The sequence below is a fragment of the Lactuca virosa genome, chromosome 9, assembly GCF_052849685.1.
Source record: "Lactuca virosa cultivar CGN04683 chromosome 9, Lactuca_virosa_CGN04683_v6, whole genome shotgun sequence".
Classification (NCBI taxonomy): domain Eukaryota; kingdom Viridiplantae; phylum Streptophyta; class Magnoliopsida; order Asterales; family Asteraceae; genus Lactuca; species Lactuca virosa.
Genome location: NC_136434.1, coordinates 217459893 through 217531981, shown reverse-complemented (window position 1 = coordinate 217531981; position 72089 = coordinate 217459893). Strand labels below are relative to the sequence as shown.

Genomic DNA, 72089 nt, shown 5'->3' with positions numbered 1-72089 from the left:
GGAGCTTAATTGGAGTCTAGACCAAGGAAGGATACCAGGAAATGATCAAGAACTGCTTGGAAGGAGGAACGGCGATCAAAAGAGCCAAAAGAAGTAACTTGCGATCGTATCTTCTATCCTTGCGATCGTAGGTATGTCCTTGCGATCGCAGGTTTGATCGCAGGTTGCCTTCGAGGTTTTGTAGAGCCAAAAAAATTCATCAGTTGAGAAAAAGAGAAACTTGCAATCACAGGTTGTGCCCTTGCGATCGCAGGTTGGTCAATTTGCGTCGAAATAGCAACGTACTTCATTAAAAAATCCTGTGACGCGTTTTTGGGTGATACATGCGATCGCAGGTATGCCCCTTGCGATCGCAGGTACGGTGTTTTGACAGCTCGACGTATAAATACATCCTGATACTCTTCCAGTAACCCTAATTGGCGATTCCTGGCGATTCAGAGGCGATTTTCAGAGGTTTTCAAGTGAAGAACGCAGATCTAAAGGAGACGATTCGATTCCAGTTCATAGTTTAGTAAGATTTATCGTTTAGATTCTATTTCTACTGTTTGTAATCAGTTTTTAGCCATGTCAGGCTAAAAACTCAGATTTCAGTTTCCCAAGACGTAACCTTTTCGTATGATTAATCATTAGGCACTATGTTTGACTATGATTACTGTTTAGTTTGATCAGTTCTGTGTTAATTTGAATGTTTGATTTTGATTTCAGTTTCTGTTGGCCACTTAAATTGTTTGTGAATCATTCTAGTCATCTAATTGTTTAGATCCGTAATTGTCTAGATTAATTAGTAAAAAGTGACAAGTATTAGATTAATTCTGAGTTTAGGGTTAACTCTAATATGAAATGATCAAACAAGTTTTAACGCCTCCGAGCTTATGAGAGGTATTGAACTTTACTGGGAATTACACTGTATCTAATGCAACTTTTCTTTGTTAATCAAGAGCTTGTTTGGTTAATTTAGTAAAAAGTTAGGTTTATATCAAAGACCTTATTTTGATTAAACGATTTTTGTAATAAAGGTCATTAGAGCTTGTTAATGAACCTTAGTACCAGTTTAAACAAGTGCATAGTCAAATATTGTGTTGAAGGTTAATTATATGATTAGGGGAGTCACCGCGAAACTGGAATTGATTTCTTTTATTTGAATTTTCACCATTTTAAATTTAGTCATTTTCTTATCATTTTCAATCTCTGTTAGTTTAATTTTCAAAAATAAAACCCCCCTTTTTATGTTTATTGCATTCATCAAGAATCAGTTCACACCTTACGCAAAGAGGTGTAAACATTAGGACGTGTCTTTGAGGATTCGACCCTGCTTACCTGTACTACCTGTTAGTGCAATAAAGCAGTTTATCTTATATTTTTATTTGTTTAAATCGTGTACGACAGTGGTCTTAACAAATTGGCGCCGTTGTCGGGGACACGGTAAAACAATAATAGTTTTATGCCAAGATCTTCACGTACATGTAATCTGATTTTTGATCCAGAGATTGAGAAGACTGCTAGGAAGCTAAAGAAGGAAGCAAAACTTCGAAAGCAACAAACAGGAACCTTAACCTCACCCATACCACAAGGCACTCCCTTGTGGAACGAACCTGAACACTCATTTCAACCTTTTCCAAAAGCACCACCTACCTCACCCGTTAACAGCCCGCTCAAAACATACTCATCATCATCTACAGACAAACCCGAACTCACAGATTCTTCTGAAACCGAATCAGAATTCATCATGAGCGTAAACGAAGATGAAGCTGAAAAAACTCTCCGTGAGTGGGCAACACAAGAGGTTACCCAGCAGCCCTTGTGTATCACCTTTCCAGAAGCTCGGAATTTTGAGCTCAAATCTGGTTTAATCCATCTACTGCCCCCATTTCGAGGCCTTGAGAATGAAGATCCTCATAAATTTCTCAAGGAATTCCATGTTGTCTGCTCTGGAATGAAACCCCATGGAGTTACTGAAGACCAGATCAAACTCAGGGTGTTCCCCTTCTCAGTTCAAGATGCAGCAAAAGAGTGGTTATATGACCTTCCATCTGGTTCAATAACAAGCTGGAATGAACTCGCCAAGCTCTTCCTAGAAAAATATTTTCCCGAGGCGAAAGTGTCAAATCTACGCAAAGAGATTTTGGGTATAAAGCAAGGCAAAAGAGAAGCTCTCCACACTTATTGGGAGCGATTCAAGAAGATGTTAGTCTGATGCCCACAACATGGCATTAGTGATTATCAGTTGTATCAGTGTTTCTGCGAAGGATTGATACCTATGGAGAGGCGACTAATAAATTCATCTAGTGGAGGGTCACTTTCAGACATGACACCAACAGAGATCAGGGCATTAATAGAGAAGCTGGCCAATGAATCAAAACATTCAGCAACTGAGGAAGAGTGGTACCCAGATCATCCAAGAGAAGTCAAGGAGATGAGCAATGCCCACCTGGAATCCCAGATTTCAGAATTGACTAAAGCTGTCCTTTTGTTGACAAAAGAAAAAGGTATAGAGCCAAAGGTCAAACCTTGCGGGATCTGCTGCAAAACCGGGCACCCAACTGATATGTGCCCAATACTTCAAGAAGATAATGAATCTGTGCAAGCTATGGGAGGATTTCAGCAAAGGCCATTTGATCAACATCGCAACAACCAAGCTTGGGGAGGGCCTCAAAATAACAATTTCCAGCCAAAGCCTCAATAGAACTTTCAGCAAAGAAACCAATATCAAGCTCCACCCGGGTTTCAGCAATCTTTTCAGCAAAATCAGCACCAGAGCAATTTTCAGCAACCGCCTGTTCAGTCACAAGCTAGTAGTTCCAGCATGTCTTTGGAAGACATAGTTAAAAGTCTTTCTACCAGTACCCAAGCTTTCCAGAATGAAACGAAGTCCAACATCAAAAATCTGGAGCAGCAGGTATCACAACTCACGAACTCCATGAGCAAACTAGAAGCACAAACCCAAGGAAAATTCCCGTCTCAGACTGAGAAGAACCCGAAGCACAATGCTTGTGCTGTCACGCTCAGAAGTGGTAAAAACTACGAAGGACCAGATCAGAAAGAAGATGAGGAAGAAGAGATCGTGGTTGAGCAAGAATCTGAGGCAACTGAAGAGGTGCAGAAAAAGGATACACCTGTTGAAGCTTAAGTGAAAATCACCCCTCCTCCTTTTCCCTCAAGACTGAAAAACACGAAAAAAGAAAAGGAAGATAAAGAGATTATGGATTTCTTCAGAAAGGTTGAGGTAAATATTCCCCTCCTAGATGCAATTAAACAACTACCCCGATATGCTAAATTTTTAAAAGAGTTGTGTACTTCAAAAAGAAAATTAAAAGGCAACGAAACAGTCAAAGTAAGCGAGAACGTTTCAGCTGTTTTACAAAAAAGGCTATCCCCAAAGTGTAAGGATCCAGGAGTATTTACTGTTCCTTGCAAGTTGGGGAACCTTTCAGTTCCGCGAGCTATGTTGGACTTAGGATCGTCAATAAATGTTTTGCCATACTCACTTTTTAAAATTATCGGGGTAGGGCCTTTAAAAAGAACAGGAGTTATCATTCAGTTAGCTGATCGTTCTCTGGTGCACCCAAAAGGCGTGCTGGAAGATGTTTTGGTTTAAGTGAATGAACTCATATTCCCAGCTGATTTCTATGTTTTGGATATGGGAGATGACGACTCACCAAACTCAGGTTCCATTCTTCTGGGGAGACCATTTTTAAAAACTGCCAGAACCAAAATAGATGTTTATGATGGTACCCTTTCAATGGAATTTGATGGTGAAGTTATCAACTTCAATATTTATGATGCCATGCTTTATCCTGATGATGTTTCAGCCCTTAATTTTATTGATGTAATTGAACCACTAACTGCAGAATATTTTGAGATTGCTAACCGTGAGTCACTAGCATTAATGCTCCACAGAAATTTGTCTATTAATGCAGCTCAGGTTATATCAGAAAATTATGTGATTGATAGAGAAATTCAAGAAATGGCAGCTCATATGGACCAGCAGAGAAATCTGAGGTATGGTACCCAAACTCTTAAATTACCAATTTCTAACTCCAAGCTTTTTCCTTCTGTAGTGCAAGCCCCCATCTTGGAGCTGAAGACACTTCCACAACATCTGAAATATGCATATCTTGGAGAAAAAGAAACATTACCAGTTATCATATCCAACAAGCTGTCAGAAAAAGAAGAGTTAGAGCTGATCAGAATTCTGAAGGAGTATAAAAGCGCAATTGGGTGGACTATTGCAGACATTAAAGGACTCAGCCCATCTCTATGCATGCACAAAATTCTGATGGAAGAAGATTATAAGCCATCACGAGAAGCCCAACGCAGATTAAACCCACCAATGATGGAGGTGGTTAAAAAAGAGATTATGAAGTTATTGGATGTTGGGATGATATACCCAATTTCTGACAGCAAGAGGGTCAGCCCAGTTCAAGTTGTTCCTAAGAAGGCTGGAGTGACAGTGGTAGAGAACAAAGAAGGAGAACTGGTTCCAACTCGGGTTCAGAACGGATGGCGCGTGTGTATTGACTACAGAAAATTAAACGCAGCCACCCGGAAAGATCATTTTCCTCTCCCATTCATAGATCAGATACTAGAGAGGCTTGCTGGAAAATCCCACTACTGCTGCTTGGATGGATTTTCAGGTTTCCATCAGATTCCAGTTACTCCAGAAGACCAGGAGAAAACTACTTTCACCTGCCCTTTCGGGACATTCGCGTATAGGCGTATGCCATTCGGACTCTGCAATGCACCTGCTACCTTTCAAAGGTGTATGGTTAGTATATTTTCTGAGTATGTCGAAAATACCATAGAAGTCTTCATGGATCATTTTACCGTCTATGGAGACTCCTTTGATATTTGTTTATAAAACCTCACAAAAATTTTACAAAGATGTATAGAAATAGACATGGTCTTAAATTTTGAAAAATGTCACTTTATGGTTGACCAAGGTCTGATTCTTGGACATATTGTTTCAAAAAGAGGTTTGGAAGTCGATAAAGCAAAAATAGATGTTATAAAGAGCTTACCCTACCCGAAGAATGTTCGGGAAGTGCGTTCCTTTCTTGGTCATGTAGGGTTTTACAGGAGATTTATAAAAGACTTTTCAAAGATATCAGTTCCCATGTGCCAGTTATTGCAAAAAGATGTTGAGTTCGACTTCAATGAAGATTGCAAGAAAGCTTTTGATGTGCTGAAAAATTTTCTTAATTCTGCCCCCATCATTCAGCCCCCAGATTGGAGTTTACCATTCGAGATAATGTGTGACGCCAGTAACACTGCTATTGGAGCTGTTCTAGGGCAGAGAAAAGACCGGGTCCCCCACGTTATATATTATGCATCAAAGACTTTGGACAGCGCCCAAGCAAACTACTCCACCACTGAAAAAGAGTTGTTGTCAATTGTTTTTGCATTGGAAAAATCCAGACAGTATATGTTGCGCACAAAAGTCATAATCTTTTCGGATCACACAGCCATTCGGTACCTTCTTGTCAAAAAGGACTCAAAGCCAAGGTTGATTAGATGGATTTTGCTGCTACAGGAATTTGATATAGAGATTAGGGACAAAAATTGGGGGAGAAAATTTGGTAGCCGATCATTTAAGCCGCCTCACCCCACCTGAAGACCCGACACCGATCCGCGAAACATTTCCTGACGACCATTTATTCGCTGTTCAGAACCCTCCCTGGTTTGCTGATATAGTAAACTACTTGGTCTCCAGAGAACTTCCTTCAGATCTCACCCGAGCCCAGAAAGACAAAATAAAGAAGGAGGCGAAAAGATATGTTTGGGACGAGCCGTATCTATGGAAACACTGTGCTGATCAGGTGATTAGAAGATGTGTACCTCAAGATGAAGTCAAGTCAATCCTGAATTTCTGCCATTCAGAAGCTTGTGAAGGGCATTATGGTCCGCAACGAACCGCACGCAAAGTCTTGGACAGCGGTCTTTATTGGCCTCATATTTTTCGTGACTCTTTTCTATTTTGCAAAACCTATGAAAGATGTCAAATGACTGGGTCTTTGACATCTCGTAATCAGATGCCACTTACTCCAATCTTAATATGTGAAATCTTTGACGTTTGGGGTATAGATTTCATGGGTCCGTTTCCACATTCTTTCGGGTTTGTGTACATCTTACTTGCTGTGGATTACGTGTCCAAATGGGTCGAGGCAAAAGCTACACGAACAGACGATGCCAAGGTTGTGGTTGATTTTGTCAAGACAAATATATTTGCTAGGTTTGGGACACCAAAAGCCATTATTAGTGATCGGGGTACACATTTCTGCAACCGCACCCTCGAAGCTGTCCTCAAGAAATATGGTGTCACACATCGGGTATCCGCAGCATATCACCCGCAAACCAATGGACAGGATGAAGCTTCAAACAGACAGATCAAGGGCATTATAGATAAAACCATCAATCCGGTCAAGAAAGATTGGAGTATTCGATTAGACGATGCGTTATGGGCTCACCGGACAGCTTACAAGACTTCTATCGGCATGTCACCATATCGAATAGTTTTTGGCAAACCTTGTCGATTACCGGTTGAATTGGAGCATCGAGCATATTGGGCTGTCAAAAATCTGAATATGAGCATGTATGAGGCTGGTAAGAAAAGAAGATTGGATATTCAAGAGTTAGAAGAAATTAGGAATGATGCTTACGAGAACGAGGCAATCTATAAGGAGAAGACGAAAGCGTTTCACGATAAGATGATCTCGCGAAAGGTATTCACTACCGGTCAAAAGGTACTCTTATATCACTCTCGTTTCAAACTTATTTCCGGTAAATTGAGGTCTCGTTGGGTGGGACCTTTTGTTGTTACTAACGTGTTTGATCATGGTGCTATAGAAATTAAGAGTGAGCAAACAGGAAAGATTTTTAAGGTAAATGGTCACCGTCTCAAACCATTTTACGAAGGGTTTCATGTTACAAATGAAGAAGTGGAGGTAGTTGAGGTCCCGACTTACCGCAATTGAGGAAACCAAGTAACAATGTCGAGCCAACGACAATAAAAACCGGCAGCTTACCGGGAGGCAACCTGGGCGTTTGTTTTGGTTTTCGTTTTTGAAACTTCTTTTTTATTTTTGTGTGTTTTTAGCTATTTAGGTCGTTTCTTTTAAATTGAATCGTGTTTTTAAAATAAAAAGGAACAGAGAGATTTTGTAAAAAGTTGAAAAATAAGGTTTTGGTGGAACCTGCGACCGCGAGTCCAGTCTTTGCGATCGCAGGTTATACGGATTAGGGTCGCATCACGAAGTCAAGGATTTTTTGGGTCATTTTTTCACAAAAAAAGCAAACCTGCGATCACAGGTATAGCCCCTGTGATCGCATGTAACAAAATTTATGACGATTTTACCCTCGACCCTTTTAAGATCAAAATTTTGAAATAATCAGCAAACCTGCGATCGCAGGTTTTCCCCTTGCGATCGCATGTATCTCGTTTTTGTTCCCAACTCACTTTTAAAAGAAAAAAAAATCAATTTGAGGATGTTTTTGCCCCTTTCGGTCCGCATCATCTTGACCTTCCGGCCCATACACTGTTGACCTTCCGGTTCATATCATAATACTCATAACATAACATAGCACATATATCTCATATAACAACATACATCACATACTCATCATAGCACATAAGACCTTCCGGTCACACATAATTACCACTCTAGGTAAAGTACAGTGAGAAGACTCACCTCACATGATGTCTAGTAAACCTTCTGGCTTGATAACCTCGATCGAGCCTCCGCCTAACACATAAGGAAAACATTTCTAATTAATACTTCCTCTTGTCCTCATCTCTAATGAATGGATAGAAGACCATTCTACCCCTTCCTGGCCTCTCTTGATTCAGCATGACCACAACCCTAAGGTCAACTGAAGTCAACCCTAGTCAATGGTCAAACTTTGACCAGACTCGTCGAGTGCACTCGCGTGATTCGGCGAGTCCATGAGTGTCCTCTGAATCCTCATAAAGCCTCACTCAACTCGACGAGTTAACCTTTCACTCGACGAGTTACCACTGGACACGAATCGCGGGGCAACCCGACTCGACTCGTCGAGTCCCCTTATGGACTCGGCGAGTTCCTTCCATGACAATACTCATATGACCTTCTGAGGTCATATCTGTTTCTCTAACCTATAGATCTGACTTCCCAATGCTCAATAATCACGTAAAGGTCCAATCTTTACACTCATGCAACACACATAAGGCTTCTTTTGGTGAAATAGCTTCTAAAATGGCAACCTAGGCTCATATCTCCAAAGGAACAGCATAAAGCAGAATGGTTGGGACTCTCTGGACCTCTTAAGGTCCAGATCTAAGACTTTTTCCACATTAGGACCTCATATGCATCAAATACTATCCAAGAAAGGGTAAAGAAAACCCTAGATTCAAGGATTCTACACAAAACAGAAGGAATGGGCGAAATACTACCTCAGAATGGAGATCCTTGCTTGGATGTCTCAGAATAACAACCTCCTTTGGTCCTTCTAGCTGAATCCATTCACTTCCTTTGCAAAATCACACCAAAATTACTTGATTTCATCACAAGAACTCTCCCTTCGCTCCAATGGCGATTTAGGGTTTCTCACAGGAGATATGAGGCGCATCCAAGGTCATAAGTTCCTTTAAATAGGCTCCAACCCCGGAACTTAGGGTTTTCTCTGCCCAGTACCTACTCGGCGAGTCCATACTTGGACTCGTCGAGTCCGCTCATTAAATCCATGTGATCAACTCGACGTGACTCGGTGAGTCAGACCTACGACTCGTCGAGTCCCTCCTAAATCCTCAAAATTGAAACACGAACTATCATACCCGAAATTCCGGATGTTACAATTGTCAAAACCGTGAGGTAAATCTACTATCTCTGTCAGAGATAATGGATATTGGCCCACCATGTAGTCGTACGATTTCCTTAATGTATGTTCTGGTCAGTTTCTCCATCTTGTCGGTCTCTTTTATTGGCAGGAAGTTTGCGGATTTGGTTAACCTGTCAACAATCACCAAAATGGTGTCAAGTCCACTCGTTGTCTTGCGCAACTTGGTTATGAAATCTATGGTTATCCGCTCCCACTTCCATTCGGGTATCTCTGGTTGTTGTAGTAAACCCGAAGGCTTCTGGTATTCTAACTTGACCTTGGCGCAAGTCAGACACTTGCCCACATAGGTAGCAATTTCTGCCTTCATGGCCACCAATAAAGTTTCTTGAGGTCCAGGTACATCTTGCCTGAATTGGGATGAACGGATTATCTGGTCCAGGTACATCTTGTCGAATAATGTTGCCAAATATGACCATCTGCCACGTATATGTGTTCGTTTTATCGGAAATAGTATGCAATGGATTGTAATGTGGCTAAAGGTAATAACTATGGTCACATGAATTGTTTATATATCCCTATGTATCATTTAGCCACATATAATAAACATGACAAACCATGTGACTGTAAGCATTTTATGTTGGTTTAATAGTTCATATCTCCAAATGTGTAGTTTAGCCTCAGTGGAATAATGTGGCCAAATATCACCATCTGCCACGTCTTTGTGTTCGTTTTATTTGAAATAATATGCAACTGATTCTAATCTGGCTAAAGGTAATACCTATGGTCACATGAATTGTTTATATGACCATATGTATCATTTAACCACATATAATAAACGTGACAAACCATGTCGCTGTAAGCATTTTATGGTGGTGTTTTTTAATAGTTCGTGTGTCCATATGTATCGTTTAGCCTCATTCGAATAAAGTGGCCAAATATGACCATGTGCCACATCTTTGTGTTCGCTTTATCGGAAATAAGGCGTGGTATTCCTTGTGAAGATACTTTTGAGCCTTGACGCAAGAGATGATTTGTAGATTCGGGATGGGTTTGTCGCCATAAATGACGAGGGTTTCGCCACATGGTAGATTAAGACGAACGACCATTTTGTAGCACAGGATATCGGCATGGTGAAGGCTTAACCAATCCATTCCAATGATGACATCGAAACTTCTTATTGTGATCGACATTAGATCGATTTTTAAAGAGTGTTCGTTTAGCGTTAGAGTGCATCCTATGTACATATATTTAGTGCTCTCAGTTTTACTGTTTTCCATTTCTACTGTGAACATTTCTTTGAGTGCCGGTGGTTTTTGATTGAGTAGGTTTTTAAATTTGTGGCTTACGAACCTCCTCTCCGCTCCACTATCGAAAAGTATGCATGCATATGAGTTATTGAGGAGAAACGTATCGGTAACCACCATGGGGTCCTCCATTGCTTCTCTGTGTCCTATGGCCAGGACTCTTCCCATATCACCAGTATTGGTGTTTCTTTCCTTTGGGCACTCTCTTTTGAAATGCCCGGTCTCCCTACAGCCGTAGCAGGCTCGGCTTGCCCCGACATTGGTGGCCAGGGTGATTTGTTGGGCTGGCGCTTACAGAAACGGGCTGTATGCCCCTTCTTGTTGTTGCAGTGCATTTCCCAACAGGCGCCAGTGTGGTGAAAGTTGCACTTGTTGCATTTGGGTAGATTCCCAACATATTGTCTTAGTAGGGTTGCAGGGGTAATGGCAGCATGGACGGCAACCATTTGTTGTTTCTTGGCAGGGTCCTGTGCCGGTTGGTTCTTCTTTTTGATCCAGAAATTTCTTTTATTGTTGTCCCCTTTCGTTTGCTCAGGGACGGGGGCCATTATGCCTTGGCGGACTCTATGATCGATGAGTCTCTGGGCCAAGCGTTTGGCACTGTCAAACGTAATCGGGTTTGAAGCTATCACGTTCCCTTGAATCTGGGGAGATAGTCCCCATATATATCTTTCCACCTTTTTAACTTCCGGGGTGACCATCCCGGGACATAGTACTGCTAAATCACTGAATCTGGCAGTGTAGGCTGCGAGGTCAGAGCCTGTCATTTTAAGGTTCCACAGCTCCTGTTCTATCTTTTGCACTTCGCCCCTTGGGCAATACTCTTCCAACATTAAGATCTTCAGGTCCTCCCAGCTCATCGAGTTTGCCACTGGGAGGGTCAATGATTTGACATGGCCGTTCCACCAGGTAAGGGCCCTGTCAGAGAAGGCGCAACCTGCAAATTTGACTTTGTTTGCTTCTAGGCATGCACATATTGCAAAGACTGATTCAGTCTTTTCGAACCATTGCATTAGAGTGATGACGCCTCCGCTTCCATTGAAGGATTTGGGTTTTCCACTAGTGAAGTCTTTGTAGGAACATTCACTTGAGCGTCCCTGGCTTTCTCCCTGGGTAGAAGTATTAGTACCGTTTCCCGCCCCATTGGTACCATTGGTGCTGATATGTGACATGGCGGCTGCCACTGCGGCTGTTACGACAGCCTGGAAAACGACAGGGTCGAATTGTGGAGGTGGCGGCGGTGGTGGAGTTGGAGTTGTCGGTGTGTTATTGACACGCCTGTTAGATCTACGTGGTAGCATCTTTCTGCCATAACGTTTAAAAGTGAAAAGACGGTAAGTCTTCGATAGTGTTTAGAAGTCGGGTGTCATTAAACTAGACTATATTAGTTTCTACACGCATCATGTTCCAACTTGTAAAGTATTTTGTGAAAAATTCATAATAGAAGTCTATGTAAAAATAAACTTATGAATTCTAATAGTAATGCCCCAATGAAATTTTGTGTACAAGTTGAATAAGTGGTTCTACCCTAAGCCCACAACCAAACAAGGAACATGACTTAAAGCGGACTCACCAATCCTAAGTCTATAGGATCTTAATTATATATGACTCTGGCGTATACACTAAACAATCATAGATTTACCATGAGTATCCAATTTATAAAAACAAGGTTATGAAATTATTGGTAACAATCTCAATGAAATAAAATGCATGCCAATTTTATTGATATAATTTAGCACATAGTGTTTGGAAAATTTGACCTTGATGTAGGTCAACATTGATGGGTTTTGAGCATCCTAACAACCTTAAGGTGCACATACAACCTTAAATGATTTGGATCTATGTTTTCTTTAATTATACATGTAATTTGATTTTCCAAAGCATTATCCTAACTAGCATACAAAACATGGGTACTTGTATTACAAAACTAGTTAGATAACATACCTTTTCTTGTAGCTTGATTCCTTGGACCTTTAAGAGTCTAGCACCCCAAATGTGATGCCTCAAATGCTTCACACAACACCACCAACAATGGAGGACTTGAGAGAGAATATCTTGCACATAAAAATCGGCTATGCTCTTCCAAATATCACTTAGGTGCCGATTTTAGTAGCTTAGGGTCTTCTTATATAGTGTGGCAAAACTAGGGTTACACCATGTAAACCCTAATGTGCATGACCTTCCATATTCCTTAGGATCCATGGGTTTAAACCTCCATGGAGCATCCATGGGTTGTCACATTGGTTTAGCCCAACCTAAAGAATTATGGATCATTGGCCCACATTATAAGAATCAATGATTTACACAATCAATCCCCATATATTTAATTAGTCTCTTTTGATCACTAAATTAATTCCAAATCAATTCTTGATCAATACTAATTGAATAATATGATTTCATATTAATATATTAGAACTTATAATATATTAATAAATCATAAATAACCTCTTCTCAAATGTCCATCCTTCATATTGTTCTGGTGCCATGTAACCCAAATGGACCATGCTACCCTCGGGTCAAGTACATACCAAATATTGTGACATCCCCAAATTTCACGGCCAGAAAAGACTGATTTGTTTATGCTTTATTTGAAAATTAGAGTATATTTTTAAATAAATATATTGCGGAATTTGTTCCCAGAAAAACATGATAAATATATTATCAAAGCATTTCCGAAGAAATGTATTTTTGTTCATATTAAAACTTTGGGATGTCATCGTCAATACTGAAACATAAGCATAAACAGACCTTACATTTATTTACACTAGTGATCTACATCTCCTTTAAATCTCTCAGTGTTAAGTAGATTCGTATCGACACCTGTGATACAAATAAACTTGAGTGGGTCAGGTTGGGAAACCTAGTAAGTACATAGGGTTTTCAACCCACAATAATATAATTATTATATTTAATCATAAAACAATCAACCCAATTACCCATCCCTATTATCTTCTTTAATCTTAAGGATCTACCCTAAGAATCATCTATTCTTCATTCCTAAGGATTATCCTAAGGAATAGGCACGAAGTCCATCGCTGCCCGAGGTTTATACTACAAGCACTAACGAACGTCGATCCCCACATACTGATCCTATACAATGATCTTACAAGATCTAGCCTAAAGGATCGATATGAACAAATAACTGACGAAGCTGCTTCGGAAATTCCCTAGCAGCAAACGAGGATCGATAAAGACATCAAATGAGGGGAATGGAATAAGTTTCACCACGAACCTTCGTTCGTAAAAGAAAGAACCACAAGACAATTAAGTCAGGGGTAGTTATCTAGATAACAATGCCTAGCCGTGGTCCGAATATCGTGAGGTATTTTACCCCCAGACTTACCCTATCCAACATCGAACTTTGCCTATCAGTGGTCTGAATATCGTGAGGTATTTTACCCCCAGACTCACCCTATCCAGCATCGAACTTTGCCTAGCAGTGGTCTGAATATCGTGAGGTATTTTACGCCCAGACTCACCCTATCCAGCATCGAACTTTGCCTAGTAGTGGTCTGAATATCGTGAGGTATTTTACCCCCAGACTCACCCTATCCAGCATCGAACTTTGCCTAGGAGTGGTCTGACATCGTGAACGGAAACGCTGACACATGAAGCTCGTCCGATCACTTCATAAAAGAAACGAATACTCCAAAGCTCTTCAAAATAAAAAGTATAGGGAAAATACTAATAAATTACTCTCGTACGCTCCCGTACCCCGACACACAATAGTGTCAAAAAGAACTTTGTACATGATACTTATCGGATGAACACATAGTTCAAAAATACCTAATCCATACGCCCGGATTAATAACAAATAACTATGTCTATACTCTGCTAGATGACTAGATCATCTTAAACATCGATACCTCTCATCAATTTTTATTTCATCACACATCATCTAATTCATCTACCCATGTTTTACCCAACATATTTGTAGATATAAAATACATATACAGTTTAAATCAATTAAAACATGTATAAAATTGTTCATCCATCATAGATAGCAAGTATACAGATAATATGCACACATAGCACGTAATTTATATAAGATATTTTATATTTATGTGTAAGATGAAAATAGTATGCACTCACTTGATAAGACGACGATTGGACAGCGCTTCGTCCCTTAAAACAATATTCTTTGATGAAACTGGGATGTTTCTTCAAAAACCGGGCTTCACGCGGGCAGAACTTCGGCTAGAAAAACTCTTTTTCTCGGAAACTTCGGGGCGTCGGGACTTGCTTCGGGTGTTAGGGACGATACCGGGACTTCGGGGGTTAAAAGTAGGCTAAAAGAGTGTTTAAAGTGAAAGAGAAATGAGAATTGGTAACATAAACCCGGAGGGCTCGATTTCTATTTATAGGCTGAAAAATCGACTCTCACGTCGTGAACCAGGTATGTTCACGTCGTGACTTTGATCCTGGTCATCCCCTAGGCTTGCCGTGTGTCTTGTAGGCTCGAAACGCGTCGTTCACTGAGTTCACGTCGTGAACACTGTGTTCAATGTTATAAGTTTCATAAAAAATTATATAACACAAATAAAGTTATTTATGGTCAAAGTTGACATGGAAAGACTTCAAAAGTCAAACGTAGACAATAATTTTGGGACGGAGGGAGTAACTCATAATAACAATGTACTTAGATTTTCTTTACACACGATAATAGCTTCCATTACAATTTTTTACTCAAAATAGCAGCATACTTATATTTTTTTTACCGAGAATAGCAATAAGTAATCAATAAAATACAATGCCCAAAACAATAGCAAAACATAAATATGTTGCCTTTATAGGTAAAAGATAATGTATGTTGCAATTATAGGTAACATACATTTGCAGCAAGATCAAACTAAATTGGCATTCTCCACAATTTGCTCTCTAACTAAGAGGTTGTTTCTTTTTTACTTGATGTGCTTAATGGATTAAGCAGTTAATCTGAAAGGGACCTAATGACTTTATGAGACTTAATACATGGTTATTTCATTTTCACTTACTCTGGACCTAATGACTTTATGAGACTTAATATATTAAGACACCAACCCTTTATCTATTTGTTTTTACTCCCTTTTCCTTCCAAACTCCTCACTTTATAATTGATAAATATATTCGGTTGGAATAGAGGTAAAATGGTCATTTAGCGACAAGCAAACATTTTAAATATCACATTAAATCAAAATATGGTGCAACAAGCAAACATTTAGCAACTTGAACTTTGTTCTTCGGTAGCATAGCACAAACATCTGTAGACAACAAACTTTCAAGAAACCGACATATACTTTGTTTAATTTAAACAAGAAAAAAAATAGAAAGAAATATTATCACACAAACAAAGCACTCAGATCACCTCACACAAAAGAAAGCTACATACAGTTGGCAAATGAGATCACAAGTATTTTATGATCATATAAAGAGCCACAACCAAGACAGCAATTCCAATCACTGACAACAGTAGGCACAAGCATGAGCAACCACCCTTTGTTCGTTTATTTAGAATCGCCAAATTCTTCTGCACTCTCTGTTTTTTCCCAAATATAAATTTTAAAAAGATTTTCAAAAATTGAAAGCTTTTTATACAGGTTTTACATAAAAGAGTTTACCTTGAGTCGAGAATCTGTAACTTCTACATGTTCATCCAGATCATCCTGTGTAGCATAAATAGATCACTTTCAGAGGCTCAATAGAAAACATATTGGAAAAAAGGTCAGCTTTGCTCCATTGCATTTCCTCTTTCAATAACTGAATGCCAAACACTAAGTAAAAAAGGAAAGAAAAAGAAAGAAGGGCATACAATGAGTCTAGTGTGCAGGCTAAGTTCTTCATTGACTGCTAAAGCAATATGTTTGGTGCTTATCACTGTCTCCTCAAGTTTCTCTAAACCTTCATCTTGTTCTGCATAAACAAATTCCAATTGATTACCATAGAAACTCAAGAACCCATGTCTTAATTGTTTGAAGTGGAAATAAATTTCCTAAATTATAAAGGGTTGTAAATAATAATTAGAATTTAGAACACAATATCTTGCCTCTCATGATTTGTCTTTGAAGCCCAACAACACCAGAGTTATCCAAACCAGCAATTCTGCTCATGGCATCAGCTGGCTTAATATCTGGCCCAAGCAAGCTGTCCCTATTAGCAAAGTTTGACATGTTCAATGTGGTGGCCATCTGTGTTACCTTTGTTCTCAAATTTCCAAGCATATCTCTGCGTCTGTTCATTTCTTTCTCTGTCCTGCAATCCAATAAATCAAAACAAATTCATTCATTACAGCTTCAATAAAGCAAGAATGATTGAACAAAACTTAATAACTGGCTTAATAAGTTCTACTTACAAGGGTTGTTTAGCAGGAAGCTTTGTGAGAAGAGAGTGTAAGCTATCAAGTCTGGTTCCAAGTATGGTGATTTTTCTCCGAATAGCAGATGAATGGCGCTGTGCTTCAGGGCCTGACCCAAAGGAATTCCTCTCTGATATCATGCTGGTGATATCATCAGCAAGCTTAGAGGCTTCATTATATTCCCTCGTCCACGGATCCGATGAAGAAGCCATTTGTCTGAAACACAAGGAACAAAAACCACAAACACGTCAATCACCGGTGACAATCATACGATCCACTTTATAAACTGTACAGTTGTGTAAAACTAGAGTATCACGAATTAGGGCAGCAAAATTCCCAAACATGGTTTAAAGTCGCAATGAAAACGTCAAGCGCTGTGAAATTAAACCATCTATGTCATTCATATGGAAGATAACTTTGTAGATTTGACGAAATTAACATGATCGCTATAGAATTTCGAAATTCTCAAAAATTAGGGCATCGATGAAAACAATCGATTCTTGGAAATTATGCATATCCGTTTCCATGAATGAATAAGTTATCAAGGTCGATGAATCCTACGAGTTGAATCGTGATAGATTAATGCATAGCCGTTGAAACTCAAAAGAAACGGCGAAATCATACGAAACCTAGCAAGATTTACCTCAATGGATTAGTGATTCGGATTGTGTGATCGAAAATTGGAGCTGTAAATCGATTAAACTGATTTAAAAGAGGAATCTAGAGATGATGATTATTGTATCAGACACACGGCGCCACCATTAACCGGCGAGCTTGTCTTGCGCTATCGTCGCGTCGTCTACATTTAACTTTAAATATAATTTTAAATGACGAGATATACAACTCTATGACTCGGTAGATAAAGCTTCATTCTTCAACCCTTGCAACGATGTCGTATTCACCGGCCTAGCGTAGCAAGACTTCCACGTTGTCAACCAATTGCTTTCGTTAATTATTTCCTTCCATTATTGATTGCAATTTATTCAAGTCGACACAATAAGTAGGTTAAATTGCCAAAATTAGTCCTTTTGATTTGCAAAAAGTTATAAACGATAACATGAGGTCCAAAAAAAAACTTTAATTTGAATCATTGGTCCGATACATAATTTTTTCTTTTTCGGATTTGGTCCCTATACTTAACTGTTAGTTGATTATTTATTCTGTTAAATCCATGCAAAAATTATTTTTTCCCTCTATTTTGTTTTCTGTTTGTTACTACTCAATTTACCCAAATAACTTTCAAAAATTTTAACTCGTACCACCGTCGACTGTTATTCATTACATGTCGGCTTCATTCTTCCATCACTAAAAACCTCAAATAACACTAAAAAATACCTTAAAAATATATTGTAACATCGGAGTTCAGGTATGATTCTTTCGGGTTTAATTTCTTTAAATCTAAGTTTTTTGGAGTTTGGCTTGGCCATGATGTGGTGATGGAATGACCACGACGTGGCAACTCGGTTCAGAAAACGTGCATCTGCGAATCACGACGTGGCAAGGCATTGGCCACGATCTGGTGGCATTTAGGGTTCAAAGCCCTAGATTATGGGATTGAGCCCTATTTAAAGGCACTAACTCCTAGGGCTGTCTCATTTGGCAGTCTCTATCCTCTGAAATCGATCCCCACTTAAACCCTAGCCTCTTTGTGTGTGTTTTGAGTGTGTGAAACCATCTTTGTGAAGATTGAATGAAGAAGCAATCCATCTTGTGGTTTGTGAGCTTGGTTCTAGCTTAGATCCAGCATCTTCATCATATTTCTGACCATATGGAAGTATAAAGTCTCAACCTTGCTCGTTACTTCTCTAGATCTTGTTGTAGGTCATTTTATGAGCTTTTTGGTCCCAATCTTCTTGTCCTTGGATTTTGAGTGAACTTCGAAGCTTTTCAGCGCATCCACTACAAGAAAAAACTTATATTACTAGGGAATGTTGCTATGGAATGTATTTTCGGTGTTATCATGTAATGTATCGTGCTATAGAATGGCGTTCCATAGCTAATTTACTACCACATTTTCTACGAAATTAATTTTCGGTAGCGAACATAGGAATTGCTACGGAAACTGTTACAGACTCGAAATCTGTTGGTATATTGCTACCGATATATCTATGGAAAAAACATTCATTGCAAAGTTGCAATGAACTTTTTTATGAAAATATTGTCCGTTGTAATTCTGCTATGGAATTAAATATAATGGTTAATTTGCAATGGAATTTTTCAACCGAATAAAATTCCATAGTTGCTTTATTATGGAAGTAGAATTGATAGTTATTTACCTACGGAATTGTGCTACGGAATTTTATTTTCGTTGCTTGTTTGCTATGGAAAAAAAGCCTAGCTACGTTGTAAGGAATTATTTTTTTGTGAAGTATTTTTCATTATAATGTCATATTGTAACATCCATAAAAATCACAACAAATTTAAACTTTTTCAACTACCCCAAATCATAGAATGTTTACAAAATCATTGTTTTCAAAGTATTGTTCCATATCAGAGTCTCCCATAAATCAAAAGTACATAAAACAGAGGATGTGTATGGTCACGCCTTTGCCTTCCCGCGATCATTTAAAGTACTTGAAACAATAACTAAAAACCATAAGCCAAAGCTTAGTGATTTCCTCCAAAGTACCAACACGTAAACAGATAACATATACAACAACATGTCGGGTCCAATCAACCATCGGGTTGGAATACCCCAGGCCCAGTCACCCTCCGGGTCCAGTCATCCTCGGGATGGAATACCCTAGTTGGAATGTCAATATATAATGGGTCCAGTCAACCATCAGGTTGGAATACCCCAGGCCCAGTCAACTATCGGGTTGGAATGCCAATATACATCGGGTCCAGTCATCCTCGTGATGGAATACCCTCGGGCCCAATCAACCATCGGGTTGGAATGCCCCCGGTTTGTTGTCCCACGCACATAACAATAAAGCCTCAACCTCCAACCAAAATATGTGCACATATAACAAATAAACATATAATCAGTCAACAAACAATCAGGCAGATCTACAAATCAATAAGCATAGCATCATCCTATATGCCACGATACATATCTAACAAATCACTAAAACACGGTAACATACTATCACATAACAGGATATCTAACCCGACGGGCCGGCCATGGTGCCTTCGACCTGTAAGTACAGTGAGGAAAAACTCACCTCACAGTCTGGACAAAAGCTGATAAGGTCTCGACTCCGAATCTCAGCTCTAACCGTCGCATATCCAACCAAATGACCAATCCTCAATCACAATCCCAAAATACCCAAATTACCCTTAGGTCAAACTTGGTCAAAGTCAACTAAGTCGGCCGATTCGACACAGTAAGCGTACGCGGGGCGTACTCCAAATGTATGTGGGGCGTAATCGAGCGTTGACCACCATCAGGGGTGGTTGACCTCGTATGTGATGCGTACTCCTAGATTTCCCAAACTCTCATTAAGAGCTTAATGGCTTAAGCTCTCACGACCATCTTTCAGATCCAATGCTCAAATACCCTCAAGAGTCATAAAGTTTCCAACTTTGTGACTTTGCATGTCCATTAAGTGCTTAACTCAACTTCTTAATCCATTAATACCTTCTAAAGAATATATGAACAAAACCAAGCATTAGACCCCATTTTTATGACTTAAGATCCTTCCTAAGGTCTGAAAGGATAGCTTAATGGGTCAAGAACATGCTATGTTCATGAATCTCCACATTTGGGACAAAAAGGATCAAAAATCAACCCAACACAAGAACTAAATGAAACTTCACCAAGTTTAGGACTTTATACCTCCAAATGATGCCAAAAGGTGGTGTGATTTTGGATCTAAAGAGCTTCACACATCCAAGATGGTCTCTATTTCCTTCCTTCTTCTTTAAAAGCACAAAACACACACACAATCAAGCTTAGAATGCTTCACAAGGTGGATTAGGGTTGCAAAAACGTTTTAAGAGGATGGAGGCTGAAGAAGTGAGGGGAAATGAGGCTATAATGGGGTTTAAATATGAGCCAAACTCTAAAAATTAGGGTTTGCATGTTTGACACGTATGCCCTACGTACAAATGTACGCCTAGCGTACTAGGGCGCTCAGCATACACACATACGCATGGCGTACTCCCCCAAAACCTAAATTACAAAATTGCCCCTAGGGCCCTTATTGCACTCTTTCTTTTACTTAGGGTCCAAATTGCAATATAATTAAATTATAGGGTTAAAATTAGAGGTACCTCATCATCGGGATGTTACAATTCTCCCCCACTTGACTTAGACTTTGTCCTTGAAGTCTGTTGTAACAAATAACTCGAGGTAATGCTCCCTCATTTCAGCCTCCGGCTCCTAGGTCCACTCGGAGCCTCTCTGATGCTGTCACTGAACCTTTACCAAAGGTATCTCCTTGTTGCGTAGGACCTTCATCTTTCTTTCGAAAATAGTTATTGGCCTCTCGATATAATTCAGGCGCTCATAGACCTGAATATCATCCAATGGAACCACTGTCTCGATGTCCAACACACACTTCCGCAACTGAGAGACACGGAAAGTGTTGTGGATCTGACTGAGCTCACTCAGAATATCCAACAGATAGGCCACCCTGTCTACCCTAGCGATCACGCGAAGGTCGAATATACCGGGACCCAATTTCCCCCTCTTCCTGAAGCGTATCACACCTTTCCAAGGTGAGACCTTCAGTAATACCATATCGCCGACCTACAACTCCAACTCAAATCGACGTCGATCAGCATAACTCTTCTGCCGACTCTGAGCAGTCTACAGCCTCTGCCTGATCTGTCGAATAAGCTCTGTGTTATGAAGGACTACTTCGATCCTTCCCATGAACCTATGACCAACCTCTCCCCAACATACCGGGGTACGACATCTCCGACCATACAAGAGCTCAAAAGGTGGGGCACCATTGCTGGAGTGATAACTATTATTGTAGGAGAACTCCTCAAGAGGTAGGTAGGAGTCCCAACTCCCACCAAAATCAATGGTGCATGCTCGCAACATATCCTCAAGGGTCTGTATGGTCCATTCCTCTGATCGTCGATCTGCGGATGATAAGCGGTGCTAAAATGTAACCTCGTGCCCAGTTCCTCGTGGAACTTCTGCCAGAATTGAGACGTGAACCGAACATCTCGGTCAGAAACAATGGAAATCGGAACCCCATGACGAGCAACGATCTCCCGGACATAAACATCGGCCAACTTTTCGGCCGAAGAGTTCTCACGGATGGCCAAAAAGTGGGCACTCTTGGTCATCCACGATGACCCATATAGCATCAAAACCCTTGGCGTACTCCAGTCAGACCTAAACCCTAATTTAGGGTGTTGGAACCTATTTAAGCTCCTTAACTCACCACCAAACCCTATTATCTTCAGCCTTCATCCCTCTAAACCCTAGAAATGAAACCCTAGCCCCCATTTGAGTGGTTTTTGAGCTTTTAGTGGTATTTCATGTTTTTTGGTGTTCATAGAAGAAAAGTGTAACATCCCAAAAATACAGGCCACAAATTTCGTTTTTAATTAAGTTATTACATGAAACCATCAGTATAAAAATTTTCATAATAATATCTCATATCAAAACCAGAGTGTCAATAATCAAAATATGGAATCATAAAACCATATCATAGTGTAATCCCAAGGATCTCGTGTGCGGAAAACATGGTGTGATGCGCTGCGATCAAGCCAGCTCCTTCCCTTTGAAAACGAGGTACCTGAAACCAAAACTAAAACCGTAAGCACACAGCTTAGTGAGTTCCCCCATCATACCACATACCCAACAACATACGTACTGCCAGGCAATTCTGGGGTGCCCGACCTACCCATGTCAAGCCATTCTGGGGTGCTGACCTACCCATGTCAAGCCATTCTGGGGTGCTGACCTACCCATGTCAGGCCATTCTGGAGTGCTGACCTACCCATGTCAGGCCGTTCTGGGGTGCCGACTACCCTCCGGTCTATCTCAACCGCCAACGGGGACTATTTCACCCCTACCTCTATCATACAATAACAAAACATAATCATACAGTCAGGCATATCTGGGGTACTGACCTACCCTTCGGTCCTAACGACCGAGTCAGGGAAAACCTATTCCCTGTTACTACCACTAACACAGATAGCATATCACATAAGCGTATCTCATAAGCATATCACATAAGCATATCTCATAAGCATATCACATAAGCATACCAAGATAATTATCACAAAGACAATTATCTACCAGTTACTCCTGTTGGTGGGCCGGCATTGTGGCCTTAGACCCACTTAGGGGTGGCAATTGATGACACGACACGACAAAAATACACGACACGAAACGAAATTGAGACGAAACTGAAATTCGAATTCGTGTTCGTGTCGTGTTCGTGTCGTGTTCGTGTCACGTGTAAAAAACACGATGTCGTGTCGTGTCGTGTTCGTGTTCAAAATTTGACACGAAATCGACACGATTTAACATTTTTTTGTCATGTTCTTCGTGTTTATCGTGTTTTTCGTGTTATGTATGAATAAATATTAATTAAATACATTGATTTTTATTTCATGTTACCTTTGTCGTGTCGTGTCGTGTTTGTCGTTTTTTAATCGGTTTGTTTTCGTGTTAGTTAAAAAAAACCCGAGATCGTGTTGTGTCGTGTTCGTGTTACATAAAACCTTGTCGTGTTGTGTCGTGTCAGACAAAAACACGACACGATGGCCCGATTTGCCACCCCTAGACCCACTCCTACTGGAAGGTAACTCACCTCACACTGCTGAAGTCCCGCAAACTCAATCCCACACTATTGAAGTCCCGCAGACTCAACCCCAGCTGCTGGATGACAGATTCCCGAACTGTCAACACCAAAATAACACCCATTAATAATTGGGTCCGAGCACATAATCATAAACACATACTTAGATAATTACTACATTACCCCAAGGTTAGCTCTATTCAACCCCAAGGCCCAATCCAAAGGCCTAACAGTCCAACTATGTCTCAAGGCACAACACATGGCCTAATTTTCCAAATTGGGCCCAAACCTTTACATGGTCTTATTCTAAGGCCCAACCAAAAGTCCAGTCCAATATTTGGCCTTCTAATGGCCCAATATCATATACTCATTAAGGCCTAAACTATGGCCCATCTATGGCCTAATTTTCCAAATTGGGCCCAACTCCCCACATGGGCCTTACCTCAAAGCCCATTAATAACCCAATCATCAAGGCCCAATAGAAAGGCCCGACAACAAACCCAAGTGAAATTAGGGTTTCACATAAAATGACGATTAGAGTTAAGTGTCTCTCCCTTAACCCATTAACGATTTAATCCATTAAGGACTTAATCCATTAAGTCCAATATTAACTTAGCTCGATTGCAAATGATAATTAATTAATATATTAGATTCATTAAATAATTCCGATGTGGTCCCGATAAATCCCAAATTAGGGTTTCATGGCATTAGGGTTTTCCAAACCCTAATTAGGGTTTCCAACCCATCTTAGCCCAATAGGCCTAATAGCTAAGTCCTTAGATCCATTAGGGCTTGTTAAGCCCATTAGACACATGTTTGGGCTGTTTAGGACAACTAGGGTCCAATAGACCCATTAGGGTTTCACTGGGCCCATTAGGGCTTCATTGGGCCCATTAGGGTTTCAAGCATCCCAAACGAATCAAACTCAACAAGGCAAGCACACCGCCACCCGACACGGCGGCCGGTGGCGGCAGGAGGCGCCAGCCACCACCTCACGGTGGTGGTTAGAGATTCATTTCATTATTCTGATTTCTAGTTACATTTTACAATGCTAATCTCAACTAAACACACACACATGGTGGTTCATGGCGGCAGCCACCACCTCATGGTGGTGGTGGTTCTCGGTTTTCCAGCTAATCTACATTATACAAACAAACACTCTAAAGAAAAACAGAAACACACCCATCCATACTTGTTTCTGATCTGCGAGGTGTACCCCAGCGACCCTCCCGGTGGCCCACAACGGCGACAACAACCGTTTTGGAACGACAGCCACCACCTCACGGTGGTGGCGGTGATCTCCTTTGGTTCTCAGTCAAGCAGCAGCACACCCCGACGAGACCTTGCTCGGAATCTAGACGCAACCACTAGTTGGTGCGTAACGACGACAACATCAGTTGAAGCAGCCACAATGGTGGCTATCGGCGGCATAACAAAAAGGAAGAAGAATAAGGACGGCGGCGACTGGTCCCGAGCGATGGTGGTCGATGCAACGACAGGGAGATGGCGGAACAGAAGAGACGCGAAGGGGGGGGGTGCGGTTCCACCGGAAATAGCAACGACGACGCTCCAGGGTAAGTTTCTTCCGACCTCCCGCTGCCATGACGTCTGATGGAGGTTTCCGTCTTCAATGCGGTGGCACAGCGGCGACTCGGTGGTAGAAGAAGCAAGAGGGTGGCGGCCGACCATAGAGGGAAGGAAAAGTGGCGGATGCTCCAATATTTAGGGTTAGGGTTGATTCCCGGTGACGCTGGGGTTATATACCCGGAATTACAAACTTTCTCCCATAACGACATATATAGTCCCTCCCTTCAGAAATATTTTCGAAATAAACCCCAAATTTACCCTTTAAACCCATTCTTCAGAAAACCTTACAATTTAAGTCCGTAATTTACCTTTTTAATCCTGCCTCCTGAAATCCTTTACAAATTAAATCCAACAGTTACCTAACAGCCCCTCCTTAACAATTCCTTTTCAAATTAAGTTCCAATAATTACCACGGAGCCCCCTGCCTTCATAAATATTTACAACCTAAATCCAGATTTCACACTTTTAACCCCCAACTTCTAATATAGTAACAATTAGCTCCCCGAGACCAACACCTTGCTATATAATTATTGATTTTAGGGCTACTATGCATTCATTAATTTATTTATATATTTATTAAATAAACGGGGTGTTACAACTCTCCCCCACTTAAATTAGATTTCGCCCTCGAAATCATTCATTACCATTCCTTACATGCCCAACCACTCTAGTAACATGGTCACCATCCTCGGTACACCATAGCCTTCTGTGACAACCCGATATTTCAACCAATGTAACGACTTAAAGTCATGTACTGTAACTTATATTCTGAAATAATGGATTTGTATCGTCAAAAATAAATTGTTCCGGAATCTTAATTTGATAGTATTGAGTGGTAAAGATCGTTTCAGGGTTTTCAAAAATATAAAGATCGCAAAAATCCGAGTTATAACGAGGAAGTTATGACCAATCGAAGTTTCGCAACAAAACCGGTAAACATACTGTTAAGTGTAAAACGCGAAATCCCAATAAAATACTTTTTAGCCTTAGGTATCTAAATGAGAGTCGTAGAAAACAATAAACCGTGAACGAACATAAAAAGAACGCCCAAATGTGACTTCGTATGAGAAGTTATGATTTTCCGAATTTTCGACTTAGCAGTAGACAACTAAAAACTCGAATCAGTGATCGAGTGATTTGTGGTCAGCACAACCTAAACGAGAATCGAAGATCCCGTCAATAGTAGCACAACGGTAAAAAGTCTGACGAAAACGGACATCGGATGAAGAAGTTATGGATTTTTAACGGACTTTTCGTGTCCCGGCCTGTTAAAAATAGATTATTAAAAATAAAGTCAAAACTAGCCGACGGAGTCTAAATGAAAGTTGTATAGTACATTCTCACCTACGCGTGGATATAAAGAACGCACAAAACGAAGCTCGTACGCAAAAGTTACGTAATTTAGAAGTTTTGGAAATACAATTACGCCCAGCGTAATGAGTTACGCCCAACGTACCAGAGGATAGGAGCCTCGTCCCATCGGTCAACAGGCTCTCCCATCGGACAGAAGCCCTCCCATCCGAATTACGTAAGCAGTGACGTTCGCTACGCCCAGTGTAACCTCGTACGTGCAGCGTACGAGCTGCGAAGGCACTACGCCCCGCGTAACTCCGAAGTACGCCCAGCGTACGAAGCCTCTCACACCCCTATAAATAGGATGCGAGGGTGCCGGCCATTTTTGCTCATTTCTTCCTTTTCTCGTGCCGAAGCTCTGCATTTAAACCCTCGAAGCCATCCCGAAGTCTCGGTTTTCATATTCAAGTTCCGAGGAGAGTTTCACGCTCCCGAGATTCCCGAGAATCCCGAGAAATCAACTTTCTCCAGTCGAAGTTCTGCTCGGTTTTTGTCTCACCTTCTTCAAACTATAAAGTGAGTTCATACCCCTACAAACACACTTTAAATACGTTTTAAATGCTTTTTAAATACTTTTAGGGGGAAGGGGATACAAGTAAACACACGGTTATTATCGTGTGAAAACATCTATCTTTTGCTATGCATTTCATAATGTTGTTTTAACTATCATTTAAAGTCATTATCATGAAAAACACTTCTTTACCCTTTGGGTTTACAATGCATTTTATAAATAAGAAAATAGGTTTTATTTATAAGTATACATTCATCATATCAAGGATAAAACTTTCATTCAAGCAATTTTCATAGTATTACTCGTGAACTTATGTGTTAGCAATCAATGTGATGTCGTAGGGCTTTGCTTAGTATCTAAGAAATTCCCCATCTTTAACCAGAGTCTCCTGGAGGGAGAGCGCGAATTTGTGTATAGATCTATACGGGGACGACGACCCCGCACCCTGACTGTTAGCTACAGTCAATCATTGGGGTGACAAATGTCGACATTAGTAAATCGTTCAGCATGGTTATAAGGAACTCACCAACCGCGGAAACAATAACTCACGAACATAGTAATACTCCTATCAAATACCTTCGTTTGTAAGCATGGCATAACTGTTTACTAATTATAGTCTTGGTCATTTAAAGACTGCATTTCACTCATAGGAAAATATAGGGTTTTCCTGTTTCAAATACATTCATTTTATAACTACGGTTTTACAACATCATTCTTAAGAAAATATCGGATTTTCTGAAATCAAACGCGGACTTTCAAATGACATACCATTACTCAAATAAACTTCTTATGAACTCACCAACTTAAATGTTGACACTTTTTCTTTGAAATAACTTGTATTCTCAAGGAATCATTAAACAGGGTTAGCAACTGCTTTTGAAGACTTACGCTCAGGCGTTAGTTAAATCTTTTGAAACATCATAATGTAATTGATTTTTTTGCAAACATTTAATACTACAATCATGTAAACTTTTCAATTATGTATATGATGGTTGTGCGTACTTTCTTTACTATTCATTTGTTATGATACTTGACATGACGTCCTCCGCCCCCGAATGTTTTCGCAGTTCTGGTTTGGGGGTGTGACAGATTGGTATCAGAGCATTGTTTATAGTGAACTAAGTATGTCAATCCATTTATGACATACAACTATAAATACAACCGGGCAAAAACACTCTGATTTAGAGTTATACTTTTTAAAATGAGATTTTTCTTTTATAAGAGTATTCAAGCATACAACGTAGAGAAGTGTCATAATAAAACAAAATAGAAGTATTATAGATGAGTTGTGCACTACAAGTATGCCTTGGGACATGTGATCGGGATTGGGATGAATATAGCCTGATCAACTATATTTGTCCGAGAGCCAATTAACGTATGTCGGGGGATAACTGCGGTGGACAACAAGTCTAAAACTTACCAAACTTATAAACTTAAGAATCAACATATCATTCAAAATACTATAGGAGTATTTGGTAAATACAATAGTTTAATCTACATGTTTAGCTTTACATGTTTTAAATTTTAGACAATTCTCATATCTCTATTCTCGTATAGACACAATGGCAGGGTTCCACCTACCCGGAGACCCCTACTACCCCAATCAAGGTAATGGTGGATGGGTGGAGGATGACCCCGAAGAGGACGAGGAACCCGTAGAAGAGGAGGAAGGGGAAGACTCTGGGACAGACTCAGAGCCAGAAGTAATCAACCCACCAGTCGCCCAACCTCCCGCTTTTAGGAGAGATTTTCAGGGACCAACTCCCGTTTGGGGAAGTCACATTCACCATTGGAGCCGGCAGCAAGGATTACGCCCTCCCTACGGCATGTGTCGGGACTTCTACGACGTCAGGGGTGGAGGTTCAGCCGACCGAGCACTCCCAGTCATGGTGGGCAAGCTAGCCAACCAGTCCTATCAATCAGGAGTTCAAGCAAACTGGATTCGCGAAGTCAACGTGGAGGTACAAGTTCACACTGCCGACATCCGACGTCTGGACAGGTTGCAGGAAAATGCCCAACTCCGCACCGACACATTCCAAGAACAACTAATTGCAGCCCTCTCCGAGATAAGGGAAATGAGAGAGCAGCAAGCCACCTTTGATAGACGTCTTATGGGGGTAAAGCAATCGGACGCAGAGTCAAGCACCAAGCGCAAACCGCGTCGCGAGTAGTACTTGCTCGACTCCCAAAATTTTGTTATAGAATAGGATCTCGGCTAAAAGTCTTACTTTCTTTAACTTTTGTAATCGGAGACCTTTAGAAAGGTCGAAATTTTCCTAACTTCAAGATGTAACCATGTATATGTTTAATATATAATGAAGAATTTCTTTCATGTTCATACTTTGCACATCACTCAATTTCATAAGTTTATCAATTAATAAATAAACCCTTATTATGAAACAAACTCAAAAACCTTGTTTAGGTCGAACCTAATTCATGAAATGCTGATAATTAGCTAAGTGCGCAACTTTCTATCATTAAAAACTTATAGTCTTCGTTATTATTTCTTGTCAGCAAGATGCCTCCTCATAGGTCAACACGCCGAAATGTGACACCAACACCGCCACCACCACCTCCAGCTTACGATCCCGCTATGGTACAAGCTGCCATCACCGCAGCAGTGACAGCTGCACTATCCCAAATAAACTCTACCGGGAATGGAGGTAGCGGGAGCAGCACAAACCATCTAAACCATGGCACTGGTCATGGTCATGTCAGAGAATGCACCTACAAGGAGTTCTCGAACGCAAAGCTGAAAATGTTCAACGGCACCGGGGGAGTCATTGCACTTATGCAATGGTTCGAGAAGACCGAGACGGTCTTTGACATCTGTTCGTGCCAGGAAACAAGCAAAGTCAAATTAGCTGCTTGTACTTTTACAGACCAAGCCCTCATATGGTGGAAGGGCCATGTGAATTCTGTATCCCTACCAGTCGCCCATGCCTTAGGCTAGAATGACCTAAAAGTGCTGATGTTAGAAGAGTACTACCCGAGGGGCGAAGTCCAAAAACTGGAGCAGGAGCTATGGAACCTGAAAATGGCTGGATCTGACCTAACCACCTATACGGCCAGGTTTAATGATTTGTCAGCCCTGTGCCCCGGGCATGGTCAACCCGAAATCAAAGAAAGTGGAAATATACATATGGGGGTTGTCACCCCAGATCCAAGGGCATGTCTTGGCTTCCGAGCCTATCACATTCAACAGCGCAAAGCGGCTGACACAATGATTGATCGATCACGGGGTCAAACAGAGTACTATCACGGTTGCTGCCGACCCACCAAAGGAGGCATTGAGTCAGAAGAAACCTTGGAATAAGAGAGGGGGACAAACCCCGTCAGGGAACCCCAAGAAACAACAGGTAGTGACGCTCACGCTGTTACCGTCCCTACTACCCCTGCACCAACAAGTTCATACAACGGCCAACTGCCAAGTGCAACAAATGCAACTTTCATCATCACGGACCCTGCCGTGATTTCCAGTGCACCCGGTGCAACAAGAAGGGACACACTGTCCGCTTCTGCAGGGAACCAGCCCAACTGACCGCTCCAGCCACTAATGTCGGAGTGGGTCGACTTGCTATGAATGTGGAGCCACGGGACATTTTAAGAAGGACTGCCCAAAGGCCAACAACAGGAATGATGGCAGAGGAGGCCGAGTGTTCGCGATGGGTCAGGAGGAAGCCATTGAAGATCCCACAATTGTTACCGGTACATTTCTCCTTAATAACTCTCATGCATGCATCCTATTTGATAGTGGAGCGGAGAGGAGTTTCGTAAGCCATAGTTTTAAAAATCTACTCAAACAAACACCTCAATCATTAAGTGAAACATTTATGGTAGAAATGGCTAATGGGAAAACAGAAGGCACCAAAGAAATATACTTAAACTGTACCCTCACACTAGACAACAAATCTTTTCCAATCAACCTCATGCCGGTTTCGATAAAAAGCTTCGACGTTATCATAGACATGGACTGGTTGAGTTCCAATCGTGCGAGCATTCTATGTTACGACAAGGCCTTTCGCCTTGATCTGCCAAATGGTGAAACCTTCGTTGTTTATGGCAACAAACCCAATACCTCTCTTCGTATCATCTCCTGTATCAAGGCTCAAAAATTATTACGCAAGGAATGCCACGCGTTCTTGGCACATGTGGTAGATATGAAACGAGAAGTCGAAGACATCAAAAGCATGCCTAGCGTCTGCGAATTTCCTGACGTTTTTCCTGAGGATCTTCCGGGAGTACCACCCGCAAGACAAGTCGAGTTTAGAATAGACTTGATCCCTGGAGCCAACCCCGTAGCCAAAGCACCATATCGCCTAGCTCCAGCCGAAATGCAAGAGTTTTCCAGTTAGCCGAACGAACTGCTAAGTAAAGGCTTCATCAGACCAAGCTTCTCACCTTGGGGAGCACCAGTTCTGTTCGTGAAAAAGAAGGACGGATCATTCAGAATGTGTATCGATTACCGAGAGCTCAAGAAACTCACCATCAAGAATCGGTATCCCCTGCCGCGAATAGACGATTTGTTCGACCAACTCCAAGGAGCGAACTACTTTTCAAAAATCGATCTAAGATCAGGATATCACCAACTACGGGTCCTAGAGAGTGATATTCCTAAGACGACATTCTGAACTAGATACGGTCACTATGAGTTTGTAGTGATGCCGTTCGGACTAACCAATGCACCTGCCGTATTCATGGACTTGATGAATCGAGTATGTCGCCCATTCCTGGACAAATTCGTTATTATGTTCATTGATGACATACTCATCTATTCAAAAGGTGAAAAAGAACATGGTCAACACCCGAGGCAAGTCTTGGAGACACTTCGAGTATAGAAACTTTACGCGAAGTTCTCAAAATGCGAGTTTTGGATTAGGAAGGTGGACTTCCTAGGTGACGTGGTCAGCGAAGAGGGAATCCACGTGGACCCTTCCAAAATTAAGGCCATCCAGAATTGGGCTGCACCAACAACACCAACCGAGATTCGCCAATTTCTAGGCCTTGCTGGCTATTACCGCCGGTTCATACAAAACTTCTCCAGCATCGCAAAACCTCTTACCTCCCTGACTCAGAATGGTGTAACCCACAACTGGGGAGAAAAACAAGATGTTGCATTTCAGACCCTAAAGCAAGCCCTATGCAGTGCACCCATTCTGTCTCTTCCAAAGGGGACAGAAGACTTCGTAGTATACTGCGATGCATCCAAGCAAGGATTGGGTTGTGTACTGATGCAAAGAGGGAAGGTTATTGCTTATGCCTCGTGACAACTGAAAACGCATGAGGTTAATTACACCACTCATGACCTAGAGCTTGGAGCGGTGGTGTTCGCTTTGAAAATTTGGAGGCACTACCTATACGGTACAAAGTGCACCATCTTTACTGACCACAAGAGCCTTCAACACATTTTCAATCAGAAGGAACTCAACATGAGACAACGACGGTGGGTTGAACTACTCAATGACTACGAATGCGAAATTCGTTATCATCCAGGCAAGGCCAACGTAGTAGCTGACACCCTAAGTCGGAAAGAGTATTCAGGATGTAAAGTCAAATCATTAACTATGACTATCCATTCACATCTGGCCACACAAATTAAGGAAGCTCAGATAGAAGCCTTAAAACCCGAAAACGTGGCGGATGAAACCCTGAGGGGAATGGACAAGAACCTAGAAGTCAAGGGTAACAGAGCTTTGTGTCTCATGGACCGAATCTGGACACCAAAGCATGGTGGTTTTCGAGACGTGGTCATGAAGGAAGCACACAACACATGGTATTCCGTTCACCCGGGATCAGATAAAATGTATCTGGATCTCAAAAAGTTATACTGGTGGCCTAACATGAAAGCAGAGATTGCTACCTTCGTGGGCAAGTGCCTTACTTGCGCCAAGGTAAAGGTCGAATACAAGAAGCCCTCCGGATTACTACAACAACCGGAGATCCCAGAATGGAAGTAGGAGTGGATCACTATGAACTTTATAACCAAGTTGCCCAAGACAGCGGGTGGTCTCGATACCATATGGGTGATCGTTGACAGGTTGACAAAAGCCGCACACTTCCTACCCATCAAAGAAACCGACAAAATGGAACGACTTACAAGAACGTACATCAGGGAGATTGTTCGATAGCATGGTGTACCCATATCCATTATCTCGGATAGAGATAGTAGATTCACTTCGAGGTTTTGGCAGTCTCTACAGAAATCCCTGGGAACTAGGCTGAATATGAGTACCGCCTACCACCCACAGACAGATGGACAAAGTGAGAGGACAATTCAAACCCTAGAGGATATGTTGCAGGCCTGTGTGATTGATTTTGGGAAGGCTTGGGATACTCATTTACCCCTCGTCGAATTTTCTTACAATAATAGTTATCACTCTAGCATAAAGGCCGCACCGTTTGAGGCCCTTTACGGTCGGAAGTGCAGATCCCCCCTATGCTGGGCCGAGGTGGGTGACACGCAATTGGCTAAGGGACAAGTACCCAACAACACTCTCACCGGTCCGGAAATCATCAGAGAAACTACCGAAAAGATAGTACAAATACGCGAACGACTGAAAGCATCGCGGGATCGACAGAAAAGCTACGCTGATAAAAGACGTAAACCCTTGGAATTCTAGGTTGGTGACCTCGTTCTATTAAAGGTCTCACCCTGGAAGGGCTTGATACGTTTTGGAAAGCGCGGTAAACTAAATCCAAGGTACATCGGGCCTTTTAAGATCCTCGCTAGGATCGGCCCTGTAGCTTACAAACTCCAACTGCCTCAGGAACTTAGCAATGTACACCCTACCTTCCACGTTTCGAATATGAAAATCTGCTTATCCGATGAGACTCTTGTGATCCCACTTGAGGAAATCAAACTGAATGAAAATCTTAACTTCGTAGAAGATCCCATCAAGATCATGGATAGGGAAGTCAAAAGGACAAAACAAAGTCGAATACCAATTGTGAAGGTCCGCTGGAATGCTAAGCGGGGACCTGAATTCACTTGGGAGCGAGAGGATCAGATGCAACAAAAGTACCCGCATCTCTTCCCTAGTCCGTAAACACTTGTCTTTGCAATTAATTTCGGGATGAAATTCCCTCTAACGGGGGGATGATGTGACAACCCGATATTTCAACCAATGTAACGACTTAAAGTCATGTACTGTAACTTATATTCTGAAATAATGGATTTGTATCGTCAAAAATAAATTGTTCCGGAATCTTAATTTGATAGTATTGAGTGGTAAAGATCGTTTCAGGGTTTTCAAAAATATAAAGATCGCAAAAATCCGAGTTATAACGAGGAAGTTATGACCAATCGAAGTTTCGCAACAAAAGCGGTAAAAATATTGTTAAGTGTAAAACGCGAAATCCCAATAAAATACTTTTTAGCCTTACGTATATAAATGAGAGTCGTAGGAAACAATAAACCATGAACGAACATAAAAAGAACGCCCAAATCTGACTTCGTATGAGGAAGTTATGATTTTCCGAATTTTCGACTTAGCAGTAGACAGCTAAAAACTCGAATCAGTGATCGAGTGATTTGTGGTCAGCACAACCTAAACGAGAATCGAAGATCCCATCAATAGTAACACAATGGTAAAAAGTCTGACGAAAACAGACATCGGATGAAGAAGTTATGGATTTTTAACGGACTTTTCGTGTCCCGGCCTGTTAAAAATAGATTATTAAAAATAAATTCAAAACTAGACGACAGAGTCTAAACAAAAGTTGTAGAGTACATTCTTACCTACGCGTGGATATAAAGAACGCACAAAACGGAGCTCGTACGCAAAAGTTACGTAATTTAGAAGTTTTGGAAATATAATTACGCCCAGTGTAATGAGTTACGCCCAACGTACCAGAGGATAGGAGCCTCGTCCCATCGGTCAACAGGCTCTCCCATCGGACAGAAGCCCTTCCATCCGAAGTACGTAAGCAGTGACGTTCGCTACGCCCAGCGTAACCTCGTACGCGCAGCGTACGAGCTACGAAGGCACTACGCCCCGCGTAACTCCGAAGTACACCCAACGTACGAAGCCTCTCACACCCCTATAAATAGGATGCGATGGTGCCGGCCATTTTTGCTCATTTCTTCCCTTTCTCGTGCCGAAGCTCTGCTTTTAAACCCTCGAAGCCATCCCGAAGCCTCGGTTTTCATATTCAAGTTCCGAGGAGAGTTTCACGCTCCCGAGATTCCCGAGAATCCCGAGAAATCAACTTTCTCTAGTCGAAGTTCTGCTCGGTTTTTGTCTCACCTTCTTCAAACTATCAAGTGAGTTCATACCCCTACAAACACACTTTAAATACGTTTTAAATGCTTTTTAAATACTTTTAGGGGGGAAGGGGATACAAGTAAACACACGGTTATTATCGTATGAAAACATCTATCTTTTGCTATGCATTTCATAATGTTGTTTTAACTATCATTTAACGTCATTATCATGAAAAACACTTCTTTACCCTTTGGGTTTACAATGCATTTTATAAATAAGAAAATAGGTTTTATTTATAAGTATACATTCATCATATCAAGGATAAAACTTTCATTCAAGCGATTTTCATAGTATTACTCGTGAACTTATGTGTTAGCAATCAATGTGATGTCGTAGGGCTTTGCTTAGTATCTAAGAAATTCCCCATCTTTAACCAGAGTCTCCTGGAGGGAGAGCACGAATTTGTGTATAGATCTATACGGGGACGACGACCCCGCACCCTGACTGTTAGCTACAGTCAATCATTGGGGTGACAAATGTCGACATTAGTAAATCGTTCAGCATGGTTATAAGGAACTCACCAACCGCGGAAACAATAACTCACGCACATAGTAATACTCCTATCAAATACCTTCGTTTGTAAGCATGGCATAACTGTTTACTAATTATAGTCTTGGTCATTTAAAGACTGCATTTCACTCATAGGAAATATAGGGTTTTCCTGTTTCAAATACATTCATTTTATAACTACGGTTTTACAACATCATTCTTAAGAAAATATCGGATTTTCTGAAATCAAACGCGGACTTTCAAATGACATACCATTACTCAAATAAACTTCTTATGAACTCACCCACTTAAATGTTGACACTTTTTCTTTGAAATAACTTGTATTCTCAAGGAATCATTAAACAGGGTTAGCAACTGCTTTTGAAGACTTACGCTCAGGCGTTAGTTAAATCTTTTGAAACATCATAATGTAATTGATTTTTTTGAAAACATGTAATACTACAATCATGTAAACTTTTCAATTATGTATATGATGGTTGTGCGTAATTTCTTTACTATTCATTGTTATGATATTTGACATGACGTCCTCCGCCCCCGAATGTTTCCGCCGTTCTGGTTTGGGGGTGTGACACCTTCCCAGGTTAGCCGTGACCAATCTTCGTAAAGTCCTAAAGTCCGTAGATGAACGAATTCCTCGTGATAAGGTAACATCTACTCGGTCCGGAATCTGCTGCCTCGAGATGGTCTGAATCCCTGACAGACCATTCATATTGAATCATTATCATTGAATCCAGTCCGTTTATCCCTCAATAGGCTACTCAACTTCTGATAGCTCGAGGTTCCCACTATAAAATAGGGTCACATACCCAATTATCCTTGCAGACCACTAATACTTGGCCAAGGCTCAGATACTCCCACTGTGAGTGACTTGTCACTCCCCAAATCATCTAGCTATTCCGTCCATACTCGCAACCTGAAACACAAATGCTAACACTGCCCAATGTTGAAACTGCTTGAACACCGAACTGCCTGAAGCAGTATGCTGCTACATAGCTGCTTCCCAAAATCTATCGAGACCTTCCCGGTCTCAATTCATCTGTCAATCATCTGAATTTATCGGGTTCCAGCCCGCCTGCAGAGCTAAAGGATTCCCACTTAGTCGCCTCTCACGATTTCTGAACGAAATCCTTCTCTGGAACTAGTTGCCACTAGTTATCATGCCACTGAGGCTCTAATAACCTTCTGATCTGACTAATCGGGTCAATGCGTCAAATCCTGACGGCACCAGATCCAAGTCTAAAAGTGATTTCTACGTGACCAATGGTAGCCGTATATCACAAACGACCCAAAGCAATCCATTGCTTCCCTGATCTCATAACTGTAGGGGCGATCCTACAAGCTTATCACTGTCTCAACCAGATCTAATCCATCTGGGTAATTCCGAAACCCAATCCGTGGATTTCCATATCCTCACTGCTACACCCGAACTGGTGGGTACTACTGTCCCTTCTGTGTTCTAACAACGCGCTCATGATATCTACCAACCAAATGAAAGTTGCGGCTACACCCACAGACTTACATCACTCAATCACTATCTGCTAACCTTGTGAATGCTACGACTACACCCGCATACTTACAACACGCTAACACTATCTGTCAACCTCGTGAATGCTACAGCTACCCCCGCAGTCTTACAACACTTCCCATACTATCTGATCGCTAGTGAATGCTACGGCTACACCCGCAGACTTACAACACTCTCACACTATCTGGATGCTAGCGAATGCTACGGCTACCCCCGTAGTCTTACAACACTTTCCAAACTGGGTCGAACACACACTCGACCTAACACTCAACTGAACCTGAGTCCTAACTAGAGTTCTAACCTGGTTCCCAAAACCTGCTATCTGATGCCAAGAAAAGCATGAACCAAATGTTGGAACGTTTTCTAAACTTCCAACTCACCCAATCCTCCACCTAGATGGCCACTCGACCGCCTTTCCCCCTAACGGGGATGCGAAACTAATACTAGTTTCACACCTATTTCTGCTCCTGGACACCTGATCGATTCTCCCCCACTTAGCTTCGGCTAAGTCTTCACGGCTCGTGAGAATTGAAGGACTCCCAATCCTTCTCGCTTCCTAGTATCCCACTGATGACAACCTATGCCTACTAATGCTAGCGATCAATCACCGGTTACATCCTCAGATTGCCCATCCTCTGAAATCTTGAAGAGTACTCATGAAACCTGGTCCAGTCTGACACCTCAGTTCATCTACCATGCTGACAACTAGAGGCTGTAATCTTCACTCTGGCTGACGAGTCCTCGTTCCCACTTCCAATCTCGCAGCACCACTAAACTCTAACCGTACACAGCCCATGCGGAAATACAATGTTCTTGAACATCCGATAACCAACCACTTATGCATCCAATACCCGCAACTGACACTACACTCTTCAGGTTACCAGCTCTGTCCTAGCAACGATAGTGCCTTGAACTCCAAAGTTCATCCATAGACAGTTGTCGACCACACCTGAAAAATGATAGAACCACTGAACTCTGACTTCACTGGGGAACCATCCCACTAATTCCCTACCAAGGATCTTCCAAACAATACTTCTGCACAGATCTCGACAAAGATCCGGAATGATAACTGTACACGCGGAACCCACTCCGTAAGGTATGTCCCTGTGTGGGTTCATCAAGGACCTTTCGGCATGCAGGATGGCATATAGCAATCCTTGATAAACCCAAGCAATAGAAGAGAACCTACTCGAGATCTGACTTATCCAACTCTCTCATAATTTTGAAGCGATACAGATTCCCAACATCCACCTGGAAGTGGCATAAGATGACATACCCGCGAACATCTGACGAAATCATGGTCTTGATGACAGGAACCAACTATAGAATCTTCCTTCCCAAAGGATTCTAAGGGTCCACAAACCTTGGGTTCCAAATGAACCCCAAACTTCCCCGCGATAAATCTGGCCCAAAAGGCCTCGAGACGACTACCGAGAGCTCCCAAAGTCCTTTCCTTGGCTGAACGAAAGACCACCGAGGTCCATTCCCGTAACTCTACAAGTAATATCCGATGAGATAAACTTCTGTGATCTCACATCGACTGGCCCAGACCCTGCTCCTAAGCCGGAACCAGAATCTAAATCTCATTCTTGGGTGTTTAACACCATACTGAACTGATATTCCAAGGATTCAAATATACCCAAGAATCTTTATCACCTTTTTCTGACATGACCAACCCTACTACCTTGTAGCAACCTAAACCCTTGGAGCGACAAACTCCCTTGTGCACTTTCCGTACGTGCTACACTGACTCCGGCCTCGCTGGCCTTTCACCCGATGATCAGAAGTCATGAGCCTCTTCCCGGGACCCTTTACTATACTCACCTGGCACGGCCCTCTCTTCCCAGGGCGCTCTAAACCAATCCCGCATATACAACTCTTGGAAGTCACATCCTTCAGGGTCTGACACCCTGTTACGCTCACTAGCTCACTTGCCAATGGCTAAACTGCAACAGCTGGAACATCCTCTGTCCCCAAACCGGTCACAAACTCCTCCTCGAAGCTTCTCGTATTCTCCAAGACTCTCACCGATTCGAGTGTGGATCCTGTGCTTTCAGTAGTACAGGCCCAATACTACCTTCCACACCTATCCATACTTTCCTCAGTAATCCTCCTGAATCCTCCAAGTCACTTCCTCAAACTGGTACCCTGAATGCTCGCTAACAGCGCAACAAAACCCACTAAAGCACTTCCTAGGCTTTCCTAGGTTCCCGTAGCCACCCAGTCCTCAGCTGCTGAAGGACTTCCCACTAATGTCAACTAGCTACCTCATGAATATAGCCACTCGCGACTTAGCATATTCACTTAGTAGCTAGCTCACATTACTAAGAGTCCCTCAAAGCACAAAGCAAGCAGCATTCAGACAATGGAAAATCTAACTAACATATTCCAATCAAATAAGTCTATCCTCTTGTCAGGGATCTATACTAGCATGTAATTCTAAGGCTCACACAATCAGGCATAACCTAAACAGGCTATCCTATCACTAACTGATCTGTACTATCATGCAGCTTAACAAGCACATACTGCAGGCATATAAGGCATCTTCCTGTTGGATAAGGTGTCTAAGTCCATAACTTATTTGGTATATACTTCACCCGACCCGACATGGTCCATTTGGGTTGCACTTCACCCGAACTATTTATATGGATAATATTATGAGAATAGTATGTTTATGATTTATTAATATATTATAAGTTATAATATATTAATATGAAATCATATTATTTAATTAGTATTGATCTTGAATTAATTATGAATTAATTTAGTGATTAAAAAGGTGACTAATTAAACATGGGCTATTATATTTATATAGTTTGGGCTAACACTCATTAAGAAATGGACTAAGCTTGCATGGGAGTCCATGGATGATCCATGGAGCTCTTAACCCATGGATCCTTGGAAAGGAAAATACATGGGTTATTAGGGTTTACCCTAATCATCTACACTATATAAAGAAGCTTATGATGCATGAAATGGTACCCTAGTGTGTGTGTAAGAAGGTGGCCGATTTCTAGAGTGCAAACATACTCTCTCATATTTTTCCAAAGTTTGTGGTGTTTTGTGATTTCCATTTGAGGCATTCACATTATTGGTGCTTGGCTCTCAAACTCCAAAGGAATCAACTCACTACTAAAGGTATGTAATTCTTCTAGTTCTTTTATGTTTAAAAGGTACCCCATGCCATGCTAGATAGGTTATGAACCTTGGAAAAAAATTTGCATGTATCTTAGTAAAACATAGATCCAAGGCTTCTAGGGTTGCATGTACACCATAGGAGTGTTAGAATGCTCAAAACCCAACAGTGGTATCAGAGCCTAGGCTTGTTTGTTTGATACTTGATGCAAAATAGCTGAAAAAGTCGAAATTCTTGCTGTCTGCACAGTGGACTCACCAAGTGCATGGGGGGACTCGACGAGTCCAAGCATATCTTCAACCAACCCGGCGAGTCAGTTCATTCACTCGACGAGTTTGTTGGGTTTTGAGCATTCTAACACTCCTATGGTGTACATGCAACCCTATAAACCTTGGATCTATGTTTTCTCTATTATACATGCAAATATTAACTATTCCAAGGTTTCATCCTAACTAGCATATTATGAAGCACCTATACTACAAAGTTCTAGTTAGATGACATACCTTTTGATGTAGCTTGATGTCTTCAAGCTTTAAGAGCTTAGCCCCAATAGTGTGGAAGCCTCAAATGGAATCACAAATCACCAAAACACCTTGGAAGAACTTGAGAGAATATGTATGCACACTAAAATCGGCCCACTCTTATTTTCACACACTTGTTCCAATTTTGTGAGCCAAGGACCCCTTTATATATTATGGAGGATTAGGGTTACATCCATGTAAACCCTAATACCCATGACCTTTCATTTACATAGGATCCATGGGTTAAAAGCTCCATGGACCATCCATGAAAGCTTAGCCCAACCTAAATGAACTTGGCCCATTCCATATATATATAAGAGTCCATATTTAATTAGTTCTTTTTGATCACTTAATTAATTCTAAATTAATTCTTGATCAATACTAATTAAATAATATGATTCCATATTAATATATGGAGAACTTATAATATATTAATATAAATCATAAATATACTATTCTCAAAAGACTATCCATATAAATTGTGCCGGTGAAGTGCAACCCAAATGGACCATACCGAGTCGGGTCAAGTACATACCAAATATAGTTATGGACTTAGACATTAATCCAACAGAGTTGACCAGGCAGAGTGCAGATTTTCAACTTTTGCTGCTGGAAATGGACTAAAAACATTACCCTAAATTGTTTTGGTGTTATAAAACCTGTTTTAGATGGTGTAATGGTTGTGCTAATCCATTTATAATGTCCAATATCAAAATTCCATGTTTATATGTGTTCATATGTTCTTGAAATTTTGATATGATATTCATGTTCTTATGAATTATTGTTAGATCATAGGAATTACTAACTAAATTGTTTATTAATTAATTCTTGATCATTTATGTGTTTTAATGGAGTCCATAATTTGTCCTCAAGTTATGGATTTCCAAAGGTCACTTTATTTTATGCACATTTAAAACACATAAGTTACATAAAAATGAAGAGTCTTCATTTTTATGAACCATTAATTAATAAGTTATGAAATGAAAAGTTTTGAATAGTTTCAAAACTTGCCCTCAAGTTTTGGAATCTGTAAAGTTGCACACATTTTAATATACTTTAATTCCAACCCTTAGAGTTTTAAAAGTTAAAATTCAACCCTTATACTATTTATAACATTAATGGTTAATAATTATATATATGTATAAGATCAAGTCGTTTTACCGTTAGTAGGCCTCATTCACGAAGCTGGTCTATAAGGGGGGGGGGGGGCGGTATAAGGTTGTTGCCTATAAAATGGCAGCTTAATGGGTGTCCACTCTCACCCACCGCTTCCTTGATCGGTGGAGGGTCGTTAGCCGAACGAGTAGGACAATGACTTTAAATTCTCATTAAAAGTATAATGATTATTATAAAGTAACTAAATGTTTTTCAATAATTCCCAATCTTAGTTACTTTAGGAAAATGTGAATTTGGTGCTAACCCATGAAATTCACACTTTGTACCTTACCAAATCGTTGGTGGAGCGTGTGTGGGTAACCGACACACTAACTTAGACTAGTAAGGATAACAAAGGGTGACTTAATGTTTATCATAGATCGGTGGAGCGCGTGTGGGTAACCGGCACATTGATTAGGTGATAATGTTAAGGGTACCAAGTGAATTTGCATGGTTATTCACACCTTGTTTTGTGATCCTCGGCATCTCAGTCACAAAATTTGAAGGGCACATTCGAGATTGAAACATGTCATTGAAAAGTTCAATGAATATCAAAAGAATCTAGGAGTTTCAAAACCAATTAAAACCTAATACTCTATTTCATTTTCATGGTGGAAATTGGTGAATCGTCATTCACCTACCTTCAAATATGTTATAGCTTAGATTACGACATTCCTCTTCTAAGTTATAATATATTGTGTTGGATCCTAGCCTTAATATTACATTTGGTTGTCTTATTAAGGACTCTATTTATATCTAATCTAAACTTGTTTTCTTCTTTTCAGATGTCTTCCAACAACAATGCTTCAGGCTCTAACCCTACTGGCTTCTTCTCTCTCATGAACCTTTGTGGGAGAGTCATCTTTGATGGTTCCAACTTTATGGATTGGATCCGGAACACCAGGATGGTTACTCGTTACGAGGACAAGGAATATGTCCTCGATAAGGAGCTAAAGGAGCTTGATGAGTCCACTGCTACTCCTGAGGAGATCGCTGAATTCAGGACGCATGAGAGAGATGCCACCAAGGTGGCATGCATCATGATGGCCACGATGACAGCCGAGCTCCAAAAGTCCTATGATGACTTCTACCCTTTTGAGATGCATCAGGATCTGATGGAAAGGTACCATCAGAGTGCTCGTCAAGAGCGGTATGAAATAATCTCCTCCATGATAACAACTCGAATGAAGGATGGTGAATCCATCACGGGCCACATGCAAAAGATGCAAAGGTATGTGGACCGTTTGCTGAAGCTGAATGTGAACTTTCTTGAGGAGTTGGCAATTGACATCATTTTGCACTCCTTACCTTCTTGTTATGACCAATTCCGTATGACATACCACATGAACAAGGAGGAAGTTACTCTCAGCAAAATTCAGGGACTCTTGAAGACCGCAAAAACCGGTCTTAAAGGTAAGTCGGTTGTTACCTCTACTACTCCTACTCCTACAGCTACCCCTGTTTTGGCTATCAGGCAAGGCAAAGGGAAGAAGAGGAAGACCCCTTCGAAGGGTACCAAGGGAAAGTCTCTTGAAGGCTCCTCATCTGGAACAAAAAGTGGTTCTATCACTCCTTCTGCCATCCCTAAGGATGTTGATTGCTTCTACTGTCAGAATAAGGGGCACTGGAAGCGAAACTGCCCTAAGTACTTGCAGGATGTTAAGGATGGGAAAGTGAAACCATCCCATGCAGGTATTTACACTATATTGTCTAATAAGTCACAATATTCTAACTCTTGGGTGCTTGATACAGGATGTGGTATTCACATATGTTCTGATTTGCAGGGCCTAAGAAGAAGTGAGGATGTGGAGCATGGGAAGATAAACCTGATCATGGGGAATAGGAAGGCTTCACTTGTTTCCAAGATTGGAGTTTATGCTTTGTTGCTGAGTAGTGGGTTAAAGTTAGATTTGAATAAATATGTGTACTCGTCAGAAATGGCGAAAAATATTATTTCCTTTCATGCTTTGTACAAACAAGGGTTTACCTTTTCTTTTGATAATGAATGTGGTGGAATAAATGTTTTCTTTAATAATGCTCTTTATTTTAAAGCATTACCTTGTGATGACGTGTATGAAGCTATGACGATTGTAGATAATTTAGGAAATAATGTGTTGTATATTGATTCTTCTACTAGCTTGGATAAAGCATCATTATGGCATTGTCGTCTTGGACATGTAAGCAAGAAACGCATAGGCCAGCTCCAAAAGGATGGAGTCTTGGAGTCGTTCGACCTTAAGTCGGATGATAGTTGTGAATCTTGTCTACTTGGAAAAATGACAAAATCACCCTTCACTGGTACTTGTGCAAGGGGTGAGGGTTTGTTGGACCTTATACATACTGATGTATGTGGACCATTCAAAACCGCCATAAGGGATGCCAATCGCTATTATGTGACTTTTATTGATGATTTTAGTAGATATGGTTATGTCTACTTAATCAAACATAAGTCAGAGACTTTTGAATGGGTTAAAGAGTTTAAACAGGAAGTAGAAAATCAATTGGGCAGGAACATTAAGATGCTTCGATCCGACCGAGGTGGTGAGTATCTTAGTACAGAGTTCCTCGACTATCTTAAGGAGTGTGGCATTGTCTCACAATTGACACCTCTCAGGACACCATAGCTGAATGGTGTGGCTGAGAGGCGTAATCGGACTTTTTTGGACATGGTTCGCTCCATGATGAGTCGAGCTTCGCTACCAATCTCTTTTTGGGGGTATGCCTTAGAGACTGCCGCCCACATCCTTAATCTAGTCCCTACAAAGAAGGTTTCCAAAACACCTCATGAGATGTGGACTGGGAAAGTTCCCAATTTGGACCACATCAAGATTTGGGGTTGCGAGGCTTTCGTGAGACACGAGACTCAAGATAAGCTCGAACCCCAAAGTGAAAGGTGTATTTTCATCGGCTACCCACAGAAATCCTTTGGTTACCTCTTCTACAGACCCAGTGAGAATGTGGTCTTTGTGACAAGGAGAGGGGTCTTTCGAGAGAGAGAATTTATAAGCCAAGGAGACAGTGGGAGACAAATTGACCTTGAAGAAATTCGAGAGTCAATTGGTGAAGGAACCTCGGACACTAGCAACCAACCTGAGGAGGAAACTCCTGTTGAGCCAGCTGACGAGTCTGTACCTCTGAGGCGTTCCACAAGAGTTAGGAATCCACCTGAGCATTACTATGGTTTCCATATTACTGCGGAAGGTGATACATTTATCAGTGATAGTACACTGGTAAATTTGGATGAACCTAACAGTTTTAAGGAAGCCATGGCAGGCCCGGAGTCTGCTAAATGGAAGGAGACTATGGACAGCGAGATACAGTCCATGTATGACAATCAAGTTTGGAACTTGGTTGACAATGTACCGGGCCGTAAGACAGTCGGGTGCAAATGGATCTTCAAGAAGAAGACCGACATGGATGGCAAGGTGCACACTTATAAGGCGCGACTGGTTGCGAAGGGTTTTACTCAGACTCAGGGTATTGATTATGATGAAACCTTTTCACCAGTTGCGAAGATTAAGTCTATCAGGGTTATGCTAGCCATTGCTGCATTTCATGATTATGAAATATGGAAAATGGATGTCAAAACCGCTTTCCTTAATGGAAAGTTGGCTGAGGATGTTTACATGCATCAGCCAGAGGGTTTTGTCAGTGCAGAGTACCCTAATAGAGTGTGTAAGCTTGAGAAATCCATTTATGGATTGAAACAAGCATCTCGCAGCTAGAATCTTTGTTTCGATGAAAGGGTCAAAGAGTTTGGCTTCTCGAGAAGTGAAGATGAGTCATGCGTATATGTCAGAGCTAGTGGGAGTATAGTTAGCTTTTTGGTGCTGTATGTGGATGACATACTACTCATAGGAAATGACATCTCAACCTTGCAGGAGGTTAAGTCCTGGCTTGGGAAGTGCTTTGCTATGAAGGACCTTGGGGAAGCTGCCTATATCCTAGGGATAAGGATATTAAGAGAAAGGAGTAAAAGACTAATTGGACTTAGTCAGAGTATCTACTTGGATAAGGTGTTGAAAAGGTTCAACATGCAGAATTCCAAGAAAGGAGAGTTACCAATCCAAAGCAATGCCAAACTGAGTAAGACTCAGAGTCCGAGTACAGAGGCTGAGATAGCTGAGATGAGTCAATTACCATATGCTTCCGCTGTTGGCTCGATCATGTATGCTATGACTTGTACCCGCCCTGATGTGGCCTTTGCTTTGAGCATGGTCAGCAGATATCAAGGGAACCCTGGCAAGGCTCACTGGACTGCGGTAAAGAATATTCTCAAGTACCTGCGGAGGACTAAGGATTGGATCCTTATCCTTGGTGGGAGTGATGACTTGAGGGTAGTAGGGTATAGTGATGCTAGCTTTCAGACTGATAGGGATAACTTCCGCTCTCAGTCGGGCTGGGTCTTTAACCTAAATGGAGGGGCAATCACTTGGAAGAGTTCCAAGCAAGAGACGGTAGCTGATTCGACTTGTGAATCAGAGTACATAGCAGCGAGTGAAGCAGCGAAGGAGGCGATATGGCTGAAGAACTTCATCGGAGACCTTGGAGTTGTACCAGCTATTAAGGAGCCTATGGAGATTTTCTGTGACAGCAATAGTGCGGTTGCCTTAGCCAAGGAGCCAAGATATCATGACTGATCCCGACACATTGACAGAAAATATCACTTCATAAGACACAAGATAGAAGAAGGACTCCTCGTGGCAAAGAGGGTATCGTCGGATGAGAACCCTGCGGATCCCCTTACGAAGGGACTGACGAGGGTTAGGCATTTGCAACATGCGAGGCGCATCGGGCTGAGGGACGATATTAGTTTTATAGATTATATAGTTATTACTGAAACTTGTAAAATGTAATCGACGTTTGATGATGAATAAAAGTTGTGGTTTATTTATGAGTAAGGTGTTGCTATCATTGTCAATTATTTACTATTTTCAGCTTTGCATGTTTTGACTTCCAGAATAATTACTTTATTCAAACCTTCCACAGTCGGTCATACGTCGGAAGTAGGTATGAATTAAGGCTATCATGAATTGGGCTTGTAGATGACTAAAGGTGTTTAGCCATAGAAATGGTTTCTACAACATTCATGAGTGCTCATAAGTTATGAGTATTGGAATAAACCCACGCTCACTTGTATCACTTCATGGAATTTATCTCGAGTGATCGTGAGACGGTAATATCATATAAGTCTTCAAACCTAGAGATATGAGTTGTTGCCTATGAGTTGGTTGTGTATTGATTGCACGAAAACGCATCAGTAACCTGATGTTATAAAACGTGCATTTGTGTACAATTCAACAAGTAGTAGAGCAAGCATATGAGTCGAAGTTTATCTGTTCCTTCTTGGATTAGAAGCGATATCTGGGCCCCTCGATGATATTGTTTTGACCTATGTACCGGGCCCGGTCAGAACTAAATTGATGTGTTCGATTAAGTTTTTTGTCAAACGAATCGGAAATCGGGAAACAAACTGCTGGACAATAAGTAAGACATTGTTCCATGTATTTGTCCGGATGATATCATGAGAGCAGAGGATTATATGATCACTTATCTGAAATGGCGCTTCATAGTTCAACAGAGTTTTCGAGAGCTACGATTGTCGGTTGGTTCCTGAAGTTATATAGGCAAATACAGTTATCAGACTTATCCAAGTGGGAGACTGTTGGATAAGGTGTCTAAGTCCATAACTTATTTGGTATATACTTGACCCGACCCGGCATGGTCCATTTGGGTTGCACTTCACCCGAACTATTTATATGGATAATATTATGAGAATAGTATGTTTATGATTTATTAATATATTATAAGTTATAATATATTAATATGAAATCATATTATTTAATTAGTATTGATCTTAAATTAATTATGAATTAATTTAGTGATTAAAAAGGTGACTAATTAAACAGGGCTATTATATTTATATAGTGTGGGCTAACACTAGTTAAGAAATGGGCTAAGCTTGCATGGGAGTCCATGGATGATCCATGGAGCTTTTAACCCATGGATCCTTGGAAAGGAAAAGACATGGGTTATTAGGGTTTACCCTAATCATCTACACTATATAAAGAAGCTTATGATGCATGAAATGGTACCCTAGTGTGTGTGTAAGAAGGTGGCCGATTTCTAGAGTGCAAACATACTCTCTCATAGTTTTCCAAAGTTTGTGGTGTTTTGTGATTTCCATTTGAGGCATTCACATTATTGGTGCTTGGCTCTCAAACTCCAAAGGAATCAACTCACTACTAAAGGTATGTAATTCTTCTAGTTCTTTTATGTTTAAAAGGTACCCCATGCCATGTTAGATAGGTTATGAACCTTGGAAAACAAATTTACATGTATCTTAGTAAATCATAGATCCAAGGTTTCTAGGGTTGCATGTACACCATAGGAGTGTTAGAATGCTCAAAACCCAACACTTCCTATATCCTTAGCCCTAATCTAGCATGCAATTCTCATACACATACAACAGGCATATAAGGCATCCTCCCTAGATCCTTAGCCCTAATCTAGCATGCAGTTCTCATAATGATATCATATCATAACATAACATGTATGGGTATCTTGGGGAAAACTTACTTGAGTTCGGCTGATTGCATGCATCACACACCTTGTTCTTTTCAAACTTCTTTTCTCCTTCCAAATTCTTTTTCAAATTCTTTTTATAAAAATGATTTTCTTTTGAAAATTTTCATACCAAGTCCTCAGTTTGAGTCCAGGCACACCCGAGAGTGTGCCCGAATCCCTTAAACCAAGGCTCTGATACCAACTTGTAACATCCCAAAAATACAGGCCAAAAATTTCGTTTTTAATTAAGTTATTACATGAAACCATCAGTATAAAAATGTTCATAATAATATCTCATATCAAAACCAGAGTGTCAATAATCAAAATATGGAATCATAAAACCATATCAGAGTGTAATCCCAAGGATCTCGTGTGCGGAAAACATGGTGTGATGCGCTGCGATCAAGCCGGCTCCTTCCCTTTGAAAACGAGGTACCTGAAACAAAAACTAAAACCGTAAGCACACAGCTTAGTGAGTTCCCCCATCATACCACATACCCAACGACATACATACTGCCAGGCAATTCTGGGCTGCCCGACCTACCCATGTAAAGCCATTTTGGGGTGCTGACCTACCCATGTCAAGCCATTCTGGGGTGCTGACCTACCCATGTCAGGCCATTATGGGGTGCTGACCTACCCATGTCAGGCCGTTCTGGGGTGCCGACTACCCTCCGGTCTATCTCAACCGGCAACGGGGACTATTTCACCCCTACCTCTATCATACAATAACAAAACATAATCATACAGTCAGGCATATCTGGGGTACTGACCTACCCTTCGGTCCTAACGACCGAATCCGGGAAAACCTATTTCCTGTTACTACCACTAACACACATAGCATATCACATAAGCGTATCTCATAAGCATATCACATAAGCATATCTCATAAGCATATCACATAAGCATATCTCATAAGCATATCACATAAGCATACCAATATAATTATCACAAAGACAATTATCTACCAATTACTCCTGTTGGTGGGCCGGCATTGTGGCCTTACACCCACCCCTACTGGAAGATAACTCACCTCACATTGCTGAAGTCCCGCAGACTCAACCCCACACTGCTGAAGTCCCGTAGACTCAACCCCAGCTGCTGGATGACAGATTCCCGAACTGTCAACACCAAAATAACACCCAATTAATAATTGGGTCCCATCACATAATCATAAACACATACTTGGATAATTACTACATTGCCCCAAGGTTGGCTCTATTCAAGCCCAAGGCCAAATCCAAAGGCCCAACAGTCCAACTATGTCTCAAGGCCCAACACATGGCCCAATTTTCTGAATTGGGCCCAAACCTTTACATGGTCTTATTATAAGGCCCAACCAAAAGTCCAGTCCAATATTTGACCTTCTAATGGCCCAATATCATATAATCATTAAGGCCCAAACTATGGCCCATCTATGGCCTAATTTTCCAAATTGGGCCCAACTCCCCACATGGGCCTTACCTCAAACCCCATTAATAACCCAATCATCAAGGCCCAATAGAAAGGCCCGACAACAAACCCAAGTGAAATTAGGGTTTCACATAAAATGACGATTAGGGTTAAGTGTCTCTCCCTTAACCCATTAAGGACTTAATCCATTAAGGACTTAATCCATTAAGTCCAATATTAACTTAGCTCGATTGCAAATGATTATTAATTAATATATCAGATTCATTAAATAATTCCAATGCGGTCCCGATAAATCCCAAATTAGGGTTTCATGGCATTAGGGTTTTCCAAACCCTAATTAGGGTTTCCAACCCATCTTAGCCCAATAGGCCCAATAGCTAAGTCCTTAGATCCATTAGGACTCGTTAAGCCCATTAGTCACATGTTTGAGCTTTTTAGGTCAACTAGGGTCCAATAGACCCATTAGGGTTTCACTGGGCCCATTAGGGCTTCATTGGGCCCATTAGGGTTTCAAGCATCCCAAACGAATCAAACACAACAAGGCAAGCACACCGCCACCCGACACGGCGGCCGGTGGCGGCAGGAGGTGCCAGCCACCACCTCACGGTGGTGGTTAGAGATTCATTTCATTATTCCGATTTCTAGTTACATTTTACAATGCTAATCTCAACTAAACACACACAACCACTAAGACACACACACATGGTGGTTCATGGCGGCAGCCACCACCTCACGGTGGTGGTGGTTCTCGGTTTTCCAGCCAATCTACATTATACACACAAACACTCTAAAGAAAAACAGAAACAAACCCATCCATACTTGTTTTTGATCTGCGAGGTGTACCCCAGCCACCCTCCCGGTGGCCCACGACGGCGACAACAACCGTTTTGGAACGACAGCCACCACCTCACGGTGGTGGCGGTGATCTCCTTTGGTTCTCAGTCAAGCAGCAGCACACCCCGACGAGACCTTGCTCGGAATCTAGACGCAACCACTAGTTGGTGCGTAACAACGGCAACATCAGTTGAAGCAGCCACAATGGTGGCTATCGGCGACATAACAAAAAGGAAGAAGAATAAGGACGGCGGCGACTGGTCCCGAGCGATGGTGGTCGATGCAACGACAGGGAGATGGCGGAACAGAAGAGACGCGAAAGGGGGGGGGGGGGGATGCGGTTCCACCGGAAATAGCAACGACGACGCTCCAGGGTTAGTTTCTTCCGATCTCCCGCTGCCATGACGTCTGATGGAGGTTTCCGTCTTCAATACGGTGGCACAGCGGCGACTCGGTGGTAGAAGAAGCAAGAGGGTGGCGGCCGACCATAGAGGGAAGGAAAAGTGGCGGATGCTCCAATATTTAGGGTTAGGGTTGATTCCCGGTGACGCTGGGGTTATATACCTGGAATTACAAACTTTCTCCCATAACGACATATATAGTCCCTCCCTTCAGAAATATTTTCGAAATAAACCCCAAATTTACCCTTTAAACCCATTCTTCAGAAAACCTTACAATTTAAGTCCGTAATTTACCTTTTTAATCCTGCCTCCTGAAATCCTTTACAAATTAAATCCAACAGTTACCTAACAGCCCCTCCTCAACAATTCCTTTTCAAATTAAGTTCCAATAATTACCACGGAGCCCCTGCCTTCATAAGTATTTACAACCTAAATCCAGATTTCACACTTTTAACCCCCAAATTCTAATATAGTAACAATTAGCTCCCCGAGACCAACACATTGCTATATAATTATTGATTTTAGGGCTACTATGCATTCATTAATTTATTTATATATTTATTAAATAAATGGGGTGTTACAAAGAGGGAACTTCTTGGAGAAGTGTGAGATTGCTTGAAGCTTTTGGATCTAGGATTGTTGCATCTTGATCTACATTTTGGAGAGTTTTGTACTAAGTCATGGTATTTTAAAAAAATATTTACCAATCTCTTGTGGTTGTAAACTAATTTACCAAAACATGGTAAATTTATTTTTGTTAACTTTCACTTACTTAAACTAAATTAAATATATGTTAAATATCACGTAACTATCTATTTATTATTACTTATACAATATAGATTATTTTTTATTTTTATATTAAAATAGTAAATAATCTTATTATTATTATATTAATTATTTTTCTTATAGTATAAATCATTCTCATTAACTGTAGTGGTTTGATTGAGTGGTTATTAGAAAGTCACATACGTATTAAAAAATCTTGAGCTAAATCGAACAACAAATACGAAAAAATTGTTTTTTTCTTAATCTTTTTATCGTCCATGATTCATTTTATATTAAGCTTTATAATTTTTATGAATAAAATCATAACAAAACTAAAATATACATCAAAAGCTATAAATATAAGTGTAACTTGGATAAATATTATATAATCAAGCATCATTAAAATGAGTAAATTTATCGAAAATGACCAAAAACATGAATAATTCGTACTTGACCAATCACCATTACATATTAGCATGTTGTTTTCTAGGCTTAGAAGGTCATGTTTTTTTATTATGGCCGTCTTCTCTACACAATCCACAAATATTAGTTTTTTTTCCTTCTTTAATGTTCATTCCATTTCGTAACTTGTTGAGCGATGACGATCTTTTTCCTTCTGTTTTAACTATGAATTTGGAAGCATTCCTCATGCCAATATGTTTGATGAGGAATCGGGAAAACTCAGATGTCCAAGTAGTAGAATACTCAAAAATTGAGTAATATTATTGAATATATTGGCTTGTACTTAAGGAAAGAGAGGCACAAGCAATCAAATCCGATGTCCATTCCATTGTTCACAATTGCAAATTAGGAAATTATGTTAAAGTCCTCATTCTGAATCATTTCTGGTATGACAAAAGTCTGATTCATAGGAGGCAACAAATTGGAGTTCATTTATTGCTCTATCAAAACTTATTCCAGACAAAATCAACGAAACAACAATATAAGTAAAAGTTAAAGCAAATGTATAATATGACTTTTATTACCTCGATGTGGTGTTATATTCATGTGATATTTATTTCTATTGACTTCAACCTCTAAATATAGGTTAATGTTGCTTAATTCTTGATGGAGACTAAGCATATCAAACAATATCTCAACGTCATTATTGTCCTTCATTAGGAGTGGATATATTTCATTACCTTTCCAACAATCGATGGGTATATGCATATTACTTTGATATGGTATTGTTGCTTGTCAATCAATGTCGTAATATGGATTTGGTTGATCAGTTTGTTGAATTGTATTCCACATTGAACCTTGATTGTTTTCCCGTCACAATTTCGCCATCCCGATAACATAACAATGTAACTGGTTTTGATGTCATATTGATAAAAATGTATGAAGAAACGATAAACAAAATTTCAAATAACAAAAGCGGCATTGATTACAAAATCTAAATGACACCTACAAAATACAAAATCGAAAAAAATCACAGCTTATATGATAGTATGATATTAAAAATATGAAGTTAGTAACCCAAAAAGAGACAAACAAATACGGATTTATTGGGAAAAGTGACTCAAACACAATTAATATACAAGACTTGTTTTTAATTAAAAGAATCAATATGCAATTGCAAAAGTGATGTGAAAACAATTAATATTCAAAGAAAGTATTGACTAAAAGAATATGAAGCAATAAAAATATATGCGGATGTTAAACAAACTAATCAAAAAAACCAACGATGTGAAAGCTTACCTACGATGGTGGTGTTAAGCAGTTATAGGAAATTTCTGGCGATTAAAGATGGGGTTGTATGCCTATCAGATGGAGGCTGCGACATAGAGAAGACCAAGTAAAGATAGTATTAGCATCGTACGTTTCTTAGAAAAATAAGTAGGATTTTTATTTTAATTTTACATAAAACTACAATTACTTTGTAATTAATTTACAGACTACCCCATTTAAGTAAATACTTTTTCAAATTACTATGGTTATGTAAAAAACTCCATTTTGGAGGTATAAAGTTTCTATCTTGATGACTCTATGTGTTAAATCTAGTTTAAAGAGTATTTTGGGGTTCTTTTGGTCCTTAGAGTCATCCTTGTGAGTATGAGCTACTCCAAGGGCTTAGAATGTTGGATCTTGGACTTTGGGAGGTCCCTTGTTCATAAAAATGACATCTTGATGAGTTATTGTTGTGCATGCATGAGTTTGGGTGATTATTATGGATCGTATTAAGTTATTGGTCCCCTTAAGTCTTGAAAAAGAGTAAAGTAGCCAACTTTACGTGTTAAGACATCTCAATAGGGTCACATCCATGTTTGGAAGTAATCGTCTTAACCACTAAGAGCTTATTTTGGATTTTTGGACCCTGGAGGAATACGATGGGCGTACGCAAGTGTACGCTCAGCATAATGATGATTTTGTGCATCAAGAACTTGTACTTTGTGCTTCGATAGCGAGTACGTGGTGCGTACCTTTCTGGTACGTGGGGCGTACTCCCCAGTATGTAATTTTGGCCCTTTTTAAGGTTTGAGCCTTATTGGGCCATTGGACATCTGAATTTGGGCCATGGATGGACTTAGAGTTTTCTAGGAAGTAGGTTCATGATGGTTTTGGGGCCCAATCGGGTTATTGGGCCATAATGGGCTTTTGTTACTTTTGATTTGGGCCTTGGGTTGCCATTTTGGGCTTTTGTGCATTTGGGTTGGACCTTGGTTATGGAACAAGTAAGAAAAGGGTAAAATTGTCTTTTAACCTTTAGGAAGTTGGTTTATGGAGTGGGCCTCAGATTTTAGATTATCGGGTTAATTATTGATTAAGATTGTATTTATTGATAGTTGGTGCGAGGTTATCCGGTTCAGCGACTCAAGCAGTTATTTGGCAATCAGCGGACTGAGATGAGTTGCCTCTCTGTGTTTAGTGGGTCGAAGGCACCAATGTCGGCCCATGATTGTTATGCTTAGGATGCTGGATGTCTGTGTGACTCTTGCATAGGTTATGTGTTTGCATTTTTACTGGCCGGGGCCTGATGCTGGGCGGGGGCCCGATGACTATCTTGTATGTTAACTATCTTTGAGATCATTGCATGTGTTATGTGTGTATTTACCGGGTAAGGCCCGATGCCGGGCGGGGACCGATGACCATTCTGTATGCTATTTATCTTTGTGATTATTGCATGTGTTATGTATTGATATGCTTACCGGGCAAGGTCCGATGATGGGCGGGGCCCGATGACGGTATTGTATGCTATTGTCTTTGTGATTATCGCATGTGTTTGTATGATTATATATTATATGTGTCTATATGTATACCAGGCGGGGCCTGATGACTGACATATCAGTTTACCGAGCGGGGATCGATGCCGAGCGGGGCCCATTATATGTTTCATATGTATGGTATGTGGTATCTTGGGGAACTCACAAAGCTTTGTTCTTACAGTTTTTATGGTTACGGTTTCAGGTACTTTCGGTTCGAAAGGGAAGGGCCCGACTTGATCACAACGCATCCACCCATGTTTCCACATTATGATGATTTTGGGATTGTACTTTGATAATTGTTTTTTTGTAAAGTACTTTTGAATATTCAGAAAAGGAATATTGAATGTTGACGTAGAGATAATTAATGTTTTGGTTGAATTAAAAATGAAATTTTTACCTCATAATTTTGGGGTCGTTACAAGTTGGTATCAGAGCCTTGGTTTTAGGGATTCGGGCACATTCTCGAGTGTGACTGAACTCAAACTGGGGTATTGATAATTTTTCTTAAAAAGAAAACAGGTTTTAAAGAGATTTGAAAAAGGAAAGAAATTTCTTAAAGGATTTTTGGTAAAGACAAAGGGGGGTGTGATGCGTGCAATCGGTCGAACTCAAGTAAGTTTTTCCAAAATACCCATACAAGTTATGTGATATGATTTGACTTATGAATCTGTGAACTGCATGCTAGTTAGGGCTAAGGATCTGCTCAGTGTTTTCATGATAGAATGCTAGGAGAGATGCCTTTGTATGCCTATTGTATGAGCTTGTAGACTTGCATGCTAGTACTGATCTGTCAGTGATTGGATGGCCTGATTAGGTTATGCTTGGTTATGATTACTCGATGCTCGAATGCTACTTGCTTTGTGCTTTGTGGAACTATTAAGTGATGTGAGTTATCTATCAAGTGAATATGTTAAGTCACATGTGATGAGGGTTGAATAATCTGAGAGTGATGGATTTGACCCTATTGCGCAGCTATCGTTTTCATCTAACCATTGTAGGGATGAGTCTTTTATTCGAAGGATTATCTGAGCCTTGTTGCATGTGATGGTATTCATGAGGTGGTTAGCTGACATTATAGGGAGTTCTTCAGCAGTTGATGGCAGAGTGAGATCGGGAACCTGGGAGAGCTTTGGATGTGTTGTAGTGGTTTGTTTGCGTTGTTTAGCGAGTATTTGGTGTACTAGTTTGAGAAGGCGACTTAGAGGATTCAGGATGATTCTTGAGGAAAGTATGGATAGGTGTGGAAGGTAGTATTGGGCCCGTACTACTGAAAGAACAGGATCCATACTCGAATCAAGGGGAGTCACGAAGAATCTAGGAAGCCTATGGATGAGGATTCTCGGGTATGTTCTAATAATTTGTATGATTCGGAATGGTGATGAGCACATGTGAAGAAGGTTCGGGTTCTGTACCGACTCAGGTGTAGTTGTTGATCTGAATGATGAGCGGATGCTGGAGTTCATCTCGTCGGAGATTACCTGCGGTATTTTGGAGCAGACTCATGTGATCTTTGGTACGGTCAAGGAGGGGATTTTGGATGAGCGTCTGGGTGCATTCTGTGCAGAGGTTATAGTTATTGTTGGAGCTCTCACTCTTTCTTTTCGTGAGTTTCGTGCCTGTGGAGCTCTCGAGTTCTTTGGGGAGAAGGACCCCATTGCCAGTAGGAGATGGTTAGCAGATATGGCTAACGCGTTCAGGATGAGTTTCTGCCCTGAGGGTTCGAAGGTCATATTTGACTCATGTCTTCTGAAAGACAGAGCCCTAGATTTGGTGGGAGGAGGATGACTTCGCTTTGGGAGGCGAAGCCCTGGAGACGATGACTTGGGTTGAGTTGTTACCCGGTTCAGGGCCTGGTTTGCACCAGCTATGGAGGTGCAACAGTTGGCGAGGGAGTTTCAGGACATTCGCCAGGCGACTGAGACTATGGCAGAGATCAGTGCCAAGTTCCGAGAGAGAGCTTTGTTGGTTCCGCAATATGCAGCGGACGAGGAGATGAAGAAGGTAAGGTATCATGGCATGCTGAGGAATGTCATCAGGGAGTTTGTGAGTTTTTCTGGGGAAAAAAACCCTGAATGATATGATTTCTAGAGCTCGAGAGCATGACATTGATGAGCACCTCAGGAAGAGGAAACCCTAACAGACTCAGATTTCAGTGGGCCATGTGAAGAGGCCCAAGGCTTAGGATTCACGATTTAGAGGCCATCAAGGCCAAGGCCGTTATGCCAAGTGTGGGAGGACCCATGAGGGAGAATGTCGGGAGACATGCTGAGGATGTTTCAGTTGTGGTTAGATGGGTCATTTTAGTCGGGATTGCCCCAGTGGGTCGGATCTAATGTGCTTTCACTGCAACCAGGTGGGCCACAAGAAGGCTGGTTGTCCGATGTTGAGGAGTGGAGTAGTGAGTGCACCTGATCCGGTTACTTTGAGGATCTCTGGCGGTCGTGAGGGTAGGGCAGGAGCCCCAACAGCGAGGAGTCGAGCATTGTAGTGTCAATCAAGGGAGGCCATATTTTCATCGGAGGCTATTGTGGGAATGCTATCTTTTGCTTTCTTTTTTATTATTATCAGTATTTATATTGCTTTGGAATCTTGTTTAGGTATGGGTAAGTATCATCTTGGGTTTAGTTCTCTGTTATTGCTTGGGCTATATCATCAAGAATTTTTATATGCCATTTTGCATGCCAAGAGTCATTAGTGGGTCGTATCTTGCTGAGCGGGTTTCAGTTTGTTCGGTTTTTGTTTAGGTTCTTTGATAACGGTCAGTTCAGAGGTATTGTTTGGAAGGTCTATGGTCATAATAGTTGGTTAGTTCTCCAAAGAATTCAGAGTTCAGTCGTGTTGGAATTTGTTCAGGTAGGATCAACAGTCGTCTATGGAAGAACCTTTGAGTTCGATCACTACCATTGTTAGGAAAGGAGCAGTAACAAGGAGATGGTGGTGGCAGTCGCATGGGTTGTTTGGTCATTAGATGTGACAAAGGGAATTTCATAATCACAAAGGTTGAATATGGTCAGAATGTAGAGGTCCTTCTGGGAATGGGAAGTTGGAGTGAAGATTTGCCAATTCCGGTCAAGGGTTATAGTCTTTGTCACTTGCATAAAGGACTTAAGGTTTTGGTGCGGTATCATGGGAAGTGATCAGGATTATCGGGCTTGTTGATATTTTAGTTAATATTCATCTGGATTTTAAGGGTTGTGCAATCATCAAGATTGGCTAGTAATGGAACGCTAGCATTTGTAAGCTTAGGTTGTCGATAGTTTGAGTCGTAAGTTTGTGATATGGATTGGAAATTCATTGAATCTTGGGGATTGGAAGAACGCAGTCGAACCCATGTGAGGGAGAATCTTTTGGTCTAAGGGATTGTACAAGAAAGGATATCCGCGTTTCATTGCACATTAGTAGTGGCGCACGACGGGTATGTGGATGGACTCTGGTCGAGGGAGTTGTTAGAGCCTCTCTACCTGTTCTTGTCTGATGAAGGATTTGGGTTCGAAAAATGACCCGAACAGCTGATTGGGGTATAGTCAGATGCGAGATCAACTCTGGATGATTGTGGTTGATATAGTAGAGGTGTGGTAAGACCATGGCGGGGTAGTTGTGTCGTAAGACTGTGGGGTGGCCGTAGCATCCACTAGGTTGTCAGATAGTATGGAAGTGTTGTATGACTGCGGGGTGGCTGTAGCATTCACCAGGATATCATGTAGTTGTGGGAATTGTTGTAAGTTTGCAATGGGATCGTAGCATTCGCCAGATTGAGGTAGACCATCGTTGGGGTGGTCGTTGGTACGAAAGAGGATCGTCTCGTGTCTAGGGTAAGGCGAACAATATTGTCGGAGAATATCACCCTATTATGAGAGGAGGACCATTGGGGTCCGAGGCGAGGTTGGGCTTGTGTAGCTCTCGATGGGGTGAGACCCGTGGGTGTGGCCCGTTCGTTGGTATAGACTAGGTGAGACCCGTGGGCGAGGCCCGTATGATTATGGAAATGCAGGTGAGACCTGGTAGGGACCGGTTAGGTCAAGGAATTGGATTATGGTTTTAGTAGGATGACTATGTGGCCAGGGAGTGGCGTGGTATGGTGCATAGGCTAGGATAGCCTTACCTGTTGGACTCTCAAAAACCTGGTGGCTGGACCAGGTGTGAGACTGGTAGTCTCAGCGTTGGTTTGGAGATTTTATATCCCAATTTGTTAAATGGATGCAGTGGATCAGAAGATTTCAGGTGAAATACAAGTGTAAATCCTTGGATCTTTGGTTATGAGTTATGTACCGAGTTGGCTTTTGGTCGAGACTCTTGCGATTATGTTTCAGATTGGTTCCACCAGTGTGGAAGTTAGGCAATTGATGGGATTTCAAGATTTTAGCAGTATCACGTTGGATCGTCAGTTATGGGTTTAGTGTTTCGTTCAACACTAGAAGGTTTTGATCAGAGCGTTGGTATTCAGGGGGTGGCAAGGAGTGATTTTGAGAATGAAATCTAATTTAAGTGCGGGAGAATTGTAACGCCCTATTCCGAATCGTTTCCTAATGTGGGATGGTGACCGAAGATCAGGTATCATCGGTCTTTGGGCCTTTATGGAAGAGATTTAGACCCATTTGGGTGTGGGTAATGTGATTTAGATGATCCGGGAGTTCGGTTTGTGTTTTGGAGCCAAGGGGTATATTGGTAAAGTGTCAGTTCCGGATTTTATGGAAATTGGATTTTAGTTCGAGAAGTTTTAAGGCATGTATGAGTTGATAGGAAAATAGAGTTTCTCGTTACCTTTTCGTGGATATAAGGATCATCGGAAACGAACTTATAACGAAGAAGTCATGGCCTTCAGAAGTTTGGTGATTTTAGGGTTTAACCGGGTATGCGGGGCGTACACAAGTGTACGCATGGTGTACTAGTGAGAAGGCCAGTACGCGGGGTGTACATTGGCGTACGCTGGGTGTAATATGGAGATGATCGCGCATGCCTTATGGAGTACGCTGGGCGTACTTCAGTCAGACCCAAACCCTAATTTAGGCTTTTGGACCCTATTTAAGATCCTTAACTCACCACCAAACCCTATTATCTTCAGCCTCCATCCCTCTACACCCTAGAAACTAACCCTAGCCCCATTTGAGTGGTTTTTGAGCTTTTGGTGGTATTTCATGTTTTTTGTTGTTCATAGAAGAAGAGTGAACTTCTTGGAGAAGTGTGGGATTTCTTGAAGCTTTTGGATCCAGGCTTGTTGCATATTGATCTACATTTTGGAGGAATAAAGTTTCTATCTTGATGACTCTATGTGTTAGATCTAGTTTAAGGAGTATTTTGGGGTTCTTTTGGTCCTTAGAGTCATCCTTGTGAGTTGAGCTACTCCAAGGGCTTAAAATGTTGGATCTTGGACTTTGGGAGGTCCCTTGTTCATGAAAATGACATCTTGATGAGTTATTGTGGTGCATGCATGAGTTTGGGTGATTATTATAGATTGTATTAAGGTTTTGGTACCATTAAGCCTTGCAAAGGAGTAAAGTTGACAACTTTACGTGGTAAGACATCTGTAACATCCCAAACTTCAGAAGTATGATTGAGGGGCTTAAGTGTAAATTAAGGAGTCTACTCGACGAGTAGGCATGACTACTCGTCGAGTCGGAGCGGGTTTTGGCCACGTATTAAGTGACCAACTCGCCGAGTCAGCGGCTGGACTCGACGAGTTGGTGCTGGGAAGAGAAAACCCTAATTTTTGGGGATTGGCACCCTATTTAAGGGATCATTAGCCTCCCTTAGTTCCTTTGCATCCTCTTGAGAGCCTAGAAACCCTAATTCGTGTGAGTGAGCCCCATTTGTGTGTTTTAAAGCTTTGGAAGGTGTATCTTTGTAAGAAGAACTTGAAGAGCAAGTAACTAGGAGCAAAGGGCATGTGGGGATCTGATATCTACCTCAGTTAGCATCATTTGAAGGTATCAAGTCGTCACTTTTACCTCATTTCCTCCTAGACCTCATTTAGGTGAGATTTAGGGTTATTATGGCTTGGTTATGATGATATTGTGGGGTATGAGCTAGATCTGAAGTTGCAACTTCAGATCTAGACCCTTCTTGGGTTCTAGGTTCATAAAGTTTCGAGCTTGGTCATGAATGAAGCCTTCCTTGAGTGTGAAATTCCATTGTAAGCTTGGATTTGTCATTAGGAGCCTTTTTAGCCATGGGTGCACGTAAAGTTTGCAACTTTACGTGAAAGTCATGCCTTAGAAGCTTGGATCTGTAATTTGGAGCTACTACATGGCTTAAAAGAGTCTGTATGGCTAAAGGACTGAAGGAACTCGGTGAGTCGCAAGGTTGACTCGGCAAGTCCGATGAAGATTGTCGTAGACTCGACGAGTTGTATGAACAACCCGGCGAGTCGGTTGAGGTTTCCCCAATTGAGGGATGCGTGTGAAACTGTCGAGTTGCAAGAAGAAAAATCGACGAGTGGCTTTAGAGTTTCGATCGCGAACCTTAGGAACTCAACGAGTCGCTCTGGTGACTCAGCGAGCAGGCAAGTATTTCAAGGAACTCGGCGAGTAGCTAGGGGTACTCGACGAGTTGAGGTCAACATGGACTGTTGACCTCGACTGATGACTTTGACTTGACAAGAGTTGACCAGTTTGACTTCCAAGGGTATTCTGGTAATTGAGCTTATAGATATGGTCCCATTGATGGTTATAGGTGTTGGAGTCTGGGGCAGTGCTTTGGGAGCGTGATTTCGTGGTTAAGTTCGGCAGTTGCAAGGTGAGTTATCCTCACTCTATCGATTGGGTATAAGGCACCAAGGCCGGCCCTTTTAGTTGTATCTTGGTTATAGTATGCTACATGTGGTTATGATCTGTTAGATCGGTATCAGGATAGACAGTATGTTGTTATGCTCTTATGATCCGTAGGGATTGGTATGTTAGTGACCTGCTAGGTCGGTGCTCTGGTTATGAGAGATTGCTATGATTGATGATCAGTGAGATAGTTATGCTTGATACTTGTATATGTCAGTATATGTTAGTATGCGCACATGGTTATTTGTTTGATGGTTGGGTTGAGGCGGTCCTGCTTTGTGCTGAAGGCCAACATACCCTACGAGCGGTCCGGAGAGACTGTAGGTCTGTACGGCGGTCCAGTCATACCGAAGGCTCGGGTTAGATCCAGATAGATTGTAGGCCCTGCAAGGTGGTCCAGTCAGGCCGAAGGCCCAGTATGCATGTTGTTGATTATTTGTTACTGGTATGGTATTATCAGTGTGGTATTGGTATTTTGGGGGTAGCTCACTAAGCTCTAAAGCTTACAGTTTCAGTTTATTGTTTCAGGTACTTCAGGAAATCATGGCAAGGCGAAGGCGTGACCGTACCGCTCCTCATCCTCATGATTTTGTTACTGGGACACTCTGATGAATAATGTTTTGAAAACAATTTGTAAAACACTATTTGGTTTTGATTGGTTGAAAAAGTTTAAATTTGGCTTGGATTTTTGGATGTTACAACATCTCAATAGGGTCATATCCAAGTTTGGAAGTCATTGTCTTAACCATTAAGAGCTTATTTTGGATTTTTGGACCTTGGAGGAGTACGATGGGTGTACGTAAGTGTACGCTCAACATAATATTGATTTTGTGCATCAGGGACTTGTACTTGGTGCTTCGATGGCGAGTACACGGGGCGTACTCCCCAGTATGTCATTTTCGGCCTTTTTAAGGTTTGGGCCTTATTGGGCATTGGACGTCTGACTTTGGGCTATGGATGGACTTAGAGTTTTCTTGGAAGTAGGTCCATGATGGTTTTGGGGCCTAATCGGGTTATTGGGCCATAATGGGCATTTGTTGCTTTTGATTAGGGCCTTGGGTTGCCATTTTTGGCTTTTGTGCATTTAGGTTAGACCTTGGTTATGGAACAAGTAAGAAAGGTAAAATGGTCTTTTACCCTTTAGGAAGTTGGTCTATGGAGTTGGCCTCGAATTTTGGATTATCGGGTTAATTATTTATTAAGATTGTATTTATTGATAGTTGGCGCGAGGTTATTCGGTTCAGCGACTCGAGCATTTATTTGGATATCAGCAGACTGAGGTGAGTTTCCTCTCTATGTTTAGCGGGTCGAAGGCACCAATGCCGGCCCATGATTGTTATGCTTAGGATGCTAGATGTCTGTGTGACTCTTGAATAGGTTATGTGTTTGCATATTTACCGGGCGGGGACTGATGTCGGGCGGGGCCCCGATGACTATCTTGTATGTTAACTATCTTTGAGATCATTGCATGTATTATGTGTGTATGCGTTTACCGGGAAAGACCCGATGCCAGGCGGGTCCCGATGACCATTCTGTATGCTATTTATCTTTGTGATTATTGCATGTGTTATGTGTTGATATGCTTAACGGGCAAGGCCTGATGTCGGGCGGGGCCCGATGACGGTATTGTATGCTATTATCTTTGTGATTATCGCATGTGTTTGTATGATTATATATTATATGTGTCTATATGTATACCGGGAGGGGCCCGATGCCAGGCGGGGTATGATGATTGACAAATTTGTTTACCGAGCGGGGCTCGATGTTGGGCGGGGCTCGATACCGGATGGGGTCCGATGCCGGGCGGAGCCCATTATATGCTTGATATGTATGGTATGTGGTATCTTGGGGAACTCACTAAGCTATGTGCTTACAATTTTTATGGTTACGGTTTCAGGTACTTTCGATTCGAAAGGGAAGGGCCCGACTTGATCGCAGCGCATCCACCCATGTTTCCGCATTATGATGATTTTGTGATTGTACTCTGATAACTGTTTTTTGTTTGTAAAGTACTTTTGAATATTCAGAAAAGGAATATTGAATGTTTACTTAGAGATAATTAATGTTTTGGTTGAATTAAAAATGAAATTTATACCTCATAATTTTGGGGTCGTTACAAGTGCGGATGTGGAGACCCGGTTGGAATGTAGACGCCATGGACGCGAAAGAATCCTGGTCGGATGTAAATACCTATTTTTGTGAATTTTCAGTTGATCTATGATTATGTTTAGGTATAGATAAGTATTATGTTTTATTTGCTTAAAACGGATATTAATGTGTAAAAAGTTTACATAGTGTAGCCTTATGATTTGTAAAACATTTGAGTGAGAAAAATGTGAAGATCAAGCTTCACGGCGTGACAACAAAGATGTCACGACGTGACCGAGAATGATAAAATGAGTTACGTAAATGAGCAGTGATGGCATTCTACTTTAAAAGTGTCACAATGTGGAACGAGATAAGTCATGACATGAGAAAGTAGATTACTTAATATTATTAGCGACAGATTAGGTTTTGTTGTATAGAGGAGATGTCATGAAAGGTGCTCATGACGTGACCAATGGAATGTCATGGCGTAAGGACGGAAATCAGACAAAACAACGATCTGCGAACACATCATTTAGACCAAACACTCTCAAAACACACACTAAGGTGCGATTTCATATATTAAACCATTAGGATTTCGGTTCTTAAAGAGACTTGAAGATTAAAGCTTCAATTTGGTGGATTAAGGTAAGAATTTCCACTTCTAGTGCATTTAATATTGATTTAAGGCATGATGATGAGGCTAATTATAAAACCGTAGATAAAGGGATATGATCTTGAATGATGAAATTGTGTTATTGGTTGATGAATATTCATAAAAGGAATATTGAATGTTGACTTAGAGATAATTAATGTTTTGGTTGAATTAAAAATGAAATTTTTACCTCATAATTTTGGGGTCGTTACAAGTGCGGATATGGTGTGACATCCCCAATTTCATGGCCAGAAAAGACCGATTTGTTTATTCTTTGTTTTTAAAATCAGAGTAATCGTCTAAAGAAAACGGTTGCGAAATTTGTTCCCAAAACAAGATATGATAATAACTCATCAAAACATTTCTCAAAGAGAATGTATTTTCATTTAATAATAAAATCTCGGGATGTCATGTTCCGATACAGACACATAAGCATAAACAGAACTTACATTCAATTACACTAATGATTTATATCTCCTTTAAATCTCTCTGTGAAATATGTCTTCGCATCGATACCTGTGATACAAAGAAAACTGAGTGGGTCAGGCTTGGGAGCCTGGTGAGCATATAGGGTTTTCAACCCACAATAATACATTTATTATATTCAATCATCAAACAATCAACCCAAACACCCATCCCCATATCTCCTTTATTTCTTAAGGGTTTACCCTAAGAATCAACTATCCTTCATCCATTCATTTCTAAGGATTGATCTAAGGGATTGGCACGAAGTCCATTGCTGCCAAAGTTTATCTATCAGATACTAAATCCATAGTTATCAGGTGCTAACTCCATAGTCACCAAGGTTTACTCAATAGGCACGAAGTCACATCGTCACCAAGGTTTACTCAACAGGCACGAAGTCACATCGTCACCAAGGTTTATCAAATAGGCACGAAGTCGCATCGTCACCAAGGCTTATCAAATAGGCACGAAGTCGCATCGTCACCAAGGCTTACTCAATAGGCGCTAACCCCATAGTCACCAACTATCCCATCTACCCATGTTCTACCCAACATTTTCGTAGATATAAATACTTACACAGTTTAAATCATTTAACACCTATATAAAACATCAATTCCACGCCCATCTCAAATAGACAAACAATATATAACACATAGCACGTATTTCACAGCTAATACTTCATATTTATGTGTTAGAAGAAAGTAACTATACACTCACTTGATCGGAAGATGATCGGACAGCACTACGGCTCTTCAAATAGTATTCTTCGGTGAAACTGAAATATCTCCAAACACCAGGATTCTCGCAGGCAGAGCTTCGGCTCGGAAACTCTTTTCTTCTCGGGATCTTCGAGGCTTCGGGACCCGTTTCGGGTCTCGGGATGACACCGGGGCTTCGAGGGTACTTCGGGACAGCCAGAGAGTGTATCGGGAGTGAGAGAGAAGAGATAGAGCAACCAAATTCGGCTGACCCTTGATTTCTATTTATAGGGCTATTTTTCAGTTCTCACGTCGTGAGAATCAAGTGCTCACGTCGTGAGCTCGATCATCACTCGGTGCGTCATCGCAAGTTGTGTCTGCAGGCTCAGAATGGTCAATTTTGACTGCTCACGTCGTGAGCCCTAACACAGGCTAGGGTTTCGTGCCCCGAACTTCAGAAATTCATATCTTTCGCATACGAGCTCCGTTTTCGACGTTCTTTATATGCACGCGTAGGTGAGATTATGCTCTACAACTCTCGTTTAGACTCCGTTGGCTAATTTTGACTTTATTTTTACTATCTTAATAATATATTATTTTTAGCAGGCCGGGTCAGGAAAACTCCGTTCGAAATTCATAACTCCTTCATTTGAACTCCGTTTTCATCTGTCTTTTTATCGTTACGCTACTATTAACGAGATCTTCGATTCTCGTTTAGGTTGTGTCGGCTAAAAACCGCTCGATCTAATATTCGAATTCCGGGCTGTAGACTGCTAAGTCGAAACTTCGAAAAATCATAACTTCCTCGTACGAAGTCAGATTTGGGCATTCTAAGGCTAAATATCGCTCTAACGTAAATTCACTTTTTACGTCATTCAGCGTCGTGCCGGTTCTGTCGTGAAACTTCGACAGGTCATAACTTCTTCGTTATAACTCGGATTTCAACATTCTTTATATATTCGGAAACGTCGTAACATAAACTACAGCTTAGTTAAGATTACTCCTTCTAAACAATCTTTCCTCAAAAAGTCATTTTTGACGCTCATTGTCCTTAAATTGACTAGCCCAGATCTATGGGCGTTACAATTATCTCCCCCTTAGGATGATTATGTCCCGGAATCATTAACGAAATAAGGCTTGAATAATGATTCCAATCTTCTGACTTTAGTCAGATGCTACATCAAACTCGGTTCTCGGAACCACGTAACAAACTCATCGCAGTCAGACTCAATTTGCCATGACCGCTAGGGTCGGAATAACAACCATCTTACTAGTCATTACCGAAACAATGGTAATGACATACATGAATAAAACGGAATCAATTACTAGTTTCTTGGTAACCTTGCGACCTTCCCTGATCCAAGTGCGAGTCCTGTGCTTCTGGTAGTATAGATCTCTACTACCATTCACACCTACTCCTACTCGTCCCAAGTATTGTCTCGCAGTCAACCAAGTCACCATACATAAATCATAAAATCATTCAACACATTGGATAACAAAACCAGGGTTTATATTATTTCTTGAAATGATTACACAAAAGTTCAAGTTCACCCTATACTATGCCTCTAACACGCTATGCTTCCTGATACAGACATTATATATTAATATGAAGTCTTCATCTTTTAATCCTACCATCGTTTTCTGCTTCGTCGAGGAGCATGTGGAATGCCCTCGACTGTGGCGGTGCGTTTTTCTTTGGGCAGTCTCTAGAAATATGCCCTTCTTCGTTACATCCGTAGCATACCTTCTTGTTAGTTGCACATTTTTTGGCGAAATGCCCTGTCTTCCCACATTTGTAGCAGGTCGTCTCCTCGCTACAATTCCCGAAATGTTTCTTTTTACACTTCTCACACCACTTAGCTTCATCTCTTCCTCCAGATTTCGAGAATTTGGTTTCTTTGTTGATCATTGAAGATACTTCATGTTTCCTTTTCTCTCCAACTTCAGCTCTCTCTAGACCCTTTTCTTTTATTTGGGTCTCAACATTTTTGGCTGCCCAGATGGCGGCTTTCAGAATGGTTGCTTGCTTGACTATCGACCCAAAGTCCGCTGGTAATCCATTGGCAAACTTGTTAACCTTGGAAAGTTCAGTTGGAATTAGGTATGGAATAAGCTTCATCTTCTCCGTAAAGCTTGTAGCGTATTCAGTGACGCTCAATTTTCCCTTCTTTAGATTCTAGAACTCATTGTTGATTTCCAGAAGATGCTGCTCAGAGCAGTATTGCATTTTCAGTTGTACCACGAACTCTTCCCAAGACATCTTGCTAGCTTCCCCCTTGGGCATCGAACCAGCCAGCAACTTCCACCAGCTCAATACTCCAGATTTTAACAGAGGAATTGCAAGAGCTGTCTTCTGCCTGTTGCTACACTCGCAACTTTCAAATATTGTCTCCATCTCGGAGATCCTGTCCATAACTCCCACTGGTGTCGGGCTTCCAGATAGACACGGTGGTTTGGATGCCATGAAATCCTTATACTTGCATCCGCGACCATCGTTTCCCCCATCCTGGTTGATTTGCCTAACAATCGGTGGGTTGGCTTGACCAACAATCCCACTGAAGTTACCTCCTTCCGAGTGCCCTCCATTCACCTCGGGCTCTTCCACTTGAAGTGACAGTTCTTCACGATTCTGCCGAAGCAGACGCCTCGTCTCCTCCATCTGACGATCCAACATCATCTGAATCATCATTTGCACTCCAGCCATCGTCATTGGCTTAGGTGCAGCAGCTACAACAGTTGCTTGCTCAATCACTGGTGGTTGATTCCTGTTCTCGTTTGCATATCCAACTCCGCTTCTTGTTCTTGCCATCTTGATCTATACACCGAATAAGGTGAAATTAGATCCTCATTCACGGTAGATATTACGATCTTCTATATCACTCCGAAACGTTTACATGCTAGTTCTAATATTGTAACCATACGCTTAGAATCCTAATCACATAAGGTTTCCCGATCCGATCGGCAACAGACCATAGATCCGAACAAATAATATCATATATGGCAACATATAACATTTAGCATATAAAAGGATTTTAGGCATCTTTCCTAAAATATACTAGTGCTTGTGTCTAAAATATAACAGACACACACCTCACAATCTTCACTTAGCATTATAAGTTTAAGTCTAGAAATCCTACAAATTCCTAGTTCGCTTAAACTAATGGTCTGATACCAACTGTGGCATCCCCAATTTCACGCCCAGAAAAGACCGATTTGTTTATACTTTGTTTTAAAATCAGAGTAATCGTTTAAAGAAAACGGTTGCAGAATTTGTTCCCAAAACAAGATATGATAATAACTTATCAAAACATTTCTCAAAGAGAATGTATTTTCATTTAATAATAAAACCTCGGGATGTCATGTTCCGATACAGACACATAAGCATAAACATAAATTACATTCAATTACACTAATGATTTATATCTCCTTTAAATCTCTCTGTGAAATATGTCTTCGCATCGATACCTGTGATACAAAGAAAACTGAGTGGGTCAGGCTTGGGAGCCTGGTGAGCATATAGGGTTTTCAACCCACAATAATACATTTATTATATTCAATCATCAAACAATCAACCCAAACACCCATCCCCATATCTCCTTTATTTCTTAAGGGTTTACCCTAAGAATCAACTATCCTTCATCCATTCATTTCTAAGGATTGATCTAAGGGATTGGCACGAAGTCCATTGCTGCCAAAGTTTATCTATCAGATACTAAATCCATAGTTATCAGGTGCTAACTCCATAGTCACCAAGGTTTACTCAATAGGCACGAAGTCACATCGTCACCAAGGTTTACTCAACAGGCACGAAGTCACATCGTCACCAAGGTTTATCAAATAGGCACGAAGTCGCATCGTCACCAAGGCTTATCAAATAGGCACGAAGTCGCATCGTCACCAAGGCTTACTCAATAGGCGCTAACCCCATAGTCACCAACTATCCCATCTACCCATGTTCTACCCAACATTTTCGTAGATATAAATACTTACACAGTTTAAATCATTTAACACCTGTATAAAACATCAATTCCACGCCCATCTCAAATAGACAAACAATATATAACACATAGCACGTATTTCACAGCTAATACTTCATATTTATGTGTTAGAAGAAAGTAACTATACACTCACTTGATCGGAAGATGATCGGACAGCACTACGGCTCTTCAAATAGTATTCTTCGGTGAAAATGAAATATCTCCAAACACCGGGCTTCTCGCAGGCAGAGCTTCGGCTCGGAAACTCTCTTCTTCTCGGGATCTTCGAGGCTTCGGGACTCGTTTCGGGTCTCGGGATGACACCGAGGCTTCGAGGGTACTCCGAGACAGCTAGAGAGGGTATCGGGAGTGAGAGAGAAGAGATAGAGCAACCAAATTCGGCTGACCCTCGATTTCTATTTATAGGGCTATTTTTCAGTTCTCACGTCGTGAGAATCAAGTGCTCACGTCGTGAGCTCGATCATCACTCGGTGCGTCATCGCAAGTTGTGTCTGCAGGCTCAGAATGGTCAATTTTGAGTGCTCACGTCGTGAGCATTGTGCTCACGTCGTGAGCACTGTGCTCACGTCGTGAGCCCTGACACAGGCTAGGGTTTCGTGCCCCGAACTTTAGAAATTCATATCTTTCGTATCCGAGCTCCGTTTTCGACGTTCTTTATATGAACGCGTAGGTGAGATTATGCTCTACAACTCTCGTTTAGACTCCGTTGGCTAATTTTGAATTTATTTTTAATATATTAATAATATATTATTTTTAGCAGGCCGGTTCAGGAAAACTCCGTTCGAAATTCATAACTCCTTCATCTGAACTCCGTTTTCATCTGTCTTTTTATCGTTACGCTACTATTAACGAGATCTTCGATTCTCATTTAGGTTGTGTCGGCTAAAAACCGCTCGATCTAATATTCGAATTCCGGGTTGTACACTGCTAAGCCGAAACTTCGAAAAATCATAACTTCCTTGTACGAGGTCAGATTTGGGCGTTCTTTTTATGTACGCTCTCGGTTTAACGAAAATTATGACTTTCGTTTAGATCTCTAAGGCTAAATATCGCTCTAACGTAAATTCACTTTTTACGTCATTCAGCGTCGTGCCGGTTCTGTCGCGAAACTTCGACAGGTCATAACTTCTTCGTTATAACTCGGATTTCAGCATTCTTTATATATTCGGAAACCTCGTAACATAAACTACAACTTAGTTAAGATTACTCCTTCTAAATAATCTTTCCTCAAAAAGTCATTTTTGACGCTCATTGTCCTTAAATTGACTAGCTCAGATCTACGGGCGTTACATGTGGAGACCCGGTTGGAATGTAGACGGCATGGACGCGAAAGAATCCTGGTCGGTTGTAATACCTATTTTTATGAATTTTGACTTGATCTATGATTATGTTTAGGTAGAGATAAATATTATCTTTTATTTGCTTAAAACGAATATTAATGTGTAAAAAGTTTACATAGTGTAGCCTTATGATTTGTAAAACATTTGAGTGAGAAAAATGTGAAGATCAGGCTTCACGACATGACAACAAAGATGTCACGACGTGACCGAGAACGATAAAATGAGTTACGTAAATGAGCAGTGATGGCATTCTACTTTAGAAGAGTCACAACGTGAAACGAGATAAGTCACGAAGTGAGAAACTAGATTACTTTATATTATTAACGACATATTAGGTTTTGTTGTATAGAGGAGATGTCATGAAAGGTGCTCATGACGTGACCAATGGAATGCACGACGTGAGGACGGAAATCAGATAAAACAACGATCTGCGAACAGATCATTTAGACCAAACACTCTCAAAACACACACTAAGGTGCGATTTCACATATTAAACCATTAGGAGTTCGATTCTTAAAGAGACTTGAAGATTAAAGCTTCAATTTGGTGGATTAAGGTAAGAATTTCCACTTCTAGTGCATTTAATCTTGATTTAAGGCATGATGATGAGGCTAATTATGAAACCCTAGATAAAGGGATATGATCTTGAATGATGAAATTGAGTTAGTGGTTGATGTTATAAAGCTTAATTATAGTTTATTCTAATGATTATGAACTTTATATGTGTAACTTGGAGATTTATATGAGAAACTAAATCCATTGGATTTAGGGTTCATAGGTGAAAGGTGTGACTTAATGAATTAATACCTCAAGTGATAAACAACGGTTTTCGGATGAAATTTGAAATAATACAATCACATATTTCTACTTTGCATAGTAACTATCTCAAAATCTTACCAAAATGAAAATACTTCATGCGAATGATGTGGCAGAACCGCATGCTGAATCGTATTTCCTTTAAAGAAATAAAGGAGATTGTTTCGATAATCTCACCATTCATTTTCACCGGCATTGTAATTAGTAACATCTAATTTAACCCACCGATTCTGAATGAAAACCCAAATAGTCCACGAACGATCTCCACTTATAGAAAAATATTCAAATTTTCCATCAAACTTGATAAGCCTCGATGTATAAGAGTTGATATCATTAGTAATAGAAGGTGCATATATCACTA

The 72089-nt window shown here is 41.0% G+C and overlaps 2 protein-coding genes across 2 annotated transcripts; one reads left to right on the top strand and one right to left on the bottom strand.

The window, feature by feature from the left end:
* Positions 1-15293: 15293 nt before the first annotated feature.
* LOC145137971 (syntaxin-52-like) lies at positions 15294-17278 on the bottom strand. The gene is made up of 6 exons (XM_079072112.1): positions 17090-17278; positions 16444-16662; positions 16138-16343; positions 15904-16004; positions 15713-15757; positions 15294-15630 (listed from the first exon to the last, which is right to left on the bottom strand). Exons 2-6 carry the CDS (start codon positions 16656-16658, stop codon positions 15499-15501), a joined length of 699 nt encoding a protein of 232 aa, XP_078928238.1. The 5' UTR covers positions 16659-16662; positions 17090-17278; the 3' UTR covers positions 15294-15498.
* A 13171-nt stretch (positions 17279-30449) lies between these two features.
* Positions 30450-30962, top strand: LOC145140307 (uncharacterized). Its single transcript, XM_079073838.1, has one exon. It carries the CDS (start codon positions 30450-30452, stop codon positions 30960-30962), a length of 513 nt encoding a protein of 170 aa, XP_078929964.1.
* Positions 30963-72089: the final 41127 nt, after the last annotated feature.

What these genes read in the sequence shown, in the direction of transcription:
- LOC145137971 (XM_079072112.1), bottom strand. Translation starts at nt 16,658, where the DNA reads ATGGCTTCTTCATCGGATCCGTGGACGAGGGAATATAATGAAGCCTCT. An exon ending in TCAAAGACAAATCATGAGAG is followed by an intron (nt 16,005 to 16,137) that starts GCAAGATATTGT and finishes TTGTTTATGCAG; the next exon opens with AACAAGATGAAGGTTTAGAG. An exon ending in TTACAGATTCTCGACTCAAG is followed by an intron (nt 15,631 to 15,712) that starts GTAAACTCTTTT and finishes GGGAAAAAACAG; the next exon opens with AGAGTGCAGAAGAATTTGGC.
- LOC145140307 (XM_079073838.1), top strand. Translation starts at nt 30,450, where the DNA reads ATGGCTAATGGGAAAACAGAAGGCACCAAAGAAATATACTTAAACTGT.